Raw genomic sequence first — 72,089 nt, forward strand, 5'->3', positions numbered from 1 at the left:
TCTCAGTGGGACCCAGGGAATGGTTGGGAGAAAGCTTGGTTTATTCCCTAAGGGTCCTAATTCTGATGTCGAATGTCTATATGGTGCGTTTGCATCGGTTCCACTTCCTTAACATGCTTTAGGAGGTTGATTCATATCATAGTGGCCTCTCATCACATGTTTACCCCAATCGATCAGTTTCTTGGGTAGATGTTGGAGGAGGGTGGTTACATCACAGACATGAGACTAAGTAGGACTGGAAAGGCAATGATAAGAATAAAGGAAAGTGGGACAAGGATCGAATAAGACCTCAAGGTACAAGTAACAAAGAGAATGCAACACTACATAAGAAATTCAATGCACCTGATAGAGGATAGAGACTTTGTTTTGAGGAGAAGAAAAATTGCGATGGTTGGAAGCCCTTACAGTGTTGGACTTATGGAGGAGAGCATCGCATATTTTCCACAACATCATGGTGGTAGACCTCATATATAGTGCTCGGGAGGCACAGATAGTGGGAGATTTTGGACAGAGTATACGAATTTATGTAGCATTGTAGAACAGGTAGGCAGATCACCGGGCATTTATTATCGAGATGGACGGTAAGCTTTGTGATCAAGTTGTTATTATTTTGATTGACCCTGGATCTAATTATAAATATGTTAATCCTGCCCTGGTGGATAATTGTGGTTTTAATAAATATGTGCATGCAAAATCTTGATTAGTGCAGTTGGATACAGGTACAAAGAACAGAGTTCATCACTGGGTAAGAACTTGTGAATTTGAGTTGAATGGTATACCTAAATCAACACATTTGAATGGATTTTTGTTGGGATCATACAGTATGTTGTTGTGTATGGACTGGTGGTATCTTCATAGGACAAAGGTGGATTGGTATGACTAGGCTATTGAGTGTCTGGATGACAATTGGGAACAAAGAGTCTTACAGGGTAAGAAGAAGGAAACATCAATTAGAATGGTGACACTTATGAAGGCAAGCACAGTCGCAGGAAAGGGCGTGTGTTATTTGCAGTGCATATTTCTTGTGACAAAGGTAAGCGGGTTGAGGATGTGGATGTCTTGAGCAGGTACACGGTTTTAGATCTGTTTCGGGATGTATTTCCCACAGATATTTCAGAGTTTTCACCTCACAAGGAAGTGGACTTTTCTATTGAGTTGTTACCAGGGAAACACCAGCATCAAAGGCACCTTACAAGATGATCACACCGGAGTTGGTAGAGTTGAAGTTGCAATTGAAGGAAATGCTTGACAAGGGATACATTAGGCCAAGTGTATCGCATTGGCATGCACTAATGTTGTTTGTGAAAAAGAAGGATGGAAGTTTCAGGATATGCATTGATTATAGATAGTTGAACAACATAACGATCAAGAATAGGTATATGTTGCCGAGGATTGGTGACTTGTTTGATCTGTTGAAGGGAACAACAGTGTTCTTGAATATCGACTTGAGATCATTATACCATCAGGTACACATTAAGGAAGAGGACATTTACAAGACTTCTTTCTGGACCAAGTATGGGCATTATGAGTTTATTGTAGTTCCATTTGGTTTAACTAATGCTCCAGCTACTTTTATATGCTTGATGAATAGTGTATTGTGTCCTTATATGGACAACTTTTTTATTGTATTCATTGATGATATATTGGTATATTCTAAGAATGAGGAAGAACGTGTTGAACACCTAGCAGAATTATTGATATTTCTAAGAGAGCATCTGTTATATGCCAAGCTTAGAAAATGCAGTTTCTTTCAGAAAGAGGTACACTACTTGGGACAGGTGGTTCCCAAGGAAGGCATAGTAGTGGATATGGAAAAAGATCAAGACTATCATGGAGTGGGAAGCTCCTAGGAATGTGGATGAGGTAAGATCATTCATGGGGCTAGAAGGTTATTACAATAGGTTCATCAGGAAATTCTCACATATTTCTTATGCTATTATATCGCTGCAAAGGAAAGGTAAGAAATTTGAATGGACAGAGGAATGTGCAGCCATTTTGAGCAGTAGAAGTAGTTGTTGACAAATGCTCTAGTTTTAAAGATTGTGAATCCAGACAAAGAGTTTGTGGTATGTATAGATGCTTGCAAGAGAGGGCTTGGTGGAGTCCTTATACAGGAAGGACAAGTAGTATGCTATGATTCACAAAAGTTGAATGAGCATGAGCAGAATTATATGAACACGCGACCTTGAGTTGGAAGTGATCATCCATGAATTGAAAATGTTGATACACTACTTTCTTGGCAAGAGGTTTGTATTTATGAGTGATCACAGTGGATTGAGATACTTGTTTGACCAATTTAATTTGAATGCCAGGAAAACTAGATGGTTGTCCACAATTAGTGAGTTCGACTTTGAGATTAGATACATTAAAGGTAAATAAAACAAGGTTGCAAATGCTCTTAGTGGGCAAATACAAGTAAATCACATAGAAAAGATGAGTTCTTATGGGATGGATCTACAGGATCGGATCTTACAAGCAGGACAGCAGCATGACAGGTATATGGAGCTTATGCATTGGTTACATAAGGGTACAAGTGATCAATATGTGGGCTATTGTGTCACAACAGATGGCTTGGTCAATTTTAGGGACAAGATATATTTGTTAGATGAAAGTGAGCTCAAGAAGCTTATGTTGATGGAATTTCATGCTAATCCATATTCAGGTCACCCAAGATATCAGAAGATGTTGACAACAGTGAAGAAATTTTATTATTGGTCAAATCTGAAGAGGGAAGTGGCAGAGTTTGTGGCTATATGCTTTGATTTTCAATAGATAAAAGTAAAGTGTAAGCATCTAGGTGGTCTACTACAGTCAATTTTGATTCCAGAGTGGAAATGGGAGGTCATTTACATGGACTTCATTACAGGTTTGTCGAGGACATTTAGACAACATGATTCTATCATGGTCGTGGTTGATAAGTTAACAAAGGTAATGCACTTCATTCCAATAAAGTCTACATATTCAACTAATGATGTAGCACAGGTCTTCATCAGAGATGTAGTGAGATTTCATGGTATACCGAAGAAGATCGTGTCAAACAAGGATGCCAAGTTCACCTCTTGATTTTGGAAAGATTTATTTGCAGGTTTGGATACAGAGTTGGCCTTCATCACAACTTATCATTCACAGATAGATGGATAGACAGGGAGGGTCAATAGGATATTGGAGGATATGTTGAGGGTGTATGTAATTCATCAGTAGCAGAAGTGGGAAGAGTATATTTCACTGGTTGAGTTCGCTTACAACAATGGGTACAAGGAATATTTGAGGATGAGTCCATTTAAGGCCTTGTGCGTGCATAGTTGTAATACCCCCAACAATTGGAGCGATCCAGTGAGTAGGGTGTTGATTGGACCGACATGTTGGAAGAGATGGAACATGAAATGCTGGTAATCAAGAAGAATCTAAAGGAACCACATGATAGATATAAGAGTTATGTAGATCAGAACAAGATGTTTAGAGAGTTTCATGTTGGGGAACAGGTGTACTTGTGCATCAAGCCCAAGAATAGCTCATTGAGGATTGGATCATGTGCCAAGTTGAAACCTCTATTTTGTGGACCTTTCAATATTCTTGAGAGGATTTGACCAGTAGCTTATCAACTTTCACTCCCTCCGACAGTAAAATTCCATGATGTTTTCCATGTGTCACTGCTTAAGAAGTATGTTAAATATGTTGATCAAGTGATTGACTGGTATGTATTGTATGTGGAACCAAAAGGAGAATTCCAGTTGGAACCTCAATACATTTTGCAGAGAAAGATGATCATGCTCCGAAATCGAGAAATTGAGCAGGTTAAAGTGTAGTGGAAGTACTTTCGGCCCGATGAAGCTACATGGGAGATGGATGATCAAATGCAGGCTATGTATCCTTCTCTATTCATTGTTTGAGTGAATGTTTTTGGCATATGTTATGGAGTGATGTTTTGGTATGTGTATATATGTATATAGATGTAAATACTACCATGATTTGTGTTATAAATCTCTAATAAAATGTATGGGTGTCATGATGTTATGGTTGTTATGTTGTTATGTTTCTCATGTTGGTTTTCTTCTCAGCGGGTTATTCTTTGTAGATATTGCAATGAGCTAAGTTATAAATCTCCATGGGAAGTATGTTTAGTTTTTCTGCAATCTTGTTGGTTGTAGGTATCATTGAACACCGAGGACAGTGTTCCCCCAAGGGGGAGGGTTTTGTAACATCCTGGTCCAAACTCCATGTAATAAAGTCAATAAAGGAAAAATAATAACCAAGGTCATGGGACACATATTCCAAGTTGAATGTTGGGGAAAAACATAGTGATGGGGATCACTTGTGATTAATTAATGGTTATGGAAATTGAGAAAGGAAATGGCAAAGGCTTTGAAAAGGAAAAGTGGCATTAATTGGCACTTTATTTATGAAAAATAATGGAAAATAGGAGAAAAGGAAGTTGAAAGGTAATAGGTTGCATGTGAGGAGGAAAATAATGGAAAATTAAAGAACTTGGAGGCCTCATTAATAAAAAGGCTTATGGGGATTAGTTGAGAGACTTTTTTTTCTTCAGTTTTAGCTTGGAGCTCTCTGTTCTACTCTCTCTCATATTGTTGGACACTTAGAGTTTTCTTGGAGAAATCTTGGAGGATTTTGGCACACTTGGGAATTTGGAGCAAGAAGGCAAAGTAAGAGTAGGAAAGCACAAGGGGGCATCAGGATCAACAACTACAATGGGTTTTTCTTGCAGGTACCGAGTTGCATGTATGATTTCCTTACTAGTTTTTACATGCATGTCATATGCATGTGGTTTATGGTTATGATCTATCATTGGCATGGAGGATTTCCTAGATTGACAGTGGTTTTTCCTTGCCTTTCAATTTCCTATATAGCCATGGTGTTGTGGGTGTTTTCTTTATTTTCTGGTTGGTTCTCAAGCTCCTTTGGTTGTGGGTTGACTTATTTGTTCTTGGAAGCCTTGGTTGGAAAATCGCTCTTGAAGCTCTATAAAAGATTGGGTTGAGTTACTAGTCCTGGAAGCCTTAGTTGGAAAAATGCTCTGGAAGCCCTTGGTTGGTTGAGTTACTAGTCCTGGAAGCCCGGCAGCAGTTGTGGGTTGAATTACTAATCCTGGAAGCCTTGGTTGGAACAAACACTCTGGAGCCTTATATAGCTTAGGTAGAGACCAATGTGGTGATGGTTAGTGATGTTCGATTGTGAGGTGGATTCACTAGTTGAGGGTTGAGGTGATCTGACCTCTGGAAGCCTGTTATAGCTCCAAATCTCACTCTTATGGTTTGTGATGCTGCACTCATGGCCTAGGGCAACCCCTCCTTCCAGACCTGGTCCTAAAATTTAAAAAACAGTGTTTTATCCCTTATACGCGACATTGCCCTGAGTTAAACATGTGTACACGTGGGTCTGTGTATACCCAACCCGCGTGTATGTATTAAAACACTTAAAAAAAAAAAAAATTCCTTATTTTCGGGCGAAGATCGCGGGTTTTACCTGCTGATCACCTGTTAGTGCCCGTGGCCCAACTGTTCCCAACCAACTCCTAACTAAAAAACTACTTTGGAGATGGTATAAAAAGACATCAAAGGGAAGGCCTAAGGGAGAGAGAAAAGGAGAGCAAGATTATTATGCTGAGATTTTCCCCTTAGACCAGGTCTGAAGTCCTTGGTGCTTTCTGCACTTTCCCCAGTGGAGTCGCCAATTCTGGTTGAGGGGAAAGTACCCCTAGGGTCCTTTGGGTTAAAACTCTACCAGACTGAAAATTGCTTATTCAAAGAAACACACACACAGCCATTATCTTTACTGTAAGCAAATTCTAATGTTGAGGGTACGTACCTAAGGTCCTACGTCCATTTGGCAGTACCTTGGGGTTTGCATTCATTAGTGGCAGATCCTTCGCTATCGACAGTGGGAAACCATCATTGTCTCCTGATCGATAGATTCTTACAGGTGTTCGACTTCAGCTCATCTATTCACACTTGTTAGATTGTACTGGGTACCTTGACGCTCATTATCATTATCGGTGAGTAGTCTCGTGTTTGTTAACGGTATACATCAATGACCGGTAATCAAACGATTTCTCACATGGTCGACTTCAGATCATTTATTCCCATGGTGTAGAAATGTACCACGGCGGTCGGTGAAGACCTCAGGTTGTATCAGCATTCATTGGTTCACTTGACAGTTGCTTCTGTTGTTGCTAGTTGATACCACTCCACCTTATATGTTGCAGTCAGTCATGGCGACATTCTATATGCTGGCACCTGAGTTTGCAGTGTAGTACCATCCTATTCCATCATGTTCAGTTGGTACCTTTTGGGATCAGTCTTTGATATCAGTGATCCGTTGCATCTTTCAGCATCATTGACAGTCTTATATGTGATATTCAGACATGTACTTGCTCATTATGATCAGATGATCCATTATGTATCTTCCAGTCATTTATACTTGTATACTTAGTGGATCCGCTTGTACTTGATATGCGAACATGCTTTACTTTTTCTGAGCATGGGTATGCCCGCCTCAGACAGTGTTTCTTTCTGATCTCCTTTTGGTGGCTTGGCAGGCTGAATTCTGGTGAAGTCCTCCTCGGTTTCTCGACAGACTTCCTTTCCATGTACTTACATAATATATTTCGGCCATCATGTTCCCCTTCTGACCTCATATATTAGGGGGCATCTGTTATAGCTCCAAATCTCACTCTTATGGTTTGTGATGCTGCACTCATGGCCTAGGGCAACCCCTCCTTCCAGACCTGGTCCTAAAATTTAAAAAACAGTGTTTTATCCCTTATACGCGACATTGCCCTGAGTTAAACGCGTGTACACGCGGGTCTGTGTATACCCAACCCGCGTGTATGTATTAAAACACTTAAAAAAAATAAATAATTCCTTATTTTCGGGCGGAGATCGCGGGTTTTACCTGCTGATCACCTCTTAGTGCCGTGGCCCAACTGTTCCCAACCAACTCCTAACTAAAAAACTACTTTGGAGATGGTATAAAAAGACATCAAAGGGAAGGCCTAAGGGAGAGAGAAAAGGAGAGCAAGATTATTATGCTGAGATTTTCCCCTTAGACCAGGTCTGAAGTCCTTGGTGCTTTCTGCACTTCCCCCATTTTGCATAGGAAACCCTTGTTTCCATGTGTATTGGTGATCATTCATCTTTTATATCACCATTGAGTAAGACTTGGAAGGATCTATTGTTGGAGGCTTGAGGCTAGAACGAATCCGGGAGGAAGCTTTGCTTGGAGCCTGCTGAAGGTGTTTCAGGTGAAATCTTTCCGTTATATGTACTTTACTTGCCTTTATATAAAGAAACACGTCTTGGTTCCCGAAACAATCTTTCTTTGTGCTTATGAGATTCTTGTTTTGAATTCTTATGCAAGTAGTTACTTAAAGATTTTTATAACTAACTTTATAGCATGAAGATGGTTTATGTATAAGTATTTGTCCATGTACTGCTATGTTCTTTGATTTGTTTGTTTTACAGGTCAAAGGAGAAGAAGGGAACTCCAAGAAGGGTTTGGACCCTAAAGGTATTCTCGAACGTAGGACCTTAGGTACGTACCCTCAACATTAGAATTTGCTTACAGTAAAGATAATGGTTGTGTGTGTGTTTCTTTGAATAAGCAATTTTCAGTCTGGTAGAGTCTTAACCCAAAGGACCCTAGGGGTACTTTCCCCTCAACCAAAGCCCTAATTCGATTTTCGTTGATTTGTTTCATGAGATCCCAAATTCATGCTTGGAATATGGCACAAGGGTGATTGGCTGAAAGAAATATGTGGTCTAGTGAATCTGTGGTCAGGTGGTACGTCGAAGTCCCATTTATGGTTGGTCTATGCACTCATTAATAAGAGATCATTTTCCTTGGTATTTCATGTGTAAATGTAATAGTTCATATGTGGTCTCTATGGTTGTTATATCCTTGTTATTTTTGTTGGTTATATGTTAGTTATGCATATGTTTTATGACATAGTTGAAATATGGCTCTCGTCATGTTTAAATTAGTAAATGAATGTACAATGAATATATGACCTAATATATTATAATGCATCTATTTTGATAAGGCATTAATGCTTCTTAGCGATTCTCAGATAAGTATGGGACCCATATGCTCAGATATGTTGATAAGACCTATAGAAGGCATATTTGTGACATGTTTGGCGAAATTCCTATCATTGCTAGTAGGGGTTATATCAAGTATTTGTTCAAGTATTTTCATTAGTATCATTGTTTTCATTTCATTTTTCATTTCTGGAAGTTTCATGAAGCTTTGGGCAGTGGCCTAAGACCTAGCCCTGAAAAGTGGCACATAATGTAGGGTCGTTGGCTAAGAACTAGTTGAAAATGTCTCCAATTGATGCCATTCCCTTGCTATGGGAGTGACTGGAGGGTCCAATTCACATGCATTCCAATGTCATGGGAGCAGCTGAGGCTCTAAGTCGGTCAAATGTCAAGTTGTCTCAGGTGTTGATCACCTTAGAGAGTTGGTTAGCTCCTAAGGGTTTTGTAGCATGTGTATAACATCAGATTGGTTTTGTTGTGTCGATTCCACTTCCTTAAATGTACATGGGGAGTTGAATCACATCATAGTAGCCTCTCGTCACATGTTTACCCCAGCGAACCGGTTAACTTGGGTAAATGTGGGAGGAGGGTGTGTTATAGATAAGTAGGTTATCTCACCTTTGTTTTGTCAATTCCAACTTATTACTTGCATTGTTGTATACATCCATCCATATTAAAGTAGATACCTTGATTTGTATACCTTAGCTTTTGAGAAAACCTGAGAGGGTTTATCATTTCTCTATCCAAGCATAAATCCCTATAGCATAGATTGCTAACGTATAGTTGTTAATATGATCTTGAAGGGAATATTTGTTATCAAGGTTAAATTTAGCTAGCCAACACTCATGATGCTTAGGCAAACATTTTGATCACCTGGAACACTTACAACTCTGATAGTTTCCCATGGTCTTTTGGGTTGCCCTTCTCTATCCATTACAAGAAAAGTGATAGTAAAAATTACTGTCGGAGAATTTATAATGACAATGATAGTAGAAATGAAATTATAATAGTTGTAATACGGAGAAAAATTTTTACAACCTAGGTCGATGAGGAAGTGGAAGATGAAGTGGATTGAGGAACAAAAAAATTATTTTGGAATACATTCCTTAGATTGTGAAAGTGGAGAAATAATGATAGGTGTATGTGGGGGAGAGTTGGGATTATCATTTTTGCTAATTATAGAATGATATTCAATAACAGTTCTCTTATGGATATGAGTTATCAATGGAAAATCAAATGGTTCAATGCAAATTTCTCACTTTTTTCTCTAGTGAGAACACAAAAATTTTGTAAAGAGGAAGAAGCACTTCCTCCAGATTCTTCTTAACCTTGATATGATTCTCCTTGGTTTTTAAGCCCTTCTATTGTTTGTCACATTCTCTATATTTCAGGTGAAAGGGATTTTGATAACTTTTATTATCTCCACAAGGAAGTTCAAGAGAAGATGGATCACTATTAGATGTATGAACTGAGATCCTTGGATGAGTAGGAGGAATTAATATCTCAAAGAGAATTGAGCTCGAAGGTTCAGGAAGTGAAACTTTAGAACTTAAAGATGGGGATATTTTAGGATATCTTGAAGTTGTAGGTGACAATGAGGGTCAAGTTAATCTCTTAGAAAGAATGGGATTCTTCATATGTGATCTATTAGCGATTCGTAGTTAGGCAGCCCTCCTTCTAGCACCAAAAATGTTGATGGATGGAATTGGCCATGTCAAACATTAAGGAAATCACCTAGTCATGGCCCCAATTAGACCCTTTTCCATTTGGTGTGGTGATTTCAACTGGTTAAATGGGTTTGATTACCACTATGAGGTTTAATTCCAACAAATGGAGACTCACTATGGGTGTAGAATTAAATGTATGAAAGGAAAGTATTATAAATATTTGAATGATTTAATCTAATCAAAATGAGAAAGACCGATAATGTTAAATAAAAAAGAAGAAAGGCTAATAACATTAAATCAAAATAAGAAAGGCTAATAACATTAAATCAAAATAAGAACGAGTCATAACATTAAATTGATATTTGAAAATGAAAAAGGTAGCAATAAACAAGAGATATAACCGGTTTCTTTGCTATGATAACTCGGTTGTAAATGGAAAGACAATTCATTTAAATAGTTAAATGAATTCAGTTCATTCACAATATTCACATACCATATCAAATCTTTATGTCTCAACATTAATGAAATCAACAAATCAATAGTGATCAATTTCTATCATTCAATATTAAAACAAAAGAACTGTAGGTTTTAACCCTTTACAGAAATTACCTACAAACAAATTCTTAAAAACAGAAAATAAACAATGGCGAGAGCATAAAACATAAAACAAATATACACAAATAATTTCCCTTGGATCCCAAAACCAGGACTACCAGATTGATTTTTCATTATATTCCTTTCAATGTTACAATATATATATATATATATATATATATATATATATATATATATAGATATATATATATATATATATATATATATATATATATATATATATATATATATGTGTGTGTGTGTGTGTGTCGAAGTATCCATAAACCCCAATCCATTGACCCTGGATTAGAACATAATTGTAGTTCCCTTGATTGGATCTACAAGATACGATGGGAAGAAAACCACCATGCCAAAAACGATGTGAAAAACCCATGCACAAAACCATAGGTAGGTCCGCCCACCTAATATAAGGTTCAAAAAAAATCCTGGGGCATTATCCTGGACCTCATATTCGCCCCCCGCAAACCCCCCAAAATGGGGGCTTACCGCCCCCCCTATAACCCCCCGACTTTGCGTGTGGGTCTAGTCGCAAAAAGAATATAACACATACCCAACATTCTCCCACTTGTTGTTTTCTTTCCACATAGGGGCTCACAGGATAGCTTAGTCATTGGTCTAACCCTACAATGCCCCTTGTTTCTCTACACCAAGAAAAATTCTCAGTGCTCACACACTTCTTCAATGCATATGTAGTATTCTTCAAAGTGTCCACCTTTACTAGCAACACATTTTTGTCCTCAACCATATCCCTCACAAAGTGATATTGATCATCAATGTGCTTTGTCTTTGAATGATAAGCAAGGTTCTTTGCCAAGAAAAATGCACTTTAGCTATCACAGTCTATCCTTATAGCTCATTTTACTAAACCTATACTTGAACACAATCTCTGCAACCAAACTTCTTCCTTGCTTGCATGAGTGGTTTCAATGTATATTGCCTCTATAATTGAAAGTGCCACTACAAACTCTCTTACTCATCCAACTGACTGCACCTCCAAATAGGTTAGACACATACCCACTTGTAGATCTTCTCTAATCCAATCTCCAACCCTGTATGCATCAACAAAGCCACGGATGTCCAAAAATCTATCCAATCATGTTCTTCCTTCGTAGTACATACCATAATCACTAGCCCCACACAAATACCTAAAAACCCACTTCAGTGTTTTCCAATGTTCCTTCCCTGGTTTTGACATAAACCTACTCAATACTCGCACTGCATGTGAAATGTCTGGTCTAGTACAAGCCATTGCATACATTAGGCTACCGACTACACTTGAATATGGAACATGGGACATGTCCTATTCCTCTTCTTGTGTCTTGGGACATTGTTCAGTAGATAACTTTACACCTACAGGAATAGGAACCTTCACCAGTTTACTATCCTGCACATTAAACCTCTACAATATTGTCTCAAAATAATTCCTCTGGTTTAACTAGAGCTTCCTCTTTGCTCGATCTCATTTAATTTCCATGACCAAAATAAGTTTTCAGCACCGAGATCCTTCATGTTGAATTTGGAGGACAATTAGGTCTTCAAATCCTAGATAATTTCTTTGTCATTTCCAATCAACAACATATCATCCACTTACAAGACCAGATAGATAACACGGTCACCAATTAATATAAAATACACATAGTGATCCACTTTCCTTCAGGTGAAGCAAAGTCCTCGTATAAATGTATCAAATTTATGATACCACGTCCTTGGTGACTGTTTTAAGCCATACATAGATTTTTTTAACTTGCATACTAGTTATTTCTTACCCTTCACTGCAAAGATTTCAAATTGCTTCATGTAGATATCTTCTTCCAGATATCCGTGAAGAAATGATGTCTTCAGATCCATCTATTTTACCTCAAAATTGAAAGCAACAACAACAGATAAAACTAATCTAATAGAAGCTACCTTGGAAACAAGAGAAAAAATATCACCAAAATCAATTCCCGGCACCTGGGAACAACCTCTTTCTACCAGCCAAGCTTTATATTTCTCCACCTTGCCTTCTACATTCGTATTTTTCTTAAACACCCATTTTCTTCTAGTGGGTTTCCTTCTAGCCGACAACTCCCCCAGATCCCAAGCCTCATGTTTGTGTGAAAATGCCATTTCATCAACCATGGCCTCTTTCCATAGTTTTCCATCTCTGAATCTACTGCTTCCCTAACAGTTCTGAGATCATCATCAATAATAGATAAAGGAAATTTTGAACAAAAAGCAGATGGACTATACCTTTCTGGTTGCCTTCTTTCACGAACTAATCTTCTCATAGCTAGACTTTGTGGCTCTTCATCTTTAGATTCCTCTTCTGCTGTAGAGTATGATTCTTCCTCCTTTAGCTCAAACTCTACCTTCTCATATTCCTTTGGTAGGACTTCATGTTTAATAACATCTTCACCTCTCTAAACACCACATCTTGGTTGTACACAACCCTCCTTGTTTCTTGGTTCCAAAGCTTATAACCTTTAAAACCATACTTATACCCAATAAATATGCACCTTTCATATTTACTATCCAAATTGGTTTTTTCTCCATTGGAACATGTACATATGCATCATATCCAAATACCCTTAGATGTGAAAGAGAGGGTTTCTTACCAGTCCATACCTCTTGTGGGGACTTATCCTCCAATGCTAATGAAGGTGGTCTATTAACTAGGTAACATGCAGTCTCCACCACCTCTGCCCAGAATCTTGTCTGAACCCGGCACCACTAAGCATGCTTCTTTCCTTTTCCATCAATGTCTTGTTCACTCTTTCTACAACTCTATTTTGTTGAGTTGTGTATGGAGTAGTCTTTTGTCGTGCTATACCACAATTATTACAGAACTCTTCAAATTCTTCTTGCAGAACTCTCCACCATTATCTTTCCTCAGCACCTTTATCTTCTTCTCTATTTGGTTTTCCACCAGAGCATTAAATTCTTTAAACCTGTAAAAGACTTTAGATTTCTTCCTGAGGAAATATGTCCATGTATTCCTTAAGAGGTCATCTATAAATGATACATAGTACACAGACTTACCCATGGATGGAACTGACACAGGTCCAAACACATCACTGTGCACAAGCTCTAATATCCCTTTCACACTCTCTGGATTTCAAATTTTGTGAACATTGTTTATATGGGAAGAAAAATTGGGTGACTTTCCCCTCTGGTACTAAAACCTTGTAATCTATGGAGAAAAGATTATGCTATGGCATCAAAGGATTGGACATATTCTGCTCCACTTTTAGGAACCACAAAACTGTTGCACCCATCTATAACAGTGCTACCCAGAAGCTTGTATAGAGTTCCAATTTGAAACATCCTACAGGTATCTTTATCTATCACTGTTTTTACACCTGCATCATCCATATTGCTTAAATAAATCAAATTTATGGCCAATGCAGGAATATGTAGAACGCCCAGAAGTGTTCTAATCCTTCCACCTTGCAACTTCAACTTGACTTTTTTGTGGTCAATGATTCTAGCCTTCTTCTCATCCCCTAAAAAGACATCACCACCATCATATTTCTTATATTCGCAAAATCAATCCCTGTGGGGAGTGAAGTATAAGGATTCACCTGAGTTAATCAACCATGCCTCATGATCTACATGTGTACTTGAAGAAGAAGCCAAGTACACATCCCCACCTTCATCTGAGGTTGTTTTCACCTCTGTAGAAGGAGCATCATCAGATCCATTTCCTTTCTTAGTAGATCTAGATATACAATCCTTTTTGAAGTGCCCTTCCTTTCCACATTTCCAACACACCGTTACAGGTTTTCTTGGAGATTTAGATCTCCCTCTAGATTTAGATCTCCCACTCGAGAACTTATTTTTATTTTTGTTTTGGGACTGTCCTCGTACAGAAAAGGCATATCCAATCTGTCCCTCCATATTTTTCTGTCTCATCTTCTCCGACAGCAAGGATGAGACTATTTCATCAAAATTCAAGGTAGTTGTATTGCTACCTATTGCAACAACTAGACTATCCCACGAATATGGTAAATAACACAACAAGCAGATGCACTTGTCTTCATCTAAACTTTTAATATCAACAAATAACACATGACTTACCACGGTATTAAAGGCACTCAGATGCTCTGTCACCAAGTCTCCATCCTTCATCCTTGGGTTATACAACTTTTTTCGTAGGAACAGTTTTTTTCACCAGAGACATAGATTGGTATAAAGTCCCTAACTTGTCCCACAAAGCCTTCGTCGTAGCTTCCCCTAATACATTCAACAATATTGAATTTCAGATACACAACCATATTGTGCTCTTTACTTTCCGATCCAACTTCACTTAGTCTTCATCTGACATTGTCATTGTTTAGGTACTTGGATCTACCGTGATCCACTGATCTTTATCCACCAGCAGATCCTCCATCTTGATTTTCCACAACTCAAAACTCTGACCACTAAATTTCTTGATCTATATCTTTCCACCGCTCGCCATTTTCTTTCACTGCAAGAATCGATCCAACAGATCTCCCACTGAATAGGGTTTACCACGGGCCCAAGCAAAACCCCTCAACAGCAAAGGCATCCCCTTGAAGCCAAAATGGCTTTGATACCAAATGTAGGTTTTAACCCTATACAGAAATTACCTGCAAACGAATTCTCAAAAACAGAAAATAAACCATGGAGAGAGCATAAAACATAAAACAGATATACACAAATATTTTCCCCTGGATCGTAAAACTGGGACTACGAGATTGATTTTTCATTATATTTCGTTTAATGTTACAATACATATATATACATGTTGAAGCATCCATAAACCCCATTTCATTAACTCTGGATTAGAAGATAATCGTAGTTCCCTTAACCGGATCTACAAGATACCATGGGTAGAAAACCATCATGCCCAAGACCATGTGCAAAACCCAAGCACAAAACCATAGTGTTGCACAAGAAATCCTTTCTACAGATAGAAACAATCCCTCTTGTCCTATGGGAGGATCTAGCAACAAACTAGACAAATACGTGTAAACTTTCCTAATTTATATCATAAAATATGAAGGAAGGTAGATGACCTACCGCACTCTGATGCTAACACTTGTTGATGGTATTCTTGATCTTCTTGCTTCCAAGTTCAATCCTCTCTATGCCATTGTGGATGAATACCTACAAGGAATATCAAACCAAGACAACAAAAGCATACATAACATACTTCATTCTAACATAAAATATGTGACAGATCAAGGAGTATCACACTAAATGAGTAATGATTTACACACTTATGGAAAGAAAACACACAATGTATTATTAATAGGAAGTAAGGGAAGCATACAACCACTTAAGCCCTGATGTTGGAAGCCTCCTTTGGATGTGTTTCCAATTCCTAGCCAATACCTTCAATAACTCATTTCTCCTTTGCAAAATGGGCAACATCTAGGCATAGTTTCAACATAGGAAGGCAACCAAGCAATATCCAACCAGCAACCAACCAAAAGTAGATGGTAAGGGTTTGATTTATAAGGAAGGAAAGGGAGTTGAGGATCCATAAAAGGAGGGATAGATTCCACATTTCAAGGGGAAGATCCATGAAAGTAATATCAAGAATCAGGAATGGGAGGTCTCACTCTAATCCTCATTCAACTACAACCAGCTTGTTGTTCTCGAGACTTTTAGTAGGAGAATATTCTCCTCCATTTTAGGAAAACTGCTTGAAGAGGGCCAGCATGGATTTTCCTATCAAAAGGTGTGCTGCCAGCACTAGTCACTAGTTAGACAAAAGGTCACTAGCGCGGGTTTGTCTGCTAAAAATAGCGTTGGACTTGCAAAACAAGGTTTTAGAGAAGTTCTTCAAAATTTCTTCAAGGAAAATCTTCTTCTTCCTTCAGGGATGCTTCTGAACATGTTTCATGGTGAATACATTGTTTTTTACAGCTTTCAGAACTTTGCAACACTTGCAACATTGATGACACAAAGTGTGACACTTAGGATATGAGACTGGGAGTGCGACAAAATACTATATAACAAATTCCCTCTAAAGCATGAAGTCAGAATGAGAAGTGATGGTTGAAATGCTTTCCAAATCAAGGCAAGGGCTTTGGAGAACCAATGTCAAGAGACCTGAAAATAAAAAATAATAAAATATATCTAACATCTCTTATGTAAGTATGCTCAAAGTGTAAGCATCTAACAATACATAGACCCATGGCATGGATGCAGTCATCCGACTAGAAAGGATCATGTGCATAGAAGTGATCCAAATAGAAGGGATCATGTGTATGAATACACAGCATTGGCGCAGCCATCCGAATAGAAGGGATCATGTGTATGAATCCATGGCATGGGCGCAGCCATCCAAATAGAAGGGATTATGTGTACAATCATGAATACTTAATAACTCCATGTATCCTAGATTTATCAGATGAAACCCAGGGTCTTCATATTTGTCTCAACCCAACCAAACTACAAATGCCACCATCTAAATAGATGTGTCAAAGTCGAACGTGGTAGAAAACCACTTGATTACTGATCAATGATGTGAACCGTTAACAGGCACGAGAGAAACCAAAAATAATGACAATGGATCTCAAGGTACAACATCACAATCCACAAGTTCGAACAAGGAAGCTAAGGTCAAACACTCGTAGAACCATTCGATCGAAGGCCAGTGATGTGAACCTATCGTCGAATGCGAAGAACCTTCCATTGAGGCATGCAAGCTCCAAGGTATTGAAAGGTATTTTCTTGATAATATTCCAGGATACTGAGCTGGAGTCGACAGGAAGTGATCTGTCGAAGGAGGGCCATAATTTTTCCCCAATCATCGACATGAAGGAGAGGATTTAGCAAAGTTGATAAGAGTGATTTAGGATTGTTGCAGAAAATTCAAATAGGGTATAAGCGGTTTGAAGTGAAGATGAGACTTCTCTTGAACATATCGGCGACACGACTTCGAACTTTGGCAGCATTTGGCTCAACATAGGATTAGAGTTCACAATGAAAATAGGATATAATCAGATGAGAGGCAAATGGATTCCAAAACCCAGAATGGAAAGTGATGAAGTGAGGATAACCTAAATCTGACATGAGCAATAGATAAGTGTCATGTTCAAGAGCGACATGTTTCCTTTCTATAAAATACTAGATATATGTTTACTTCCATTTTCCCCCACTATTTCTAGTGAGCACCTCTTTATTTTTAATCCCAAGCTTGAAGGGGATACCATATGCTTGTCATATAAGTTCATCCTTCGAATGAATCCATACTATTATTTTTAACGAGCCCTAGGAAGGAGTAGCTCGATCTCGTCATGGTCTTCATTTTTCATTTTTATGAGTCCAGAAGAAGGGTAACTTGACATATTTTTCATGTTTAGAGAGTTTGAAAAAGAGGCAAAAAGAAAAAATGAGAGGTCCCTTTTCGTAGATAGTCTCTCGAATCCGAAAAGTTAGAAAACAATATTCAAGAGAACCTCTTAGTCATGTTTGACTAAGGTATTCCTTTTTCGTAGCTAGTTTATCTCAATCCGAAAAAGGGTTAAACCTATACTAAGTAGACATATTTTCATTTACTTTTACGAGTTCGAAACGACAAGTTCTCGACAATATTTTCATATTTTTGGAGTCTGCAAAGAGGTGAAAGAGGACTCCACCTGGAGGAACGAGTGGTATAAAAGGATAGCAATTGGTTTCGGTCATGATGGAACTGCTTAAAACATGTAAAGGTTAAGAGGCTATCTAATAAGACCACTCATTGCATCGGTTTCTTAGGAAAGGGTAAAATAACCAAGTGAAAGTGTATGATCAACCAAAGAGATGGTGAAAATGGAATGAAAAAACCAAAGCTCATATGGAAAAATAAGCTGACAAAAATGGCAATCACGAGAGGTAAAGTGGGAATGGTTTAATTTTTACACAAGATTGAAGTATGGGAAACTATGCTTGAGTATACTTTAAGATGGTTTCATTTTTTCACAATCTTGAAACATGGGAAAAAATTGTGCTTGGATTTGGTTTCATTTTTACACAAGCTTGAAATGGAAACAAACTATGCTTGGGTTTGATTTCATTTTTACACAAGCTTGAAACAAAGATAAACTATGTTTGAGTTTGGTTTGCATGCCCCCAACATAATGACTCAATTCGAGGTACATGCTCCCCAAGCTTCATATCATTCACTTAAGGAGACTACTAGTTACGAACAGGTGGATGGAATGAAGGTTCACCTACGAGATCAACGGAAAGACTCAACTTGGAATTTATGGATCTAATCAAATATTCAAATTGGAAGGGGATTTTTTTCATTTTTTAACAAGCTTGAAACAGGAAAAGAACCATGCTCATGACACCTTGTTTCATTTTTTAACAAGCTTGACACAAGTAAAGGAATTCTGCTCATCACACCTTGTTTCATTTTTTAATGAGCTTGACACAAGAAAATAACCATGCTCATACGGACCTATTTCATTTTTTAACGAGGCTGACATAGTAAAATACATATCCTCATGGTACCTTCATTACGGCCTATAAGAGGTAATATCTTCCAAGAGGTACTCATCAGATGGGAGAACAACGCTTTGGAAGGGATACATGTCAAGTGATCTAATGGAAAGATCAGGTTCCAATGCCCCCGGTACATGACGCACTGTATCACTGACTAGATCATTAGTATATGTGGGCATGGAATAGGTGGCCACATAATTAACTTGTGGTGGGTGTGATACCACTTGCATACAAGGACCATTTAAGGAAGATGGTTGAGGGGGAGTCAAATTAGGACCAATGAACGAAAGTTGATCAAAGGCCACAATTCTTCCTTCATGCGAAAAACATATGACATGAAAGAGAGAAGAGACAAGAGCTCTCATGACATAAACATAGTCACGACCAAGGATTAAATTAAAATCCAAAGGGCCTTAGACAACCATCAAGTCGAGATAGATGATTTTTCCTCCCAAAGTAATAGGAAACTTTGGAAGGATCCCTAAGGGCTGATTGGTTCCTTTGTTATAAGTAACAGATTTTGGGTAATGGGCACAAGGTGTGGAGAACAAATGTGCCTTCATCTATGATTAACCAAGTATAGGTATATTATAAGCATGTATCGTGATCTGAAAGGGCACATAGGAAGGAAGATAATATCCTGCCAGTCGACCCCAATCAAAGAAAGTGACTAAACTACTTGGAGAGGGTGCCATCGGAATGGGAGGAATTCCCTCATACATTACGAGAATAGGAGGATCCCCCACCCCCGTACCATGGGAATAGGCAGATCGCCCCCCTGTACCATGGAAATAGGAAGAATTCCCTGCTATACCATGGGAATAGGAAGATCGCCCCCCTGTACCATGGGAATAGGAGGATTTCCCCCTAATTCTTTGAAATATGAAGAAACCAGAAGAACTTGAGTAGTATAATAATCAATCTCTACATGATAGATATGATCAACTGAAAGCAAAATTGGGTCAACCATTTTTTTTACCAATGGTTGGTTGGAAATAGACTTATGGGATTCACTTTCAGAGAGAGTGGGATTGACTGGAGATGAATTCTGATCAATCACTTGATCAACTAGTGGAGGATCAGGGGAAAGCTTTTGAATAACTAGTCAGAAGACGAGGCTGAGAATATGTAAGGTTTTCCAACACTTTTTAGTCTTCATCCATATAAAGACAAAGGTGAATAGGATGATTCGATTCACATAACCTACAAGGAAATTTGACTTTACCCTTTTTCCCATGGACCTTACTATCACTAGTTGAGGGTTTGTCACCAGCATGATCTCTAGAGGCTGATGATGAAGGTTGATGTGAGCCTGTAGACCACAGTTCTAATATCTTGATAATACTAGGACAATCTCTAAGAAGGTGGTGTCCCTTACAAATCATGCAAGGGAATTAAACTTTGTGGGTCTCATTGGAAGGTTTCTCCACATTAGTTTCATATGTAGCAATGGTTGCTTGGTTGCCCCCTTGCTTATTTTTCTTCTTCTTAATTTTCTTTTTATTCTTCTTCTTATCCACCTGGTTACTAGCTTGCGATCTTTCACCAGACGAAGAGGAAGAAGATCGAACATGCGAAGAAGGAAAAGATTCAACTTTAGGATCAATAGGAGGTTGATATTGTTGATCCAGGTCCGGGTGTGAAGAAGGAACCTTCCAAGACCTTTTACTTTCGTGATGTGTTAAAATTGCTTTTTAAAAGAACATTAATGAATACATCTGCATGCGGAAAAGAAGAGGAACATAACAATCATCAGCACATGAAAACATAAGCATTGATAACGGAGTTCATCCAAGAGGGACTACGTCTCTAGGCCCCAGTGTCAAGATGGTGTAGGCCGCTGCATTAAGTGCTGTCAATAATGGTGATGTACATAAGAGATGATGTCGTGATCATAAAAGGAAAAATGCCCTCATGCAGGAGTGGCACTAAGAGTTGTTCCACAACTAGAACTCTCAATCAAAAGACTCCTGTCAGTATGATACAAAAACATGCATGATGAACATCTCGCTGACATGGCACAGAAGGGATGTCAAAACAAAACATGCATGATGACAACAAGAGTATCCCAACAACATACAACAAGGGATCTCAAAACATAACATGAAGAGTTATGATAGCAAGTACATCACATAGAAGATTCTGCATCAAATCAAGCAAGGAATCATGACAACATGTAATAAACAAGATCCTGCATCAACATCAATCAAGGATCTATGCAGTATAATGCATAAAGAAGAAGTACATGAACACATCATATACCTCACAACCAAGGGCCATTTGAAGAAGTGGATGTCACATTACTGAAGTTGCTCAGACCATTGCTCTCAAGGCATTGATCGTATGAAGATGGTTGCTCGCACATGAATGTGGACACCTGCACTGGCGCTTAGAAAAGTGTCTAGAAGAAGAAATGAGAGAATAAGAAATCCGAAGACACCATTAGATTTTTTGTGTCGATTAGTGCTGAATCGACTATCCAAAATCCAAATTCTGAGAAGTTGAGAATTATGGGCTCAAGGAATCTTTTAGATTCCCTTGGGATTCCTCAAAGATTCTGCTCCATGGATGGACTGCAAATCTGCAACTTAGATGGTGAATCTGATCTCGCCATTGCAATCCCTATGGAAAACCATGAAAAAAAAGTATAAACTTGACTATATTCTGAAATGTCAAAATTTTACCTCCTTGGGAAAATTTCATGGCTCATGGTTCCACTCCCTGTTTTTACTGAAATCATGGTTCCACATGCATTGTGGAAATGACTGAAAATGCAAACCTTTGATGAATAAATGAACAACACCATTGTGTTCGTGGCGACGAGAGGTGTAAAAACCATATAAAATTTTTCAAATTCTGACAAAGTGAAAATTTTGCCCTCCTGCAAAATTCATGGTTCCTGCATTAAAATATTAATTAATCTACCTTCTGCCTCGAAATCCATGCCTGCAGTCTCTTTCCTCCTCCTCAAACTATGTGCAAAGGTAAAAATGATTGTTTAAATAGGAAAACCTTGGGCGGATTCACCAAGGTAAGCAGTTGGCGCATTGGTTAAATATATACGTTGGTTGAGGAGAGGTTGGGGGATCAAATCCTGCCCCTCCATATATATATATATATATATATATATATATATATATATACCCAAATCCTCCCCTCAATATATATATATATATATATATATATATATATAATATATATACCCAAATCCTCCCCCTCAATATATATATATATATATATATATATATATATATATTATAAAACCAATGTGATATAAAAGCCGCACTAACATTAGGCACCCTAATCTGCTGTCGACGCCTTAAATATCGGCGATCGGCGGTTATATCGGCACGATCTGTGTTGATATCGGCGATATATAATTGGTCGAGGCGATAAGGTGTGGGTCAGGTCCACCGCCAATGGCCCGCACCCGCCCCTTAATACAACGGTTTTTGTTATATATATGCTGCATGGTTGTTAATGGGTCTGATGGGAGTTATGGCCGCTAACCCGACAACATATATTATGGATGTGATTGCGATAAGGCCAAAGGGGGTTATGGTCGTCGGCCTTAATATATATGCGATGGTTTAAAAGGGGCGATTGCGATTTGTTCAAAGAATTCGATGGGGGTTGTGGCCATCGATCCCTAACATATATGCAATTTGTTGTTATATAGTTATTAATAACTATATATTAAAACAAATTTTGTTATGTGGTTATTTAATAACCAATGTAAAAATGATTTTTGTCCCTTATGTAGTTTAGGAGACCAACTGAAAGAACGCTAAGTGTCAATGGCTGATGGCTGCCATGTGGCTCCCACCTGCTTACTAGGATGCCATGTGGCGTACTATGGGCCCCACTTTTCCCCGATCATGTCAAACTTTGAAGAGCTCTATCTTTGGCATACGAGCTCGGTTTGACGAACCGTTCGCACCACCGTGATCACGACGACGAGATACTTAACATGAACATGTTTTGAGCCTAATCCAAACACTTTGATTTTGATCCCTCTTTGTCCTGTGTGTCTATCTCGAGCCACATGGATCAATTGTCCATGTGGAGGAGAACCAGGTTGAGAAGCAGCTTTGACATCGAAACATTAGGGATCAAAAATAATCAAACTGGAAAACCAGTGGTAAATCTGGGAAGGGACAACTTTTCCATATAAGGAGCACCAATATTTCCAAAAGAAGGAAAAGGACCAGGATTCCTATCCAAAGGGTTTCCTTGGTTGGTGAAGTTGGGAACTATTCCCATTAGTCTCAACCTAAGATATAATAAGGAGTATTTCCATAGCAAGGATGTTTTTCCGTGGTCAATTAATTGATTTTAGAACTTAACAAAATAAATCAAAAAGGGGTAACTAGGCATAAAGGGTTACCAAGCAACTGTGAACTGCAATATACACCTTGGTAAACCAAGGACTTAACGTACAATAGCCAATATCCCCAAATGTTGTGTTCAGTTTATCACGATATACTACGTGGCAGACTCGGTTACCTATGGATAGATAACAACCTATGGGGGACTCCCAAAATATACACTACGGTAGTTGGGAGTGCAGTCTGTAGTAGTGTTGTCTAAAGTATAAACATTCGATGCAAGCATTCCCATATACTTACCATGCATGGATCACCTCTGATATACCCAAAAGTACTAGAGAAAGGTCCTATACAGTTCCACAGATGGAACAAGATTTCACCCCTGGGATACAATGCTGGCAAATAACGACAACTCCTACGTTTAATGACAGCGAAACATGTCTCTAGCCTAAACCTCTAAATGTTTTCGTTAATGTTCCAAATTCTCTTTATGTTAATTGAGGTAAATTTAAATGTTGATCTTGGATTAAGTTTCAGTTTTAAGGGTCAAATATCGATGTCACCTAAACACACCTATGATGCAACTAATATGAGAAAAAAAGATTATTTTCATTTCGATGAAATCTACCTAGTGTAAGGAAAAAATGCAAACATTGATGCAACAATCAAGTATGCAACAAACAAAGCTTCCTAACTAGAATTTTCGCTTTCACTATTCCAATGCACCTACCAAAAGTAAAATGATTTTTTTTTTACTTTTCTTCTCAATGGATGAAAATGCACTTTCCAGCTTTCAACATTAAGCAATGAAATCTATGCTTAATGATAATCCCAAAAATGACTTTTCAATGAAATGTAATCTAATGCAATTCAAAAAGTAAACTTTGAGATGAATGCTAAGCAAATGAAAATGTGATTTCTTTTACGGTTTTCAAAAGAAATAATAATGCTTTAATCAATATCAAATCAGTATTCCTTCCACACATACAAGAATCAAACAGTAAATTCAATTGACCCAATAACTAAAGACAACCAAAATTCACTTTCACTACTTCAAACAATGGGATGGGCTTTTTCAAACCAATAATAAATAAAAAAAAATGATGGAAAGTTATATGCACACAGAGTAGACACACTAGACCTTTCTGGTAGAAACCCTGAAAATTCTCATTTTTTTGACCAACGCTACTTTAATGGTAAAAATCCGCGTTGACAGGGGTTTTTAGCGTTACTTTAATGGTAAAAACTCGTGCTGACATGATGACAAGGTCTTCAGCGTGACTGTAATGTGTAAAACCTACATTGATAGCATGATTTCTTCTGGCTAAAATGCATTGGGCAAGAAAGACTTAGGAAAATGAAAAGAAACTCAAACAAAGATCCAAATTTGACACTCTAAGGAACATACTACTCAGAATGTGGACCCATAATGGACCTAAGTTATAGATCACTAGGAGGTTTTCCAAATGAATCAAAAATACCAAACATAAAAAGGAGGTTTGAAGGGTTATAATCTCCCCATCATATTTGCCATTTTGTTGCGCAGGCAGAAACGATCCCTCTAGTCCTATGGGAGGATCTAGAAAAAAACTAGACAAATTCTTGTAAACTTTCCTATTTTATATCATAAAATACAAAGGAATGTAGATGACCTACCTCACTCTGATGCTAACACCTTTTGATATCATTCTCGATCTTCTCGCTTCCAATTTCAATCCTCTCTACGTGGTTGTGGATGAATACCTGCAAGGAAGATCAAATAGAGACAACAAAAGGATACATAGCATAATTCATTCTAACATAAACTATGTGACAGATCAAGGAGTATCACACTAAATGAGTAATGATTTACACATTTATGGAAAGCAAACACATAATGTATTATTAATAGAAAGTAAGGGAAGCATACAACCACTTAAGCCTTGATGTTGGAAGCCTCCTTTGGATGAGTTTCCAAGTCCTATCCAATACCTTCAAGCACTCCTTTCTCCTTAGAAAAATGGGCAACATTTAGGCATAGTTTCAGCATAGGAAGGCAACCAAGCAATAGCCAACTAGCAGCTAACCAAAAGTAGATGGTAGGGTTTGATTTATAGGGAAGGAGAGGGAGTTGAGGATCCATAAAAGGAGGGAGAGGTTCCACATTTCAAGGGGAAGATCCATGAAAGTAGGATCAAGAACCAGGAATGGGAGGTCTCACTCTAATCCTCATTCAACTGCAACTAGCTCATCATTCTCGAGACTTCTAGTAGGAGAAGCTTCTCCTCCATTTTAGGAAAAACTACCTAAAGAGGGCTAGCGTGGATGTTCACTAGTTAGACAAAAGGTTACTAACACGGGTTTGCCTACTAAAAGTAGCGGTGGACTTGCAAAACAAGGTTTTGGACAAGTTCTTCAAAATTTCTTCAAGGCAAGTCTTCTTCTTCCTTCAGGGATGCTTCTAAACATGTTTCATGGTGAATACATTGTTTTTTACAGCTTTCGTCACTTTGCGACACTTGCGACATTGATGACACAAAGTGCAACACTTAGGATATGAGACTAGGAGCGCAACAAAATGTTGTATAATAGGAAATATCCATGAAAGTACATTTTGTTCAGCAAGAATCCTTTCTACGGTTAGAAATGATCCCTCTAGTCCTATTGGAGGATATAGCAACAAACTAGACAAATACATGTAAAGTTTCCTAGTTTATATCAGAAAATACAAAGGAAGGTAGATGACCTACCTCACTCTGATGCTAACACTTGTTGATGTCATTCTTGATCTTCTCACTTCCAATTTCAATCCTCTTTACACCATTGTGGATGAATACCTGCAAGTAAGATCAAATAGAGACAACAAAATTATACATAGTAAAATTCATTCCAATATAAACCATGTAATAGATCAAGGAGTATTACACTAAATGAGCAATCATTGACACATTTATGGAAATTAAACACTTAATGTATTATTAATAGATGATAAAGGGAGCATTACAACCACATAAGCCTTGATTTTGGGAGCCTCCTTTAGGTGAGTTTCCAAGTTCTATCCTTAACCTTCAAGCACTCCATTCTCCTTAGCAAAATGGGCAGCATTTGGGCATAGTTCAGCACAAGGAAGGGCCCCAATCAAGAGCTAACCAAAAGTAGACGATAGGGGTTTGATTTATAGGGAAGGAGGGGGGAGTTGAGGATCCATAAGAGGGAGAGGTTCCACATTTCAAAGGGAATATCCATGAAATTAGGATCAAGAATCAGGAATGAGAGGTCTCACTCAAATCCTCATTCAACTGCAACAAGATCATCATTCTTGAGACTTCTAGTAGGAGAAGTTTCTCCTCTATTTTAGGAAAAACTGCCTAAAGAGGGCCAGCACGGATTTTCCTATCAAAAGGTGCATTGTTAGTTCTAGTCACTAGTTAGACAATAGGTTACCAGCATGGTTTATCTGCTAAAAGTAGCACTGGACTTGTAAAACAAGGTTTTGGAAAAGTTCTCCAAAATTTCTTCAAGGCAAGTCTTCTTCTTCCTTCATGGACGCTTATGATCATGTTTCATGGTGAATACATTGTTTTTGACAACCTTCACCACTTTGCGACACTTGCGACATTGACGAGACAAAGTGAAACACTTAGGATATGAGACTGGGAGTGCGACAAAATATTGTATAACACATAGGTAGGTATTCCCACCTAATATAGTGATCCAGGTCCTGGTGCGAAGAGGGACCCTTCCAAGACTTTTACTTTCGTGATGTGTTAAAATTGCTTTTTAAAATAACATTAACGAATACATCTGCATGCAAAAAAGAAGAGGAACATAACAATCATTAGCACATGAAAACATAAGCGTTGATAACGGAGTTCGTCCAGGAGGGACTACGTCTCTGGGCCCCGGTGTCAAGATGGTGTAGGCCATTGAATTAAGTGCTGTCAATAATGGTGATGTACACAAGAGATGATGTCGCAATCATACAAGGAAAAATGCCCTCACGCAAGAGTGGCTCTAAGAGATATTCCACTACAGGAATTCTCAATCAAAAGACTCCTATCAGTATGACACAAAAACATGCATGATGAACATCCCGCCGACATGGCACAAAAGGGATGTCAAAATGAAACATGCATGATGACAACAAGAGTATCCCATGAGGAAAGAACTTCGGCGTAAATCACGTGAGGAAAGACCTTTGTCGACGCGTTTCGAACCAACCAGTGTGGTTCATCGTCAGGACAAGTTGAAGAAACAGATCCAGCTATGCAAGTTAAATAGACTAAGCAGAGCCCCCAACGGCTATCTTGACCAAAGGCTAATTTTGACTTTGGGACCAGAGTCAAAAAGTCATTTTTATAATAAAGTTATATTCGGTGACCATTCCTTTTAAAATATATAAAAACATTTATATAAATAAAATAATTTAATATGTGCTAATGTTAATAGTTAGTTAAAAGGTTTAATAATTAAAAATTAAAAGTTATAAGAGATATTATAATAATAGTTAGTTAGAATTAGAATGAGAAAATAAGTTAAAAATAAATAAATGAATAAAAATAGGAAAAAATAAAATAAATGAACGGTAAAAGTTAGTTGAAAAGCCAAAATTAATAACAAATAAATAAAAGAGGAAAAACAAATAAATAAATAAAATAAAAATAAAAATATATAAAACTATAATAAAGAACATAATAAATAAAGGTAAATGTTAGTTTAAAAATTAATTAAAAATAAAAGTAAAAATAAAGTGAATGAATAATAAGATTAAAATAAATAATAATAAAATAAAATAAATAAATAAAGATAAAAATAATAAAAACAAGACAATAAAAAATCAATAAATAATATAAAACTAAAACTAGGAAAAATAATTAATAACGTGGCTAGTAAAGGTAAAAGTTAGTTGAAAAAATCAAAAAATAATAAATAATAATAATAAAAATAATAAATAAAAAATAAAAATAAAAATAAAAAATAAAACATATATAATAGAGAAAAAGCTAATTAAGGTAAAAGTTAGTTGAAAAAATGAAAGTAAAAAAAATAAAATAAAAATTAATATAATAAATATATATATATATATATATATAATAGAAAGAACGACAAAAAAAAAAAGGACAGGAAAAAGACCAATAAAAACCACAGAGCAAAACGGATAAACGCAAGGAGGAAGGAAGGCTCCAGGGGGAATACAGAAAGCTAGCAAAAAGATAATAGGGGGGGGAGGAGAAAGACTAAGATGACAGGGCAGGGATCCAACAGCTACTGATTTTCCAACCGTCATCTCTATTGAGATTGTTAGGCCTTCTTTCAATCTCAATAGCTTCCCTGAATTTACGATGATGGAAATGAGCAACTTTGGCAACAACCTTGGCCTCCTCTATACAAACCTGATGCTTGGTCTTTTCCACATGTTCTGCTAACGCTGAAGACTTGGTTCTCCCATGTCTTAGGTCAGTTGCATGTTCGCTGATCCTCTGATGGATGGAGCGCCCTGGTTCAAAACGCGTCGACAAAGGTCTTTCCTCATGTGATTTACGCCGAAGTTCTTCTTACAACTATTATGGATCACAGAAGCCTCAATTCAATAATATATTCTGAAATGTCAAAATTTTACCTCCTTGGGAAAATTTCAAGGCTCATGGTTTTGCTCCCTGTTTTTTCTGAAATCATGGTTCCACGTGCATTCTAGAAATGACTAGAAAAATCAAACCTCTGATGAAGAAATGAACAACACCATTGTGTTCGTGGCGATGAGAGGTGTAAAAACCATATAAAAATTGTCAAATTCTGACAAAGTGAAAATTTTACCCCCCTACAAAATTCATGGTTCTTGCATTAAAATATTAATTAATTCACTGCCTCGAAATCCGTGCCTACATTCTGCCTCAAATCCATGCCTGCAGTCTCTCTCTGTCTCAAACTACGTGCAAAGGTAAAAATGACTGTTTAAATAGGAAAACCTTGGGCGGATTCACCAAGGTAAGCAGTGGCGCATTGGTTAAATATATACGCTGGTTAAGGAGAGGTCAGGGGATTAAATCTCGCCCCTCCATATATATATTTTATAAAACCAATGTGATATAAACCCCCCACTAACATTAGGCACCCTTATCTACTGTCGGCGCCTTAAATATCAGCACTTTCCCAATATCAGCAATTGGCCTTTAAAATCAGCGATCAATATGGGCGTTGGCATATATATCGGCACCCAATATAGGGTTTCGCCGATATCTATATAAGCGATCGCATTCATCGGCGATCAGCTTGCATATTAATCGGCGCGATATTTGGGTTTTCGTCGATATCGTTATCGGCGATATATCTAAAATCGTCGATCGACGGTTATATTAACGTATGTATCGGCGCAATCTGTGCCGATATCGATGATATATAATCGGTCGGGGTGATAGGGTGTGGGCTGGGTCCACCACAGAATGGCCCGCGCCCGCCCATTAATACAACAGTTTTTGTTATATATATGCGATGGATGGTTGTTAAAGGGTCCGGCGGGAGTTATGGCCGCCGACCCGACAACATATATTATGGTTGCGATTGCGATAAGGCCGGCGGGGGTTATGGCCTTCGGCCTTAATATATATGCGATGGTTTTAAAGGGGCGATTGTGATTTGTTCAAAGGGTTCAGTGGGGGTTTTGGCCGCCAATCCATAACATATATGTGATTTGTTTTTATATAGTTATTAATAACTATATATTAAAATAAATTTTGTTATGTGGTTAATTAATAACCAATGTAAAAATGATTTTTGTCCCTTATGTAGGTTTAGGTGATCAACTGAAAGAACACCAAGTGTCAATGGCTGATGGTTGCCATGTGGGTCCCACCTGCTTACTGGGATGCCATGTGGCATACTATGGGCCCCACTTTTCCCCTGTCATGTCAAACTTTGAAGAGCTCTATCTTTCGCGCTCAGTTTAACGAACCGTTCGCACCACCACGATCATGATGACGAGATACTTAACATTAAATTGTTTCGAGCCTAATACAAACACTTTGATTTTGAACCCTCTTTGTCCTCTGTGTGTCTCTGGAGCCACCTGGATCATATAGGGTCCAAAAAAAAAATCTCAAGGCACTGCCCCTGACCCCGTAGAGGGGGGATACCGCCCCCCTCAAAACCCCCAATAGGGGGGGTTTTCGTCCTCCTTGTGGCCCCCCTGTTGTGTCTAGTGCAACGAAGGGGGCACTAGCCGTCCCCCCTCTAACCCCCCGGTTTCACGTGTGGGGTTGGTCATGGAAAGAATATAACACATACCCAACAAGAACATACGTCTTGATTTCAATAAAAGTATAAGCAAGCAAATAAGAGAATTAGTACCATAACTGCTCAACCTCATTGAAACATGAAATGAAAGTGGTCTAGCAATTAAATTAAGAAAATAACTATACAATACTACAAAATTTACTTTCTTTTTGCAAAATCCGAACCCCAAACATAGGGTCATAAAGCAGTTTATATAACATTACAAAAAATTGAAGGTTAAAGCTTTCCTCCATTATTTTCTCAATTGTAAAAATAAATTAGAAAAAGTAAAAGCATGTTCATATGCTTTCATAAAAATAAATCCTCATATGATTGAAGAAACTTCCAAAAGAGCATTATTGGTTAATTTCCAATGAGCGTAAACTTCTATAAGAGACGTGATTTATAGCAAAGGATCGAGCTTAATATTGGCTTGGAAATTATAAATATGTGCTTCTACAGTTGGTAGTTCATCAACAATATTGTTACTCATCAAATTTGTTATCTAGAAGAAGCTTTGTGGTTTAACCATATATTTCCAAATGGCATCGAGGTCAACTTTTTTTAAGTTGTTCAAATTTTCTTTGACTTTCTAATCTTCCCTTTTGCACCCTTTTCCTTAGTGCCTCTACTTATGATGATTTCTCTTATGATACCTCTAGCTCTAATTATGTTTCTTTAACAACCTGCATGATGGATTGCATCAATGGAGAGCGAGTTTGTTGTGCCATCACGATCAAGTCCTTAGAACTATGTAATTTAGATTTCCAAGCTTTGAGAATTATTTTCTTTTGAATTACATTGATTCTGGGTATGTTGTGGAAGTATTTTTTTTATCATTCTATTAGTGTCGGAAATATTGAGAGGGGGATGAATCAGTTTTTCACTTCAATTAGTTAATTTTCAATATTTAGAGTAATAATTAATAATAAACATAAGTCAACAACACCATTAAACAATGCATAATATCAAAGACAGTAGACACAAGATTTTTAGGCGGAAACCCTTCCGAGAGAAAAACCATAGAACACTTCTTAATATAGGTCTTCAAATTTACATCAACAGGAAGCTCCAACTTCCAATATTTTCAGCATTAGTTGAAGGAGGCTCCAACCTGAAGGATGCTCCAATGCCCTAATTTACTAGCTCCAACTAGAAGGACACTCCATCACCCTAATTGTATTAGCTCCAACTGAAAGGATTCTTCAACACCCTACATAGGCTCCAACATGCCCTACCACCACCCCGTCACCCTGAAGTGTTCTCAGGCTCCGACCTGAAGGAGACTCTACTCTCCACCTTGTACCAACCTACCACCCTAATAAGGAGGCCACCACCATGAGGGCTTCACTAGGAGAGTAATACCATACCACATGCATTCATATTAGGGGATATATATTGAGGGAAAAATGACATAATATATTTAGCATATAACAGGGGGTAAACAATTTTTATATTGGCAAGTATAAAAAATGGAGCTCAAATTTAATGAAAAAATATAAATGGGTATAAAAAATGTTAACGAAAAATGGATACCTACAATATCTAGTGAAATATGGATTTTTTAAAACGGGAAGGTGTATTGGGTTCGTATTGGTAGGGGGTTAAATAATATGATTTTTGGAGGTATTTTCCAATATGTACTCAAATTAAGGGTATTGTTTAGTATGCCATGAATGCACATGATATGTTAGGGGTTCATTGAGTAAAGCCCCTATGGCCACCACTTACCCTTCAATTCATCACAGTGGACCATGTTTCATAATTTTCATACTGGATCCACATGTGCTCAATAACAAAATAAGTAATGTCAAGACACTTTGCTAACTTTTTTTATATACAATACTAGCACAAGGTCATCAGCAGTAATAAATATCAAAACCTAGAATCATAAAGTTTGTCAAGTCCACTGTCATAATCAAATCTTCTTCTGTTCAACATCAATACCAGACCCTGGCTATCAATACCAATGTTGCACTTCAACTAGCATAAAAATTCTGCAACTAAAACCCTAGCTCAAAAACCTCAACACTTTCATTGTTCAACCTTGGCACCGAATATCGTTAATGTGCATCAAACATATAGGCTCGTCATAAATGTGCATTAGCAAAGGCTTTTCTCAATACTCAATCTATCTCTTAGTATTGATCAACAATTCTAGATCCAATAAACAAGGTCAACTTTACTTGATGCATTAACTGTTCACTGGGGTAGACTCAAGCACAAACCCTAAGTCATCAAACACATCTCATCATATTGATCAACCCTACAACAGTAAGGTGACAATACATAACAGCTAGTAGTAACATGGCAATGAATCTATACCATCACTCTAATTTTTGTATGCCCTCAACAAGGTGTCACTCAAGATAGCATAAACTTCTGCATAAATTCATCAATCTACCTTGCCTTTGAATTAATAAATCTAGTACATAGTTATCCATACGTAAACTGGAATTTCATAATGCAATGTGATATACATTTCATTACAAGTTTAATGCACACAGAATTACCAATAGTATAGTTTTAGGAATTGTCTTCAATAAGGAATAGTGTACCTCAAAGATATGCTTCCAGAAGATTCCTTCAATCATAAAGTTTTCCTTTTATAGAATGCTCTGGGATGTTGACCCGACAAACTGGTTTCTGACGGTCTCAGATTATGGCTTAGATAGATCTACACGTTTTGTCTTAGTATGCTTCAAGAAAACTTCCTCAGTCTATCCACAGATAGCCTCAAGGGACATACCCTGATCCAAGTCCTATATGGGCCTCAGAAAATCACAAACCACCACCCTGATTTGTGTGAATATGCCTTAGAATGACCAACAAAAATTATCGTCATAAATTTTGATGAAAGTGCCCTAGACTAGCTCGTATTAAGTGCAAATATGCCTTAATATTATGTGAATCAAACCTCTAAAAAATATACCTCATATATGTCTACAATAGGTCAAAAACAGGCTTATCTCTACCCTAAACTCATAGATCTGAAACAAACCTTAGAGGGCTGAAATCATCATATCCAAGTATCTAGAGGGACGTAAACATTACTTCCTTAGGACCGAGATAGTCATAGATTATGCAAAGAACAGAGTCATGGAAATGCCATAATAAATCCTAGATAGTGAGCCTTAGCAATGAAATTGAAAACGTCATAAATCATGCATTGTATTGTGTTTAAGGCCGAATTTGTATGTTGATATTACTTCAAGATCAAACCCTTGTTTATTCAATGTAACTGGACTGCATCAGGGCTTCAAATAACATATGATAAATTTCTCTAGAAAAGTCTACAAGGGAGCTGTAGATCAACCTCAGACTTAGCAAAAAAATTCTTCATAAGCTCACAAATAGACCTTGGACCTTTCTCAAGAAAACTTGACTAGTTAGGTTTGTGAGATAGTCTTCCTAGTACGAAAAAAATATCTTTGCAAATAGCCTTTTATCTAATCTCATATTGTGTGTGAATTTGCCAGGAATTCCCTACCATGGGGCGGAAAGCAACCTCAGTAACTAGTGTAAAACTTTAGGCAAGGGATTATACTCCTACGAAAGGGCTTCAAGAAAATCTAGATGTATTCTTCAAGTGACGTGCCATAGATCTATTCCAAGGTGGGCTGAAAATTTGTTCTAAATATTGATCAAAGAGGGTTTAATATATGTGTGCTTCATACATTTTTAAGTAGGGCCAAACCTATGTGCTTCAGGAATTGCACATCCAATGAATGAATGGCCTCAAAATAGACCTAAAATCCCAGCGAAATCCATAACCAAATAAAAAAGAAATTTTCCCAAACCCTTCTTATGAACTTCGGCCTACTTTAGATCTCCAAGACTACACAAGATCGCAGATGGTCACAGGTAAAAATCATATTTGATCAGTGTTCTAATCCATTCCCTTGAGGAGAAGTCCAGTCACTTTATATAGTGAGGAAGAGGGCTTTTGTTTAGGCCAACTTGTGAAACTAGGAGGGAAATGTGAAATTCAAATTTGAATAATTGGAGCCAAAATAATTTTCCTTTTTGGAGGTCGAATAGAGATTTAATATATTCTTCCAAATGTTTTCCCAAATATTTAATATATTCTTCCAATTTTTTTCCCAATTATTTAATATATTCTTCCAAGTAATTAAATTAAAAATGTCATAATCCAATCACAATATGCCCTCATTATCTTGGTATGGGCACTTTTACCATTATTTCAAGGCATCAACTTTAAACAAGCATATCTCCCCAGCGGAGATGAAACATGAGGTATGCCACGGATCGTTAGAATAGACATGATGAGGAGAATAAAATGAATATGGTCACAGAAGCAAATTCACTAATCTTCATCCTCAAAATATTTGATAAGTGTGGGGAAGACAGGGCTTCCCAGGGCTTCTTGTCATTTGGAGCTTCCAATCGATGTAAACTCGATGAATATTAAGAGCATTCAAATATTGACTTTGGAATCAATGACAACATTCAATAGCTAGGGCAATGGTTTAGATAGTTTCATCTTTAATTCTTGAAGTTTTGTCTCTTCATCAATCATATCGTTAAAAAGGGATCATTCCAGTTGTTCTTGCACCTTTACTAAACTCAACCTATCATAGAATATTTCTTGTCATGAATAAGTTGTTGATTGATGTCAATTACCTATTGCTTGAATTGCACCAAGTCCACTATATTTATTTCTGCTTCTTCAATATTGAATTGTAATTCACCCATCTATGTTTCTTTTTATTGATTTATGACTTGAAATTCATTCCGTTTTTTTCTTTTTTTCCTCCTCTCAGAGCTTTAACTGAGTTTGTATTTGATTTCCCTATTGGTACAATTGTTGCTCCAACTATTGAATTTTCCTATCCTTTTGTTTAACAAACAATTTTGATTCAGCAATGTAGTCAATATTAGAATTTGCATATTCCCCAAGATGAAATGGCAATTCTTGAATCGTATGATCTATCCCAAAAAATTTGTAAGGAAACTTCAGTCACTTCCTTTGCATCTTCAGTTTTTATATTTTTTCAAGTTTTCCTTACAACAACCTTCTACTAATGAATGTAAAATACTTCAATTGGGGGAATGTATTCCATATAAACAGGTGGCATGGAACTTGCTAATATCTATGCCTGCTCACTAACACCAAGCATTGAGATAATAGGAGTTTTTACTAAGAAATATGTAGCGGTTAGGCAAGTCTCACTGCAATTAGCAACACTAAGAGGAGGAATATTAAATTTTTGTTTTTATGCCTACTTTTATGTGTTTTTCTCAGGAGTGGAGGTTGGAGGGATAACATCAAGTGTTTTCTGAGATGCAACTGTTTTTATTTTTTCAAATTAGTTCCATTTCTCATGCATTTTTATTGGAACTTGTGTTCTTCTAATAAGTTCATCTTTGAGAAGCTTACTAATAACTTCTAAGAGAATCTGATCAACTTGTACATGTTCTTTTACAAAAGCAGTTTGTGGAACTTTAGATGTGGAATATCTTGTTGAAATCACTTCACTTTTTAGTTGTTATAGAATTAAAGGAAACCAAATGCTTGTTTCTTCTCTAAATGCTAGAAAATGTTAATACCTTTGAGGGGGAAGCTTTAAGTGATTTCCTGCAAACTTCTTGATAATACGTGGCTCTACAAAAAAAAATCATAAAAAATGGACATTTCACACACATATTTATTCATAGCCACAGGGATGAAATGCTCACCAACAATTCCCAAAGGGTCATGATGTTTCGGGTGGTTTTGGGCTAGTTGGAGTGTGTGAAAGTTGATTAACTCTTTTTTGGCATGTTAACATTCTAGAGGGTGTAAATGCCAACCTAAATTGGGAAACTAGGCCATATTTTCTTAGAGTTATTTTGTAATTCGTTTATAATACTTCTTTCAATTGTCTAATAGGATATTTCCTTATAGACCAACCTATCAGGGACCAAAAAGGGGTAAAGCGTGTGGGGGTGCCTGACAACCATATATTCTTATGTAAGAGAATATTTCTTCAGAGTACCAAACACCAATTATTTTAATGCATTCTTTTTCCTCTCTTGAAATCTTAGGAGGTCTAGTATTGAATATTACTTCGTAAATAGGAATAATAACAAAATGAAAAAGTTGATAAAAGTGATTGAATTAATTCTCTTCCCAAAGCTTGTTATGATATATATGAACAAGGAGTGCTTCAGTAGATGACCATTTCCATCCCATAGCTTGAAAAATGTAGAAAAATAAAGGGCATCCATAACAAAAGATGACATAAAGAAAGGGAGGATTATGAGTAGTAGTTATAGAAAGGTGAAAAGAGTTGATATTATTCGCTAGGTTATCAAACAAGATATTCACCCAATTGAGAGAGTAACCTTTTGAAGCCCTCCAAATAATAGGAACCCAATCCAAGTGAAAATGTGATACATCTTTCTTAGCATAAATCTTATTGAGCATAAAACACTACAATTATAGAAGTGGTAGGATATTCCTTAAAGGATTCTTATTTAAACTTATGCTCATTAGTCCTCCATGCTTTGATTAAATCAGGAATTTTCCTACTAAATTCAATACATTCTTCTTGTACAACTTTTTTATGAATTGAGTATTATAAGTAAGGTCGGGCTTAAGCAGCATATACATAACTTGGAGATCTTCAAGGCAAAACAAGCTGACAATTGTGCAACGAGAAGTACAAATTAGTCATCTAGAAATTTTTGCATGCTCCACTACCTAGTGTATCATATATGTGTATGGGAGTATCCTAGGGTGTGCAATGATTTTTTGCAGAGTGTACTTTGCAAGATTTTGGAGGTAGTTGTTTGAGTTACATTATGTTCCTTCTTCATTTGTAAGAATCTCCACCACAAGATCATGTAATTCTTCTTGTTCGAGCCTGCACATGCTACTCCATGTATATATTCTAGTTTCCTCACTGATTTTTGTGTCTGAGAACAAGAATCTATTAGGATTCTTCTCATCTACCTCTTCCGGAGATGGTTAAGGAGGTTTTTGCACTGGAGGCTTCTTTCTCAATTGCTTTCCCATTGTTGATGTTCTTGCAGAACTTGCTAAATGAATAGACTGCAACACAAAGAAATCAAAATTATGACATAGTTTAGCAATTCGAAACCTATTTAGAGTTACAATTTAAGAAAATTATGGTGAATTAGATTGAAATGAGAGAAATTTAACTATTGCAAAATAATGACTACGTGTAAGACAATATTTCCATCAAACTAAAATCATATTAACCTAAGTTGAAATAACCTTCATTTATTTATGGAGGTTCCCTTATTAATTTGAACTTAAGCACTAATATTCTGACTAATTACATATTAGCCTATAAATAACCTTAATTCACATTGTGGGATGGAGAATTGTTTGTCATTTAATCAAATAGTTTTGGCATTAAAACATTGGGATTGTTTTGAGTTGTCAAATGTTTACGTGATGAATCAGCATGACATCTAGCACCATTTAATAGGGGCACATGGAAATACAATCCATTTAGAATCGTTATCCATGTCATCAAAAGCAATATTCCCCAACCTAAAATTAAGTTTTACCATTTAAAAGGGTTGTGGTCCATGAATTAACGAATGCCACTAGACGGGGAGTTTTAAGGCATTTGATGGAGAATTTTTTGTCTCGTCGTGAGGCTTTATGGAAGAGTGAATACTTGACATGAAATTTTGGCAAGAAAATATTATGTGATATGATGGGAAATTTTCCTCCACATCGTGGGATGATTATAAAGTGAATTTTTACGGATCACACTCAAGAACGGGAGCTCGGATAGGAAATTGTATGTGAACTGTTGGGAAAAATTATGTCACATCGTGGCACTTTTCCAAATGTATTTAAGTAAAAAGAAAGTGCAATATTGAAGCGAGTCAGGAAATTTACATCATAGGAGATGTGAAAGGGACTATTAATTAACGATGTTTCAAGGACTTAGAAATTTTTTGGATTTTCAATGTTTCATAAGGGGTTTTTCCATCTAATATGTACAATGTGGAAAGACAATGCAACTTTAAAAAGACGAATGTGATAAGAAATACAAGAATAAAATGGAAGAGTAAGCTATACAAAATATAAGGGTCCCTATTTTATTATTGAATAAATACAAATGGGAGCTTGTTTTACCATAATAACCCATACTAGGAAACTAGACATTGGATGGTTTATTGATAAATCATTTCATATTATGGTTTATGTTCTAGTATGATGTAGCATTTCTGGGTGGATGGCAGGTGGAAGATATGAGGACATGGATGCAAGGGTGAGTGACACATGGCAAGAAAAAATGAAGTTTTTTTCTAGCCAATAGGGATTTTGGAAAGTGATATGTGGCAATGTTAGAAGGTGACACATGGTAGATGTACCACATGGTGAAAAATGATTGGTCCATGATGGTTTGATGTGGCAGATCTAGAGGTCTTGGGAATCACACCAAAATTAAGATTGGCAAGATTTTCCAAATTTATTATTTTTAGTTGAAAGGATAAAAGTTTGTGGTTGTGGGCATGGTCAAAAAGAGCCAGGGACTCAGCTCTTGGGGCCTTGTGCATACCATACCAGGTTGTGTAATATCGAACTCCTTCCAATATGATGGAGAATCCTAATATTTGGTATGGAGGGTCATGGTTACAACCTATCATAGTTATGTGTAGGAGATATGTTTTGTAAGGTCTCCTACCAGGGTACTGGTGTACATAAATGGATAACATGCAAGAGAACCATGGTGTGTGATCTTCTGGTATGATGAGGAAAATGTTGCCAGTGGACTGGAAATTGTATTGGTCGTTAATTAATAGTGATGATATTGGGTACCAATATACTACTAAATATGTTATGTTCAGGGATAAGGTTAGATATTAGGGTTATGGGAATTTGGATATCTAATCCTTTTGCAATTGGTCCACAAGGAAGTCAGTATGTTGGGAATTAAGCATACAGCCCATGATTTTTCCCATGGCTTCTTATATGCATCCATATTGACCCAAAAAGGACTCAATACCATTATCATTTATCTCACATTATATTTGGATCACACTTCTATGTTGTGTCAACCTGATCAAGAAAAAGACTATAAATACATCAATCTAGCAGTTATAAATGGTGGATTTGATGTGATAGTGTGATGATCTAATATAGAAAGGAAGTGTTAAGAAGACTAAAGAAGATTGAAGTATGTGCGTTGAACATGAAGAAATCTAAAGATGAGGTCTGAAGAAGATGTGTAATATGTGCAGGGGAATCATTAGGAACAAAGTTCCAAAGTATGTAGTGAAGTATTTGGTTGAGTAAAAGGTTGTTATCTTAGGTGAATAGAATAAAGCTAAGTGTTGAAGTGAAGATTATTACTGCGTCAGTGAGTGATAGGATTAGTGTTGAATACTTGTAGTAGATCATTCCTATAGTAAACAAATTAAATTGGAAAACCTAAAAGTAGATGTTAGAGAGCAGTGTGGAGAGTTATCACGGAGTTGTGAAGATCAAAGTTAGTGTCGTGTGTAGAGTTGTAAAGTAGAGAGTAGAGAGTAGTGTACAAATTGAGAAGAATAAAGCTAAAAATAATGTAGATTCATTATTGATCAAGGGATTGTTGTTTCCCAAAGGTTAGTGCATGTAAAATCAAGGGATATGTGTCTCCTTTAGTTTGGTGCTTGTAAATCAAGGAATGGGTGTCTCCTTTAGGTAAGTTCCTATACATTAGCAGATGAGTGTCATATTTTGGTTGGTGCTATTAAATTGATGTAACAGTAGGTTGGTGCCTAAAAAAATATTCAGGCAAATAAGATTTGTGGTTTTCTCCCTTTAAGGGTTTCCATGTATATCTGGAGTTCCCATGTGTTGCTTATGTGATTAATATTTATATGGTTTGAATTGTTTATAAATTGATAAATTGGCCATTATATTCATTCACACCCCCAACCCTCTCAGTATAATCATAATTCCAACAATTGGTATCAAAGCATGTTATTTCAAAAATAGTATAACCACTAGAACGTAGATCACAAGGGATCATGGCTAGTCACGAGGTTCTTCCTCAACAAAAGCTCACCTATTTGATGGAACAAATTATGCCTTCTAGATGGTAGGGATGAGTACATATAGTATGTCTTTAGGTACTAACATTTGGTTATCCATTGAGAATGGTTATTAGATTACAGTAACTCCTCCAATTGATTCAAACGGTAAAAAGAAATACTCAATCAATGCAAAAGATAAGAATGTTGGAAATAATACTGAGAGGGGGGGTGAATCAGTATTATCAGATCAATAAAACCTTTTCAATTTCATACTCAGAAACATATATGCTACTTCAGTTAAGTGAACCCGCGTGTACACGCTGCTGTGTCTAAAGCAACTAGCGTATATCCAGAAATCTTATGATTCAGTTAGCTTATCTTCAGTAAATGCATCAGAACATTATTAACCATTTTAACAGTAAACAGGTGCAGTATAACAGAACAGATCATCACACAAAAGCCACACACATGAACACCAAGATATAAGGTGGAAACCCAATGTGGGTGAAAACCACCTGCTGCAAGTCGTCTCTATCTTTCTTTAATCAGAAACTTCAGTTTACAATCTTTTCTACTGGTGCAGCCTTATACCAGTACGCAGGCTACAACCTGCAGAAGGCTACAACCTTCTCTCGTTTTTCCAGACTCTCCTAGAAGGGAGCTCCAACCCCCTTTGCTCTTGTACTAGCTAAGATACTAGTACGTAGGTGCTGGCCTACAATCTTCTTTCCTTCAGGTACCACTTTTCATCAATTTTCAGACTGGATACTCTTGAAGCACAACATTACAATCTGAAGACCACGATTCATTCACAAATCATTGAAGCACAAAACAACCAATACTAGCATCATCAATCTTTGAATCACTGAACCACTGAAACCTTGTCAACACCCAGTCACCACAACACAGAGCAGACTACCGAACTCTGCAATAACAGTCAGACCCAACTGCAACCCCAAAAATTAAGCTTCAAAAGATATTCGCTACTTCAATGAAACAAAACCGCGTATACACGCGCTTTTACCGAAGCCAACATGCGTACAGATCTAAAAATATTTTCTTAAAACTTCGCAGCTGTACCAGACATCAGTCATACCCAGAACATAACATTGCGTCAGTGTGCAGATCTAAAAATACGCATAATCAACCATATAAAGATAGTTCATTTCAAACAATTTGATCTCGATCTGTCCTTAGATCTAGTCTTCCATCAACCGGTGTGATCTCTCCTTAGCTCAGATCAAGCAATGTATCATCAACCCAAAACCTGCATACTAGATCTCTTTCTTCATTAGATATTCAAGACTTTTCGATACAATTGCCTAATGATCTTCTTCTCCTTATATAGCCTTAGGCCCTTCACAATACCACGGTCCAAAACCATAGTAACACAATACCATCAACTTCAAAACTCGGGATCAACACGACTGTCGAGATACCTTGGTCCAAAAACATAGGCTCAAGTACTGAGGACTAACTACCACGGACCAAAAGAAAGCTTCTCGACATGTACGCACTTTTCTGTTCATGAAACTGCGTGTATACGCGACTTCGTATATAGCGAGCCTGCGTATCCGCGACTTAGTATATAGCGTACCGGCGTGTATACGCAACTTGGGCTTAATGAACCTGCGTATAAGAAATTTCTCTTCATTCTTGTAGTCTAGACTGAGATCTGTCTTCAAAGAGAGTTGCCATCAAGGACAACACCTGTACCGTAGCGCCACACCTATGCCAAAATGCCAACAATCTCCCCCTTTGGACTTGATGGCAACCCCAAGATCCTTAGAATCATTCTCCCCCTTTGTCATCAAGGGCAAAGGGCTGTGCTCCCCCTGAGTACATGCTAATATCTCTGCTCTGCTATGCTGAACATGCTCCCCCTGACTGTAGGCAAGATCTGCAAAAGATGTTCTTCAAAAAGAACCAAGACTTATACATCATAAAGGACCTTCCTATCACCAAAAGACTCAATATATACATCCATACTCCCAACCAAGAGGGGATACATCAGAAATTTACATATAACAACCAATTACATTACATCATTCATCCCAGGCATAGTGGGGAAACCAACATAGGCCGTTACATGACCTTGACACCATAGAAGAGATATCACAAAAGAGATACATGACATAGAGACGAAAAATCTAGACCAAGACTTATGAAAGTCACCAGCAGCATCTGATAATCATCTTTTAGATCAGCAACCAAGATTTCCTTCTCCTGAAACCAACAACAGTTGTGAACTAGAACCAAAAGCATCTAAATGCCAACAATGCTTTAAGCTGCTCCCCCTGAAACTGTGCCTGAAGGACTCTGGCATACCCATCTCAGACCTTCTCCAACCAGAATCTGCCCTTGCTGTTCAGAACTCCATATACGCGACTTCACCTGCATAAATCAGTGTATGTACGCGGATATCCCTTACACAACTCGCGTATACCAACTTTTCTTTAGAACAGACAAGCTTCAACAGCAGGATGAAGCATCAACTACTCCCAGCTTTTGTCTGAGATATTCAAAAGTCTCCCTGGGCAGTGGTTTTGTGAGAATATCAGCAACTTGTTCTTTAGAAGAAACATACTCCAACTTGACCTTTTGTTCAAGCACTTGTTCCCGGAGGAAGTGATACTTGATTGGTATGTGCTTGGTCTTTGAATGCATGACTGGATTCTTTGAAATGCTGATTGCACTTGTATTATCACATAAGATAGAGACTGGTGGAGTGCAAGTGATTTGAAAATCCTGCAAGGTCTGCATCATCCAAAGAAGTTGTGTGCAACAAGATGATGCAGCCACATATTCTGCTTCAGCTGTAGATAAAGCAATCGAACTCTGTTTCTTGCTGAACCAAGATACTAATCTGGAACCCATGAAGAAAGCACCACCACTTGTGCTTTTCCTGTCATCCACACTTCCGGCCCAATCTGCATCTGTGTAAGCATGAAGAGTGAGATCTGTATCTCTAGGATACCATAAGCCATATTTTTGAGTCCCTTGAAGATACTTGAAGATTCTTTTGACTGCCTGAAGATGAGTTTCCTTTGGGTTGGCTTGAAATCTTCCAACAATTCCTACTGCATGCATAATATCTGGTCGAGTACCTGTCAAATAAAGCAAACTCCCAATCATGGATCTATAAGTTGGTTGGTGAACTGCTGCTGATTCATCATTTGTACTGAGGCTGCATCCTCTAACCATGGGGGTACAAACTGGCTTTGAATCTTCCATGCCATACTTCTTCAAGATCTGCTTGAGGTACTTGGTTTGAGACAAGAAAATACCTCCTTCATTTTGTTGGATTTGCAATCCAAGAAAGTATGTCAATTCTCCAAGTAATGACATTCCGAATTCTTTCTGCATAACCAAGGCAAAGTTTTGACTCATAGCCTCTTCATTGCTGCCAAAGAGAATATCATCTACATACACAACAAGTATTAGCAATTTGTTATTTTCAACTTTTATATAGAGATTGCTATCTGCTGATCCTTTTGAAAAACCTTGTTGGTGAAGATATTTGTCCAACCGATAGTACCAAGCCCTTGGAGCTTGTTTGAGACCATAGAGAGCCTTTTTCAATCTGCATACAAGGTTTGGATCATTCCCAAGAATGAAACCATCTGGCTGCTCAATATATACTTCTTCTTCTAAGTCTCCATTCAGAAAGGTTGATTTCACGTCCATTTGAAATACTTTGAATTTTTGAAAGCTTGAGAGAGCAAGGAACATTCGGATGGCCTCAAGTCTTGCAACAGGAGCAAAGGTCTCTTCAAAATCTATTCCTTCTTGCTGCGCATATCCTTTACAAACAAGTCTGGCCTTGTTTCTAATTACTTCTCCATTTTCATTCAATTTATTTTTGAAGACCCATTTTGTCCCTATGACATTCTTATCTTTTGGTCTAGGAACCAATTCCCAAGTGTTGTTCTTTTCGATCTACTCAAGTTCTTCATCCATTGCTTTGATCCAACATTCATCTTTGCATGCCTCTTTCACATTTTGTGGTTCAGTGGAAGAGAGTAATGCCAAGTAGCTTGAAGCTTCTGCAATTGTTCTTCTTGTTTGTATTCCTGCTTCTTTCTGCCCCACAATCTGAGATTCTAGATGATTCTTCTGAACATATCTGGATGGAGTCTTCTCTTCTATTCTTGTCTGCTCCTCTGGTTCTTCTTGAGGTTCTTCTTCTTCATCATTCTGTCTTTGAGGGTAGCCTTCATCTTCTTCGATGTCTTCATGATGAACTTGCCTAGGAATGTATCCCTTCTCATCAACCACAACATCAATGTTGTCAACAATTCTTCCAGGTCTTTTATTGTAGCACTTGTATGCTTTGCTATGTGGAGAATAACCAAGAAGAATGCCTTCATCTGCTCTAGGTTCAAGTTTGCCAAGTTGCTCATCAGTATTCTTAATATAACATTTGCTCCCAAAGATTTTGAAGTGCTTCACCGAAGGAGTCTCACCACACCAGAGCTCATGAGGGGTTTGAGTGTTGTTTACTCGGACATTTGTTTTGTTGAGAATAATAACCGCAGCATGTGCAGCTTCACCCCAGAAAGTTGCGGGAGTACTTGATTCATCAAGCATAGCATGAGACATTTGTTGGACTGTTCTGTTCATTCTTTCCACAACTCCATTTTGCTGAGGAGTTCTAGCTGTAGAGAATTCTCTTCTTATCCCATGTTCTTCACAGAAATCGAAAAATTCATTCGAGGTAAACTCCCCACCTCTGTCAGATCTGAGGCACTTAATTTTGTGTCTTGATTCATTTTCAACCAAGGCCTTGAAGGATTTGAATTTTTCGAATGCTTCATCTTTGTGCTTCATAAGTCCTAACCAGACAAACCTAGAGAAATCGCCAATGAATAATATCAAATATTCTTCTCCTTGAGGTGTTCTTTTTCTGAATGGACCACATGTATCTGTATGTACTAGCTCAAGAGGCATGCTAGCTAATCCTTCCTTCTCAGGAAAATTAGTTCTGGTTTGCTTTCCAAACTGACATGATTTGCATATGGTGTTGTCTGGAATTTTGATATCTGGAAGATCACGAACTGCCTGATATCTGCATGCTTTCCTTATTTGTGAAAAGCTTAGATGCCCCAGCCTCCGATGCCATAGCCAGTGTTCATAATCCTTGCTCAAATAGCATTGTTGTTGTCTTTCTTCAAATATGTATAGATTATTTGGAGTCCTTCTTCCTTTGATCACTGTTTCACCTGTATCAAGATCACGAACACAACATCCATTTGATCTAAATATTACCTCTGTTCCTTGATCGCACATCTGACTGACACTTAGAAGATTATGCTTCAATCCATCAACATACAAAATATTTCCAGCTTTGACCTTCTCTTTCAACGGAGCAACGCCTTTTCCTTTTATGGCTGCAGAGATATCGTTTCCAAAAGAAACTTTCTTTCCCTTTCTAATGTGGTATATGATTCAAGTTTTTCTTTGTCCCCTGTCATATGCTTCGAACATCCGCTGTCAATGTACCATAGACTTTCTTGACCTTCTGCATAAAAGGCTATCCCACATCTTTCTGGTTGCGGTTCCTTTATTCTCCATGTTCTGACATTTGAGGTTTGTTCCTTCTGATTTGTCTTTCTGAACCTGCTCCTGCATTCAGAATCTTCATGACCAAAGTTATTACAAATAGAGCATTCAACTTCATTTTCAAGAACCGAAAAGTTGTTATATAAGTCCTTTTCATGGTTCCAGTCATACTTCTTTGCTTTTGAGCTTCTCTAGTCATGATTGTCTTGTAGGCAACACATTGAGTTGCTTTGTGACTGAAGTTATGGCAAGAAAAACATTGGCCATTAAAGAAACTTCTGCGATAATCAGATCTATCATCCAACCGATTGTAGCTTCTATTGACATCCATTCTTGGGGCAAATTGGGAAGATTTTACCTGTGGCTGATTGTAGCTTCTGTTTGTCCTTAAGGCAGCTTGTCCCCGAATTTCTTGATTGTCTTTATTTGTTCTTGAGGTAAACTGTCCCTGATTCACCTGATGACTTTTATTTGGCCTTTGCTCGCTCCTCCTTGCTGCATCAAGATAACTTTTAGAGGTAGAAGCTTGAGATGTTTCTCCATTATATCCTAGACCTGTCTTGATCAGAGGAGAACGTTGCACATTGATAATCTCATCCAAGGTTTCAGATCCTTTAACAAATTTAAGATTAATCGCTTTTGTTTTCTCAATCTCCTTTCTAAGACAAACAATCTCACATTCCAATTTTTCAAGATGTTTTTCCTTTTCAGCCAGTTGACATTGTAGAGAATCAATAATAGCACTTTTCTCTTCTAAGCAAACTTTGAGATTATTCATTTCTTCACAAAAGCCTTCTATATCTATAGCATCCATGTAGTCATCATCTTCAAAAGCCATTAAAAGTTTATATCTATTACCTTGTTCATCTTCGTCACTATTTGAAAGACCATCACTATCTTCATGAGTGTAATAGCTTTTCTTCTTTTCATTCTGTTTCTTGTTCCATTTGACAGGTTCCTTTCCCTTATCTTTGTGAGGACATTTGGCAGCATAATGACCTACTCTTCCACAAGCAAAGCATTTAAAAGGTAACTTACCTCTGAACCTTCCAGAACCCCTTTGAAGATTTCTGACAAAATTTGATTCTTCTTCTTCATCTTCTGGCACGTGACTTGCTTCATAATAATCTTCTTTGCCTGAAGCCTTGAAAGCAGCTTCTCTTCTGTCTGATGGACCTCCCTTTCTCATTTCATAAGCAGTTAGAATTTCGTGAAGCTGAGACATAGTAAGAGTTCGTAGATTTTCCTTTTCTTCTATTGCAAACACTTTAGATTCAAATTTGGGGGACAATGATCTTAGAACCTTTTCAACCACAATAGCCTCTTTTATTTCTTCACCCAAGTTTTTCATGCAATTAACAATCTCATCCACCCTAAGGAAATAGTTAGCCACACTTTCATCATTATACATTCTGAGAGTCTCATACTTAATCCTGAGAGTTTGAAGTTTAGCACGCTTTACCTATTCGTCTCCTTCATAGCTCGTGACAATTTTGTCCCATATTTCTTTTGTGGATTTATAGTGCATTACCTTCATGAATTCCGATTGGGATATACATCCCAATAGAGTACTGACTGCTTTCGCATTTGTTTCATATTTCTTTTTCTCAGCCGAACCTGTAGGAGTAGCTAAAGGAAAAGTGTAGCCTGTCTCTACGATGTCCCAAACTTCTGTACCAAGAGATTGAAGATAGGCAGTAACTCTTACCTTCCAATAATTGAAGTTTGTCCCATCAAAAACCGGTGGCCTGATTGATGCTTCTTTCTCGTAGTTGCTCATGATGAACGATCTACCTTCAAGCGATCAAGCTTCTCTGAAGAACCTGGCTCTGATACCAATTGTTGGAAATAATACTGAGAGGGGGGGTGAATCAGTATTATCAGATCAATAAAACCTTTTCAATTTCATACTCAGAAACATATACGCTACTTCAGTTAAGTGAACCCGCGTGTACACGTTGTTGTGTCTAAAGCAACTAGCGTATATCCAGAAATCTTATGATTCAGTTAGCTTATCTTCAGTAAATGCATCAGAACATTATTAACCATTTTAACAGTAAACAGGTGCAGTATAACAGATCATCACACAAAAGCCACACACATGAACACCAAGATATAAGGTGGAAACCCAATGTGGGTGAAAACCACCTGCTGCAAGTCGTCTCTATCTTTCTTTAATCAGAAACTTCAGTTTACAATCTTTTGTATTGGTGCAGCCTTATACCAGTATGCAGGCTACAACCTGCAGAAGGCTACAACCTTCTCTCGTTTTTCCAGACTCTCCTGGAAGGGAGCTCCAACCCCCTTTGCTCTTGTACTAGCTAAGATACTAGTACGTAGGTGCTGGCCTACAATCTTCTTTCCTTCAGGTACCACTTTTCATCAATTTTCAGACTGGATACTCCTGAAGCACAACATTACAATCTGAAGACCATGATTCATTCACAAATCATTGAAGCACAAAACAACCAATACTAGCATCATCAATCTTTGAATCACTGAACCACTGAAACCTTGTCAACACCTAGTCACCACAACACAGAGCAGACTACCGAACTCTGCAATAACAGTCAGACCCAACTGCAACCCCAAAAATTAAGCTTCAAAAGATATACGCTACTTCAATGAAACAAAACCGCGTATACTCGCGCTTTTACCAAAGCCAACATGCGTACAGATCTAAAAATATTTTCTTAAAACTTCGCAGCTGTACCAGACATCAGTCATACCCAGAACATAACATTGCGTCAGTGTGCAGATCTAAAAATACGCATAATCAACCATATAAAGATAGTTCATTTCAAACAATTTGATCCCGATCTATCCTTAGATCTAGTCTTCCATCAACCGGTGTGATCTCTCCTTAGCTCAGATCAAGCAATGTATCATCAACCCAGAACATGCATACTAGATCTCTTTCTTCATTAGATATTCAAGACTTTTCGATACAATTACCTGATGATCTTCTTCTCCTTATATAGCCTTAGGCCCTTCACAATACCACGGTCCAAAACCATAGTAACACAATACCATCGACTTCAAAACTCGGGATCAACACGACTATCGAGATACCTTGGTCCAAAAACATAGGCTCAAGTACCGAGGACTAACTACCACGGACCAAAAGAAAGCTTCTCGACATGTACGCACTTTTCTGTTCATGAAACTGCATGTATACGAGACTTCGTATATAGCGAGCCTGCGTATCCGCGACTTAGTATATAGCGTACCGGCGTGTATACGCAACTTGGGCTTAATGAACCTGCGTATAAGAAATTTCTCTTCATTCTTGTAGTCTGGACTGAGATCTGTCTTCAAAGAGAGTTGCCATCAAGGACAACACCTGTACCGTAGCGCCACACCTGTGCCAAAATGCCAACAAAGAATCCCATCTTGTGTGGTCTAATAGATACCGAGTTTGTCAAAATAATGTATTGTAAATTGTAAAAAGAGATTTGGGACAAGCTTCAGAGTAACTATGAAGTGGATGAGAAGGTAACAAGAGAAAAGCTTCAAACTCATAAAGGATTGAAACTTTGAAGATGGATGAAGATGAAAATGTTGTAGCCTTATTTCTTCATGTTGATTAAATTGTTAATACATAAAAGTTCTTGGTGAAATAATTGAGGAAATAGTGATTTTGCACAAAATATTGATATCTCTTCCCTCAGGATTTAATCCAAAAGTATTAGCATTGAAGAAATGACATGTTAGTTTATTTAGCATCAAATGTGTTCTAGCAACGAAATTTGGTGGAGATACTAAACTAAATGAGATCTCCAAAACCAAAAAATAGTTTCTGGAAATTCCACCTAGAGATTACTTAATTAGATTATTAACTAATTTTTTAATGTTTCCTAAGTCTAAACTTAGGAAAACTATTTAATTGATTAGAATTAATTAAGTCAAGGTGATAATTCTCTAGAAACTCACACGGATTGATCCAGAAATGATCTGAGTGATCGATTAAGATTTAATCTTGGACATTGGAGTCCCAACAGGAAGATATAAGAAGGGATCGATGTGGTGATGGAGAAAACACCAAAGTCACTTAGAGAATTCAATTTTCCATAATAGCAGCAGTTAGTTTCCGGAGAGTTCGAGCATCAGTGAGGAAGCAAAGACAATGAAGCTAGAGGAAGCTTTCCAGATCCAGTGAGTGAATTTTCAAAGAGGCAGAAGAGCCACAAGGAGGCTGACGCAAGGACTATGCACTAGCCTCTAAAGGCAGTTCAATTTTCATATTTGGGAAGTTGTTTCAATGTTCTGGTGGCAGAAGAATTTTGTAGAGTATGGGAGAAGTGTTTCCAGCGTCAGTGACAAACAAAAGAAGCAGCTCAGATTGAGATCCAGTTTTCACATATTAGAGCCTGCGCAGAGTCCACGCAGAGGGTGATACAGGGAAATTCGTAGAGGGTTTCAAAGGTTAGCCTTGAGAGCTTGATTTTCCTGTGGGGTGAGGAAAATTCCTCACTAGATTTTTGCCAGTATTTTTCTTCGTAGGATTGACAGATTCAGCATCCAAATTATTGTACTCAGATTTCATTGTTGCATAATAATAAAACCCTCAGCTGCTACATCGGTTTTCCCGCATTGGGTTTTTCCGGGGACATCTGTCCAAAAATAACAGTGTCAAAATTTTATGTGTGTGTGTTAGAATTTTTTTTTAGATTCCAACACTATTTTTCTTCCGCGTTTTATTTGTGAAGTTTGCAACAGTGAATTTTTCATTGTTTGAGTGGGAAATAAATTGTTAAATTAAATTAACAAGTAGAAGAATAATTTATAGTTGCTGCAATAGGATTTCAGTTTTGAAATTTTCGCATGACAGACCTTCAAAATCTAAGTATGGTTTCTCTACATGGAATCCTCACTACATATGAAATAAGAATAGAGAAGGAGAAGTTAGTTTAAAGGAATAATAATTCAAATCATTAAAGGAGGAAACTGGTCAAAAGGCCCATGAAGTTTCTAGCCATGAAGCAGATGAAGAACAAGAAGCTCAATTTTTAAGAAAGATGAACAGGGTGACTGGAAAACTCAAAGGTAAGCTTCCTTTCAAATGCTTTGAGTGTGGTATAATAGGACGTTATTCATTAAAATGTCCCTATGTGACTTTAAATGATGGTGATTATAAAAGGAGATATAATGATAAATCCAAATCTCACGATCATAAAAGGAAACGGTATATCAAAAGGATAAGTCTATATTCCAAATAGAATAGTGATTCATCTTATGAAGGTGATGAATATGTGTTTGATGATTGAAAAGGATAATTCATGTTCATTTCTTTAAATAATGAAGATATTGATCAAAGAGAAAACATAGATTTTGAAGAAGAAGTTGAAGGGGAGGTAGATCTTGAATAAGAACTTGTAAGTGCCTTAAAATAAATAAATAAATCTATGAAAGAAGGTGAAACAAATAGAAGAACGGTTTCATAAATATGAGAATGAAGATTGTGATGAAATATCGATCACTCTCTTAATAATTTAACTAGAAGAAGCTGAAAGATAAAAGGTATCCTCACTAGTCAACTAAAAGAAAGGGAAAATCATTGTTAGAAGTTAGAAGCTAAAGTTGTTTCCTTAAGAAAGGAACTAGAGAAAGCAACTATTTAGTTGAACCAAAGTTTAAAATTTATAGAAGGGACTGAAACATTAGATAAAATTCTTAGCTACTAGAGGTATCCTTTAATCAAGACAAGTCTTGGTCATAAAGAGAATCATGAGAACTCCAAGGAGGAATCAAGCATAAAGACAACAAAAAAGGAATAGAAAGAGGAACTTAAAATCTTTGTCGATGCACTCAAGAATTCTATCAGAAATTAAAGAATCACCAAGAATGAAGTGATAACTCAGTAAAAGCATGACCCTACTAGCAACTTTAGAAACAACGTAAAGGAGCAGCAGAGACCTAAATCTTCCTTCAATCAAGATGGGCTCAAAATATATATTTCCTTGGGAAGGTTCATTTATTCGAGGTACCAAAACCTCTTATTGGTTTATTGTTATACATGTAATAACTTTGGTCATAAAGAAATAAATTTTAGAGTTGATTATATGAGCAACAAATATAAAGTAACATATGAGAATTCTCATAATTTTCATGTAAAGAGAAATCCTAGAAATATAAACAAAAATGTAGTTAGAAATTATAACATGTTTTATCCTCTATTAGATCAAATTTAATGTTATAATTGTTGTGATTATAGGAACAAAGAAACAGATTGTAGAAATAGCTCCAACAATCAGCTAAAACAAGAAGAAGAAGCCATGTTCAAGCACAAGGAACAACACGCAAAGGTATAGAAAAAGAAGAAAGAGACTCAAGAAGAATGTGGTATTACATTATATTCTCAAAACCAAGAAAGAAAATGGTATGTTTATAGTGGATTCTCAAGGCACGTGACAAGAGATCAAAGTAAATTTCTTAACCTAATGGAAGAAGATAGAGGAATAATAAAGCTTGGAAATAATGCATCAGCAAGGATAGTTGGAAAAGGCACAGTCAGTATTGAAAAAGGAAAAATAAAATCTCAGAATTTCCTAAATTTTGAAGGTCTAAAAAATAATATCCTAAATGTTAGTCAGATGTGTGATCAAGGATACGATATCACCTTTCATTCTAAAGAATGTGATATAATAAAATCTCAAACAAGAAAACTAGTAGCAAAGGAAAACAGGAATTCAGGAAATGTGTATATTATTGATGGAGTAAAAGGAGAAAAGTGTTGTGTAGGTGAAGTGGATGAGACTTTATTATGACATAGAAGGATGGGTCATACTAGTTTTGAAAATCCAATAAAAATAAGCAAATCATGGGTTGTAAGAGGTCTTCCAAAATTGTCAAAACTAGGTAATATTATTTGTAATCCATGTCAACATGGGAAGTGGACCACGTACTCCACCTCCAAGCCAATACAACTCATTCATACAAATCTCTATGGACCAACCAAGACACAGAATTTAGAAGGTGAGAGATATTGTATGTTGTGCATTGATGATTACACAAGAGTGACGTGGGACACATTTCTTAGAGAAAAATCTAAGGCATTTAAGAGATTTGAAATTTTTAAGGCTCTTATAGAAAACGAGATTGGTTTGAAAATAAAATGTTTGGGATTAAATAGAAGAGATGAGTTTACCTCTAATGAATTCAATAAATTTTGTGACAATCCTATGATTAGAAGACAACTATTTTTTGTCAAGACACCACAACAAAATGAAGTTGTTAAAACAAAGAATAGAACATTGCAAGAAATGGCAAGAACAATGCTCAATGAAACTAAATTTTGGGAGAAGAAGTATACACATATGGATATGTTTTGAATAGGGCACAAATTAGAGTAAACAATACAAAGATACACTATAACTTATGGAAGGGAAAACCAAATACAGTCAAATACTTAAAGGTATATGGAAGGAAATGCCACAAAAAGATAAATGGAGACAATTTTGGGAAAACTTGATTCCATAATAGATGAATGATTTTTTCTTGGGTATGCATATAGAAGCAAGGGCTACATATGTTACAAAAAAATATATACAAGGTAGTTAAAGCATTGATGTAAGAGTAGATGAAGCATTGCCTCAACCTCAACTACAAGAAAATGGCAACTCAAAAGAGGAAGAAGAAAAATATTATGAAGAAGAAGAGGGAGAATAACTACATCAAAAAAGTCCATCCAGGTATGTTCAAAAACACCATCCAGATAGTCAAATACTTGGAAATAAAGAATCAAGAGTTCAAACTAGAACAGAATCTACAGGAACATCAACCCACGCAAAACTTTTCATGTTATCCATCATGCAACCCAAAAAAATTTCATAAGTTATTCAAGATGAACATTGGGTCAAGGATATGAATGAAGAACTAAACCAAATTGAAAATAATAATACATGGGAAATTGTGCCAAGACCCAAGAGCAAGAATGTGATTAGAGCTAAGTGGGTCTTCAAGAATAATTTGAATGAAGATGGAATGGTCATTAGGAACAAAGTTGGACTAGTATATAAAGGGTATGCACAAATAGAAGGAATTGAATTTGAAGAAAACTTTGCACCAATGGCTAGAATTTAAGCCATAAGAATGTTTTTGGCTCTTACATTATTCAAAAAATTTAAATTTTATCAAATGGATGTCAAATCAGCATTCATAAATGGATATTTATAATATGAAGTATATGTTGAGCTACTAGAAGGATTTTAACTATCAAAAGATAAATTCCATGTGTGCAAATTAATGAAAGCCTTTTATGCGTTAAAATAAGCACCGAGGGCCTAGTACTCGAGGCTAGATAAATATCTACAGTAGAAAGGTTTTAAGAAAAGGAATAGTATTCATCAATTTTTATATCAAGGCTAAGAATTATAATTTATTGATCTGTGTTTTTTATGTTGATGATATAATATTTGGATGTGGTGTTGAATTATATAATATTTTATAGTTGATATGTGGAAGGAATTTGAAATGTTTATGGTAGGTGAATTATCATTTTCCCTTGGACTGCAAATTCATCAATTAGAAAATGAATTTCATTTCATAAAGTAAGAATATTAAAGAAATATTAAAAAATTTGGCATGGAGAACTATGCACCTATGAGCACGCCCATGATGATGTGATGTAAACTCAACTAGGATGACGAATCTTCATAGGCATATAAGAAAATGTATAGGTCTAGGATTACTAGCTTACTTTATTTAACAAACTCAAGATGAGACATTATGCAAGCAATAGGAGTATTAGGCATATTTTGAGTCAAATCCAAAGGAGACTCACGTGAATGTAATAAAAGAGGATTTTTAGGTAACCACAAGGAACCATATATTTTTGCTTATGGTATCCAAGAGGCTCAAATTTCAGTCTCAAAGACTACACATATGTGGATCAGGCCAGCAGTATTAATGACAAAACAGGTACCAGTGGGGGAGCCTCATTCTGTTGAGAAATGGCAACAAGAAAATCCAGTTTAATTTGTCCCTGAATTAAATAGTTAATTAAGTTTAATTAACTAAATTAGCTTAGGAATTTTGAGTTGGAAGTCTTTCTGTAGTCATGTATATGTTCTTCCTAAATTTTAGGGGTCCAGTATGAGTTTTAGTTGAGTTCGAAATCAAATCACTCAGTTTACTGAGTTAAGTTCAGTTAAATTAGTTCCAAACTGTTTGAGGGACTAATAAAGAGTTAATAGTTAGTTGGTGCACTAGTGCATCCACAAGTGTCACTCTAGTTAACTGAAGATTCCCTCATTAGAAACTCATGCATGTCGATTCTGAGAAAGACCCAGTTGAGATTAGAGTGCAGGGACAGTGTACTATTAGTTGTATTATTTACTGGAGTGTAAATATCATGCATGCATCAGAGATTGATCTTATGACAATTTTGGAAGCATGAATTCCCTTTAAATACGAGTTATTCATCCTAGGAATTACGAAAGAGATTAGGGGCTTGGAGTGCTGCAGAATTAGCTAAGTTTTATCCAAGAGCTAGCTTGTGAGATGAGAGAGTTGGGCATACTTGTGCGGAATTGTTCTAGTGACAACAAGGTTTGTGTCTTCACTCATATATTTGATATATGCAATACAGATAGTGGGGTTTTGAGTAGTGGATTTCCCCATATAAATCTTGTGTTATGTGCCATTCATTTGTCTTCTTCTTGTTCATATTGTTTTCATTGATCTATTAGCTTCCGTTGGTTGAAAGTAGAAGTAGATTATTGTCATGTGCTTTAGTAAATTGCATGAGCTTGTGAATCTATATGATTTTCTACATGGTATCGGAGCTGGGAACAGTATAATAGAGGAGATTTCAAATTTTTGGATTTTGGTTTACAGGTGAAATTTTAATTCGCAATACATCCTAAATCGACAGATGGCATTCTACAGTTTGCAACTCGAGTATGCCTTGGAGTCAACTCGAAGTTTATAGCCTAGAGGGGCCGAATGGAGGTTGTGCTGGAGGATAATGGCTTGAAGGAATTTGTTGATCAATAAATTCCTAAGCCAGCATCATCGGATGCACAGAACTTAGCCGAACGGAAGAAGTGTGTGGAGAAGCCAAGGCATATAATCCTTGAGGGAGTTTGAGACCACATTATCATGAGTCTCCATGGGAAAACATTGACGGACTTGTATTAGAATAGCAGTGACCAAAGGAAATTGGCAATGAAGGACAAACTTTGAAAAATCAAAATGGAGAAAGGCGAGACGATTCAAAAGTACTTGACCAAGTTCACTTAGTGTTGTGATGAACTTGGAAGCGTTGGAATCATGGTTGTTGAGGATGATATGTTGAGTCTTGCTCTTCTAGGACTCCCAAAGAGTTGGCATAGTTATTAGAACTTTTTCATTGGTCGGGAGAAGTCCCAGATTGGGAACGACTGTGGTAGATTTGATGCAGGAGGAGATCAGGAGGAACATCAGGGATGGCTCTTCATCAAAGACTGATGATGAAGAGAATTGTGCCTAAGCGATTAAGGTGAAGAAGGGGAAATGGAAAGCTTCCCATTCCAAATCGGATTTTATCATGGAGGTAAGAAGAAAGACATGACAAAAGTTACTTTCATTGTCATGAGTTGGGCCATTTTGCTACAAAATGTCCACTCAAGAATTCCAAGAAGAAGCCCTCAAGAGGAGCGGCAGGTGAGGCTTTGGCCTCCCATTTCGAATTGGACTTTTCCCTCATTGAATGCATGGTGTCATCAATGATGGGAAGTTTATGGTACTTAGACAGTGGAGCTTCATTCCACGTGACTCGCGACAAAGATTTATTCAGTGACCTGGAGGAGAAAGATCTCTAGATACGTATCGAGATGGGTGACAACAGGAAGTATAATGTTACTAGATTGGGCACGATTACTTTCCAGAGGGAGCATGGGGCTCCACTCACCTTGAAGAATTTTATGTATGTGCCTGGGCTGGAGAATAACTTGGTATTTGTTGCCATGCTTGAGGATACATGCTATGATGTGATCTTCTTGAAAGGAAAGGCGTTCCTTCCACAAGTAAAGAAGATAGGGATTCAGGTGAAGAATCTCTATAAGTTGGAGGTAGAGGAGTGTGTTTCTTTGAGCACAAAAGAGAAAAGGGTGCAGATCCAAGACATTGGTGAGTTGTGGCAAAGGCAATTAGGCCACTTGTGTCATGAGGCTTTGAAGATATTGCAGCAGATCTCTACAGGTCTTCCCAAAGTTACACTTGAGCAAGTTGATACATGAAAGGGGTGTACTTTGGGAAAATACACCAAGTCTTCCTTTCACAACAAAGACAGTTGAGCAGAGGATATTTTAGAGTGAGTCCATTCAGATGTGTGTGGACCATTCTTGACAACATCCACGGCCAAACACAAGTATTATATCATATTTGTTGATGACTATTCTCGTAAATGCTATATATTTTTCATGCAGAAAAAGGATCAAACCTTCACAAAGTTTTGTGAGTTTAAAGCATTGGTGGAGAAAGATTCGGGCAAGAAGGTTAAATATCTACGGAGTGATAACGGTGGTGAGTATGTCTCAAATGATTTTAAGAACTTTTGTGCAACGGAATGGATTAAACGGGAGTTGATGGCACCCCATAACCCTCAGCAGAATGGGGTGGCCGAGAGGAAGAATAGAAGCATAGTAGGGGAAGCAAGAGAAATGTTGCATGATCAGGGCCTACCACTACACTTGTGGGTTTAGGCATGCGACATAGTGGTTTATGTTCAGAATCATAGCCCACATCGAATAGTTGAGATGAAGACACCATAGGAGGCTTATTTCGCTAAGAGGCCAGTTGTTGGTCACTTCACGATTTTTGGGTCATCAGTATCTTTCCATGTGACCAATTATGCATGAAAGAAGCTTGAGCCTACAGCAAAGTTGGGGATATTTGTGGGGTACAATTATACACCTCACATCTATCGAGTGTACTTTCTGACCAGAATGATGACAGTGGTTCACAAGGATGTCATATTCGATGAGGAGAAGGCCATGTGTGTTTCCCTTGAGAGGGAGCTTGAGCTACATGTGGATGAGGAGCTTTTATCTCCTAAGGTGGAGGAGCCTTATATTGATGTGGAGAAGCCACATGCAGAGGATTTGAGAGTGGAGACATTCACTCAAGCAAAGTCTTCCAGAGAGGGAAGAATGTGCATGAGAGATGCTGATAGATTGTTGGATGATGCATGAGAGAATTTGGAAGCACCCACTTCTCAGCACAGGCAGAGGAGGTCACCTGAGAGGTACACTAGATACATGGATCTTATGGGCGAATGTGTTGTGACAGAGCCATCTTCCTTTAAGGAAGTAGTGCAGCAGTCGGTTTGGATTGATGCCATGGTGTACGAGTATGATTCCATAGTTGGTAACAGTTTTTGGCATGTGGTCCCGAGAATGGAGGACAAGTCATTGGTGGGCTCTCGTTGGATTTACAAGGTAAATAAAGTTGCATATGGTAGTGTGGAGAAGCGTAAGGCTAGATTTGTGGCCCGTGGTTTTTCACACGTAGAGGGGATTAACTATGATGAGACCTTTTCTCCTGTTGCAAGGTACTCATCAATCAAATCTATTTTGGCACTATCAGCACAAATGGGTTGGAAGATAAATCATATGGATGTAAATACACCCTTCCTTAATGGTATGATTGAGGAAGAGGTGTACATAGAGCAGCCTGAAGGTTTTGATACCTTCGACTGTGAGGCGCATGTGTGTCGGCTCAAGAGAGCGTTGTATGGGCTAAAGCAAGCACCTTGTGCTTGGTACACCATGATAGATAGCTACTTCATCAAGTTGGGCTTCATGAAGGATGAAGTGGATGCGAACCTGTACCACATAGTGGTGGAAGGTAAATTGTTGATCATTGTACCTTATGTTGATGATCTATTACTGATAGGTGATGATCAGTTGATCAATTCTTGCAAGGAGGACCTTGCAAGAGAGTTTGAGATGAAGGACATGGGGCTCATGCATTACTTTTTTGGCATGGAGGTATGAAAGGAAAATGGGGAGTTGTTTGTGTCTCAATGAAAGTATGCCAACGAGATACTCAGGAGATTCTGCATGGAGAACAGAAAACCCATGGAGACTCCTCTAGCAGGTAAATAGAGGAAGGAGGATGCTACTTCAAGGGACGTGTTGGAAGCTATTGTTTACAGGCAGCATATGGGTTCACTCATTTACTTGGTGAACACACAACCGGATATGTGCTAATAGTTAATCATCTTATTCAAGCGATGGTTAGGCCGACCAAGCTGTATTGGAAGGCGACAAAGCATGTGTTGAGATACCTCAGGGGAACTCCTCAGTATGGATTATGGTACAAATGGACAAAGGGAGTGAAGCTTCAAGGCTTAACCAATGTATCTTGGGAAGGGAATCCATCTGACAGGAAGAGAACATCAGAAGGGATCTTCAGTATTGGGTCAACGACATTTTCATGGTATAGAAGGAAACATAGATCAGTTGCACTCAGTTCAGAAGAGGCAGAGTACATGGTTGTGAGTCAGACAGCATGTGAGGCCATCTAGATGAGGAAGATCTTGGTTGGGATTTTTTATTAGCAGATGGATCCAACTGTGATTTACTGTGATAATCAAAGTTGTATCAAAATCTCTGAAAATCTAGTTTTTCATGACGGTCCAAGCATATTGATATCCGATATCATCATCTCAAAGATTATGTATTAAGGTGGGTTATGTTGTTAGAGTACATTCCCACAAAGGAGTAAGATGTTGACATTTTGACAAAGGCATTGTCAAGATGTAAATTCGAGTTTCATAGAGACAGGATCAGGGTAGCTGATAACCCCTTTATTGTTGAGAGGGAGTGTTGAGAAATGGAAATAAGAAATTCCAATTTAATTTGTCCTTCAATTAAACTGAGAATTAAAATTGAATTCTATTCTCATAGAAACTTGTAAATAGTTAATTAAGTTTAATTAACTTAATTAGCTTAGGAATTTTGAGTTGGAAGTCTTCCTGTAGTCATGTATATGTTCTCCCTAAATTTTATGGGTCCAGTATGAGTTTAAATTGAGTTAGAAATTAGATCACTCAGTTTACTGAGTTAAGTTCAGTTAAATTAGTTCCAAACTATTTGAGGAACTAATAGAGAGTTAACAGTCAGTTGGTGCACTAGTGCATCCACAAGTATCACTCTAGTTAAGTGAATATTCCCTCATCAGACACTCATGCATGTTGATTCTCAGAAAGACCCAATTGAGACTAGAGTGCAAGGACAATGTACTATCATTTGAATTATTTACTTGAGTGTAAATATCATGCATGAGTCAAATATTGATCCTATGTTTGGATTACACAATTTTGGAAGCATGAATTCCCTTTAAATACGATTTATTCATTCTAGGAATTACAAAAGATATTAGGGGCTTGGAGAGCTGCATAATTGGCTCAGTGTTGGCCAAAAGCTATCTTGTGAGCTGAGAGAGTTGAGCATACTTGTGTGATGTGTTCTAGTGAGAACAATATTTGTATCTTCACTCATATTTCTGATATATGCAATATAGATAGCAGGATTTTGAGCAGTGGCTTCCCCAGATAAATCTTGTGTTATGTGCCACTGATTTATCTTCTTCTTGTTCATATTGTTTTCATCGATATATTGGCTTCCGATGGTTGAAAGTAGAATTAGATTCTTGTCCTGTGCTTTAGTAAATTGCATGAGCCTATGAATCTACAAGATTTTCTACACTTTCTAGGTAGTCGTTTAGTCTCCTAGCTTAGCAAGAAATAAACTTCCATTTCCCTATCCACAACTGAAGAAAAATACATTGCAGCAACATCATGTTGCACTTAGGTTTTATGGGTGAAGAAAAATATTAAGGATATTTATGAAAACTATTATCAATCTATATCAATTACATGTGTTAATATTAGTGCTATTAATATATCTAGAAATCCTATTATGCACTCAAAGACCAAGCACATCCCATTAAATATCACTTTCTCAAAAAGCAGGTTGCTAATCAGATTGTTAAATTGTATAGTCTAAAAAATGAGCAAGTTGCAAACATATTCACAAAACCTCTTGCGAGAGAATATTTTGAATATCTTAGACAAATTTTTGGAGTGATATATCCTCCACAAGGAGAAACAACCAACTAGTTATACTTACTCATCTCTTTATGTTTTTATCAGAACGAGTAGTCTCTCAGTGAGACCAAAATGAAAGAACAAAGTATTTATTGTCAAAGGGAATCATGGTGTAATCAAAGGAATTGTGTTGCAAAAGAAAGCATCAGAGGAGATCCACATAAGAGGGGATATTGCATAGGAACAACCTTGACAAGGGGATCATATGTATCCATAAGAAGAGATTGCAGATAGGGGGAGTCCTCAACCCAACATAGATGTATCTAATCAGTACAAAAAGTTGCATATAGAATAAGTGTTCCAGATAAGGAGAAGCACAAGTTTAGGTGGAACATCCCTTTGTCTTTCATGTCAAATGGGGATAATTAAGAAGACGTGGTGAAAACCAAACATAATGAGAAAATCCAAATGATAGGGGGAGTTCTCAGCAATATAACATCAATGACTCGACTATGTCTAGTGTTTCAACTAAAGCCAAAGGCGGAGATTGTTGGAAATGTGTTTTCATCAATCTCAAAGGAAGTGCATGTGTTTTCAATAATGCACAAGGAAGCTCAAGTGGATGCCTACCCAAGATCACATAGTACAGGACCAATTATAAAACCAAGGCATAAACCCTATTTTTTTTATGGATCGCATAGGCGCTCTCGACATGCTTGCCAATTCATAAGAAACACCCTATTTTAGAATTGTTAATACATATTGGTACCGGAAATGATGATACCGAGTATTGAGTGACTATTTAAGTGTTCAAAAGGAGAGGGCGGTCATGTTATATATATAAATAAGAGAGAAACTTTAACACTACAATCGAACTATTTTTTCACAAACACTACTTTATTAACCCTATTCACTAATCCATTATTAAATTGTGATTATTTTAATTAAGACATCATTAACAGATACTTGATTAGTTTATTGATGTTAAGAATACCAAGCACTATATGCTTTGTTGAATGAGCATCCTGGTATAATGTGAGCATAGATCTATTGTGATGCAATAATGGTGGGTCCCATACCGGCATATTGGGAATCAAATACCTTATTGATAAAGCGTTTCAAAAAATGATGTTATGGTATGACATAGAATTTCCATGTGGATGATAGGTGGTAGATTTGATGACGTGGTTGTAAAGGTTAGTGACATGTGGTAGGAAAAAATGAAGTTTTTTTCCAGCCAACAGGGCTTTGGCAAGTGACATATGGCATTGTTAGAATATGACACATGGCAAATGACATGGAATATGGACCATGTGGTGGACAAATATTGGTCAATGGTGTTTCGATTTTGCAGACCCATAGGTCTTAATAATCGCACCAAGACTGGGCTAGGAAAGGTTTTCCATGTTATTGTTTTTGGTCGAAAGGCTTTCTCGCATTATTATTTTTGTCAAAAGGATGAAAGGTTTTGGTTGTATGCTATTGAAAATTGTGCAACAAGAAATGCTTGTTGAGAATGCAACAAGATGATGGAGCTTAGTGAAAAGAGTCGCCTTCACTAAGTGGGCCTGCAGGCAAATTATGGCGCAAGTTCTATTTTTGATCACAGTGTGGATGATCACAGTGTGGATGATCACAGTGTGGGTGATCACAGTGTGGGTGATCACAGTATGGGTGACCACAGTGTGGGTGACTACAGTGTGAGTGATCATAGTGTGAATGATCAAAGTCTATTTTTAGACTGCTATCAAAAATAGAAAAGTCAAATATTATTGTCTCATAATAATATTTGGACTATAAACTTGATCTTATTCTCTTGGAGCACTTCAGGATGAGCTACGGATGTGGTACATGCAGATCCCAGAGGGAAATACGTGGTTACCTATGGGATGACTAATATTTGCATGCAGGACTTCAGTTAGAACTCAAGTGAGTTGAGTTTAGTGGACTGGAGGTGCAATTGATGGAGTTGTGTTCAGTTTAGCCTTGTTAAACTAGTTGTATTTAGTCTAACTGATCAATAGACTAGAGATGAGTTGGGTGAATTAGTTATTAATTAATTCACAATTTATTAACTCATAATGCAACTATAGAATACATCAGTTAACTCAGTTGCATGTCAGTGCATGTTCAGTTCAGCAGGGACAGGTGTTAGAGGATCAAATTGCTATCAGTTGTGACTATAGTTGTGCATGATGATTTGCACAATCAGAGGGATTGAGTATGCCAATGAATTGGCCAATATCAAGAATTGTAGCCTGTGCTCACATCCAACAGAAGTGTGAGTGATTATTTGCAGGTCAAATACGAGTTTGGTAAGCCATTCTCATCAGTTCTTGAGCAGGTATTGAGCTGGAGAGGCAGGCAAGCAGTGGAATAGATTTGGAGATCAGATCTGAGCTGTATTGTGTGTAACAGGTGGAGCTGGTACTGGATTGCTTGTGATAAGCATTGTACTTTGTAATGTTACATGATTCAATCAATATAATATATAGATAGTGTGGGGCTTTTAGCGAGATGCTTTCCTCGGGATACATACTGTGTTAATGAGTTTGATTGATGCTTCTATGTGCGCATGTGAATGTTTCTGCTTCTGTAAATTGATGATCAACGTAGAGGAGGTTATGTATTATGCATGTTCTACTTATAAGCGTATAATCAGGATAATCTCTGTGAATATGTGTCATATTATTCAAAATTTCTACATGGTATCAAAGCTAGATAATTGTAGAAAAAGTTTCTACATGGTATCGGAGCTGCTTGATTTGTAGAAGAGTTTTTTACAGGATATCAAGCGAGGATTGATCATCGGATCTATTATTCAGAAAGTGCTTACATTTTATTTCTTCAGGCAGAGTCTGTAATCGGGCCAGGTAGCCTCTGGATTCATCCTTCTTTTGGAAGGTGAGATATCCGGTGAATGCCCATACAGTCGATCTCTGTACAAGAAATACTTTGTTCTCACGAATTCTAGATCGGAAGCGGTTGAGTTTTGTGCTGGTGGAATTCGAATTTAATTCCAAAGCAAGAGATAAAACTCAGAAACATTAAGTGTGAGAATGGAGACAGTATGCCCCAGTATCTCACGAAGTTCACCCAATGTCGGGATGAACTGGGAAGTGTGGGGGTGACTGTCAGATGAGGATGGTGAGTCTAGCACTCCTTGACCTTCCTAAGAGTTGGCATAGCTACTAGGACTCGGTGAATGGAAGGGAGAAACTGCCAAATTGGGAACGACCATGGTCGGATTTGATGCAGGAGGAGATTAGACGGAGCACCAGAGACAGTTCTTCATCTGTGCATGATGAGGAGAACTGTGCCTTAGCGAGTAAGGCGAAGAAGGGGAAGGAGAAGGTTTCTCTTTCTGAATCTTGTTCTTCCAGTGATGGGAAGAAGGTTGACAAGTCAAAGGTGAGATGCTTTCGTTGTCATGAGATTGGTTCACGGGTCAGGAACCTGTATGCTCTTGAGGTTCAAGATGCATGCGAAGCCTTAAGCAGCGAGGCAACTGACGGAGACTTGGTGGTTGAGAGGGAGCGTATATTACCTCTCAACATGCAGAGCCAGAAGAAGTCTCAGACGATTGTGGAGGAGCCACGATTGGTGCAGCAGCTTCAGGAGGTTGTGGAGCAGCCACAACAAGGGAAGCTGAGTGGAGATCGAGTAGAGACATCTACTCATGCAGAGACCTCCAGTAGGGGGAAACTTCGAGCCAGGTGGGCTGAGGGATTGCATGTAGCCATACCTCCAGGTAGGAGGTGGGGTGATGTGGATTGATTGTCCCAAGGAGGAGGGGCAGGATCCTTGAGGTACCCAACCTCTTGAATGAGGCCTTGCTACGGGAGCCCCAGATGTGTAGTAGCAGGAACTGACTGATTGGGTAGAGACAGATGCGGATGGAGCGGCAGAGAGAGCGACAGTGCAAGGAATCCCAGGACAGCGCATAGCTAGCAGGCTGCAGCAATGCGAGAGGCACAAGTGTTTTGCATAGTGCTAGGTGGCACATAGAGGTGTGCAATGGTGTGAGATGCATGGAGATGTTGCAGTAGCGCAGATGTCAGAGAGGGAGCACTTGTCAGCAGCAGGTAGAGCTTCAGCATCAGAGGGTGTTTCTATCCCAACAGGGAGGTCAATTGGGAGGTGCAGTGCGGATGCAATGCTGGGAGATAGAACCAGCAGCAGCACGGATGCAGTCAGAGATCAAAGTGACAGAGGCTAGAGCAGTCAGATACTGAAGAGCACAGAGATGCAGAGTTTCAGTCGACAGAGGCAATAGTAGTCAAAGACTTTGATGACAGAGCAAGTGGACCAACCAGATGTGTTGCATGGAGATAATTCCAGAGTTTCAGGATCGGGTTTGAGAGGAAGCATTTCTTGTTGAGAGGGAGTGTTGAAAAGTGTGCAACAAGAAATGCTTGTTGAGAATGCAACAAGATGATGGAGCTTAGTGAAAAGAGTCACCTTCACTAAGTGGGCCCGCAGGAAAATTATGGCGCAAGTTCTATTTTTGATCACAGTGTGGATGATCACAGTGTGGATGATCACAGTGTGGGTGATCACAGTATGAGTGATCACAGTGTGAGTGACCACAGTGTGAGTGATCACAGTGTGAGTGATCAAAGTCTATTTTTAGACTGGTTGTCAAAAATAGAAAAGTCAAATATTATTGTCTCATAATAATATTTGGACTATAAACTTGATCTTATTCTCTTGGAGCACTTCAGGATGAGCTACGGATGTGGTACATGCAGATCCCAGAGAGAAATACGTGGTTACCTATGGGATGACTAATATTTGCATGTAGGACTTCAGTTAGAACTCAAGTGAGTTGAGTTTAGTGGACTGGAGGTGCAGTTGATGGAGTTGTGTTCAGTTTAGCCTTGTTAAACTAGTTGTATTTAGTCTAACTGATCAATAGACTAGAGATGAGTTGGGTGAATTAGTTATTAATTAATTCACAAGTTATTAACTCATAATGCAACTATAGAATACATCAGTTAACTCAGTTGCATGTCAGTGCATGTTCAGTTCAGCAGGGACAGGTGTTAGAGGATCAGATTGCTATCAGTTGTGACTATAGCTGTGCATGATGATTTGCACAATCAGAGGGATTGAGTATGCCAATGAATTGGCCAACATCAAGAATTGTAGCCTGTGCTCACGTCCAACAGAGTGTGAGTGATTATTTGCAGGTCAAATACGAGTTTGGTAAGCCATTCTCATCAATTCTTGAGCAGGTATTGAGCTGGAGAGGCAGGCAAGCAGTGGAATAGATTTGGAGATCAAATCTGAGCTGTATTGTGTGTAACAGGTGGAGCTGGTACTGGATTGCTTGTGATAAGCATTGTACTTTGTAATGTTACATGATTCAATCAATATAATATATAGATAGTGTGGGGTTTTTAGCGAGATGCTTTCCCCGGGATACATACTGTGTTAATGAGTTTGATTGATGCTTCTATGTGCGCCTGTGAATGTTTCTGCTTCTGTAAATTGATGATCAACGTAGAGGAGGTTATGTATTATGCATGTTCCGCTTATAAGTGTATAATCAGGATAATCTCTGTGAATATGTGTCATATTATTCAAAATTTCTACATATGCATGGTCACAAAGATCCAAGGGATCATCTCTTGGGGCCTTCTACATACCATGTCAAGTTGTGTAATGTTAGAGTCCCTCCAATATGGAGAAGAAGCTCAGTATTTGGTATGGAGGGTCGTGGTTACATTTTACCACGATTCCACATAGGAGACATGTTTTGCAAGGTCCCCAACTTGGGTACCGAAATGGATAACATATTATATAACCTTGGTGTGCGATGTTCAAGTATGATGGGAAAAATGTTGTCAATGGATAGGAAAGTGTATCGATTATTAATTGATAGTGATGATAATGGGTACTGGTATAACAAAAAATATGTTATGTTCAGGTATAATGTTAGTTACAAATATTTTGGCAAACTGGATATCCAATCCTTTTGCAATTGATCTAGTTGGAAATTAGTATGTTGTGAATTAAGCATAATGCCCATAGTTTTGCCCACAGTTTCTTGTACACCTTTGTATTGACCCCAAAAGGGCTCAATACCATTATCATCTACATCGGTTTATGTCTGGATCACACTTCTATGTTGCATCGGCCTGATCAAGAAATTGACTATAAATACATCAATATAGAAGTCATAAAGGGTGGATTTGATGTGATAGTTTGATGATATGAGATAGAGAGGAAGTGTGAATAAGGCTAGATTCTATGGGCCAAACACAAACAAACCTAAATATGAATTATGAAGAAGACAAGTAATATGTGCACAAAACATGTGCAGAATAGAGTGCCAAAGTACGTAATGAATTCTATGGTTGAGTAAAAGGTTGCTATCTTAGGTGAACAAAATGAGGTTGAGATTTGAAGTGTATATTATTGTTGCAGTGAGTGAGAGGAGTAGTGTTGAATCCCTATAGCATATCGGTTCTATAGATAACAATGTGCATTGGCAGAACTATAAGTATAGAGCATAGATCAATGTGGAGAGTTGTGAAGATTAGAGTTAGTGTTGTGTGTAGAGATATAAAGTGCAGAGAAGAGAGCAGTGCACATAGTTTATTATGCGAGGAAGTTGGAGAGTTGGAGCCATTAAATTAATCTTCGTAGGAAAACTGTTGTTGAATTCCATATCCACACAAATGTGAGCGTAAGTAGTCTTGAAAAAAAAAAAAAATCAAGACAATGTTAATAGAATTTTCCCAGCACATTCCCAATGGAGGAAAGTGATGTGTGATTCTAGAAATGAAAGGGAAGGTTCATAAGCCTTACCCAAACTGGGGTTGTAGATATTGATGTTGTTACCAGGTCAAAAGTGGGAGTTCAAGGATGCATGAAGAGGCCAGCACTCCCCCAAAATCATGCCCCAACTTCACATATGGCCTTCTGTTACACAGTAATTTGTCACCATTGGTCACCGTCCCTGTTACCCCTGTTTCCGTACGTTGGAGGACGCATTCCGGGACCTGTGAGCAGTGACATAACCTAAAAACACTTGCATTATGTTCCCCTGAGTAGGTACTTCATGTTCCCTGAAGACACTTTCTGCAAAATATCCCTGAAAAGTGCCCTTTTTCCATTAGCGCGAGTCCACAATGTCTTACCCGCGCCAATAAATGAGATCCTCAAAAGAGGGCGCGACCATTGGCGCTCTGTCGTAGAACAACACTCGCGCCAACCAAATTTGGGAAAGATTTTTGACAAACGCGCGCCGGATGTTTTTTTCCTTTCATTGTCATCAGTCTTTTTGGAATAAAGCTGGCTTTAAAGATGTCGAGACTCATCATCTATCCACAGCAGCTTTTTGGGGATAATGTCAATCCACAATGAGTGTCTGGATGCATTGTATCTTCTTCCCTTCTCCATCTATAAAAGCCCATCCTCATGCACTTGACAAGCTAGTTCTAGTTCCGAAGTGCTGGAGTTCTTGAGTTCTGAAGTATTGGTGCTAGTATTGATTATAGAGAGGTTATGCTGCCGGAAGTTTGAACTGTGTATCCACAAGTAAAGAGAGAGAGAAGGATCTATTGCAAGGCATATGTAGCTGCTTGCCCAGCCAGAGGAGAGATTCAACGTCAGAACATTGGTTGTAATTTTCTCTGATTGTTCATTAATAAACGACTATTATTATGGTTCCAATCTTACTGTTCATGATGATGATGTTTGATTTATGTCCTTTCTGATTGATATATAGTTGTATATCGTGGATTTTATGCTTGCATTCGCTTCGTTCTTTGCATGTGCAGGTGTCCATACGCGGAGATCGCTAGGATTGTGACCTGCCGGAGCTAGAGAACGGGGATATCAACTCATCTACGATAATAGCGTTGGATTCCAGGTTGGTTCTTCTTATCCACTTTCGATTTACAACTAGGAACTTGCATAATAGCGTGATTGATTGTTGCTAGACCCATTTTGGGCCAGTGGGATCGCCTCTGTCCACAGAGGGGATTTACCTCTCCAACACCTTCTTTTCCTCAATATTATCAAAAACCATAGTGAAGATGCCCCAACGCCCTTGGCACCACCTTTCAAGCATGCAATGATAGAGATAGTAGCATCCCCCTTAATTCCACAATCTATGAGACCTTTTTCCATCGTCAATTTCCTCCCTTCACAGAGGAGCTTCATCTCTCCCACAAGGATTCTCGTCCATTGTTGAATGTTGTATGTCAGCACTACCACATCATATGATTCTATGACCATAAAATAAAGGGAATTGCCAGACATGGACCTAACAAAATTTGGAAATTTTAATAGATCCAACTCACCCACACATTTCATTACTGGATCCAAGATTTGGTTAGGAATTAATGGTTCCTAATCAAAACATAGACTTCTATCGAACACTTTTTGTTCTTTACCATACCCCCAGTGAGTATCTCTTTCTGGAATTTCAACAAACTTTTTGTTGACTTACTTAGCACTATTGCTATTATTATATCCAAGTACCTTTTCAAGCTCAAGGATCCCATGAAGGGTAGCCACAGGTAAACCATAAAAATTTTCATCAATAACACCATTGTACGCGTTGAGATAAGCTTTCCCATGTAATCCACCTTCTCCAATCTGCAGACAAGTGACAACGGGGAGGCATAAATGATCCCTACATCTCGGCTAGAGGATCGAGTTGCATATCCCCACTCTGACAACCATTTATCCAACCAAAGGGTGATGAATTTGGAGGATCTTCCATCGCAAACCAATATCCCACTCGCGTTGTTCGTCATTCCCAACTAATAATTTATTTATTTTCAAGTTAGACAAACTTTGAGTGTTGAGTTTTAGTATTTTCCGTAGTCATGATATTTGGTCTTTAATGCCAATGTTGAAAATTGCTTAAATTTTAAATTTTGTCTATTATTATTATTATTATTGTGCCAAGAGGTGCTTGGAAGACATATTGTCTTCTCCTATACTGTTATGTTATGAAAACATTTTGACTCGGTCAAATCACACAAAAATATAAATAAAAATGAAATGAAATAAAAACATAAAATAAAATAAAATGATAATAATGATAATTATTAATTAAAGCATTTTGACTCTGTCAAATTACATTAAAATAATGTAAACAATAAAATAAAATAAATAATTTAACTATAATTAATTATAGTTAATAATTAAACTAGCCTAGATCCATCTTACCTCTAGATCTACCAAGCGCTAACATGGATCAAATTTGAGGCGCAAACTTTTTTTAGAGTGAAAAGAGATTTGATCTCTATCAGCGCTTGGTAGATCCAGAGTTAAGATGGATCTAGGCTGGTTTAATTATTAATTTATTTATTTTTTTCAAGTTGTCTGTGATCCACCAGGCTTGACCTGTGGCTTGAGGAGTCGCGACCTAGGGGCATCTAAGCTATTAAAGTCACCGAGGGATCTCACTCGGCCTTGACCACACCAGCCCTTAGCTGGCTGGATGTTTTTGCATGTCTCCTCCCTCTAGCACAAGGCACAACCACCCCTGTGAGGTTTGATCCTAGGTCACCTTGCTGATGAGGCCCATCATCAACCGGTTATGCTAGTGGGACTTGACTTTAATTATTAATTTAAATTATAATTATTTATTTTATTTAATTATCTAATTATTTTTTTACGTAATTTGACAAACTCAAAATGTTTTAAATAATAATAATAATAATTATTATTATTATTATTATTTCATTTAATTTTTTTATTTTTTCTTGCATAATTTGACAGAGTCAAAATGTTTACATAACATAACAGGACAAGATAAGACAACATCTCTTCCATAATGGGTTGGAGAGAGCCTCTCGACGCAATAATAATAACAATAATAAGAAGAAGAAGAAACAAACTTTAAATGTGGAGTTTTAGTGTTTTTGTAGTCGTGATATTTGGTCTTTAATGCCATGGTTGAAATATGTTTAAATTTTAACTCTAAAAAAGGGGGTGATGTTGCATCACTAATTTTGCATTTCAATGTGTTTTTTCACATATTTTATAGTAAAAGTAAATGAAAAGATGTCTACTCGGTGTTTAACCCTTTACTGGACAGAGATATACTATTTACAAAAAATGAATACCTTAGTCGAACATGGCTAAGAGGTTCTCTTGGTTATTGTTTTCCACCTTTTTAGACCTAAGGGACTACCTACGAAAAGGGACATTTGGAGTTTTCCTTTTTGCCTCTTTTTCAATCTCTCTAAACATGAAAAAGATGTTGAGTTTTACCTTCGTTGGACTCATAAAAACATCAAACAACAATGGACTCGTCTATCATGATGAGGTTGAACCACTTCTTCTTAAGGTTCGTTAAATATAATCGGAGGGATTCATCTTAAGGATGAACTTACAGATCAAAAATATGTTATCCTCCTCAAGCTTGTTAAAAAATAAAGAGGTATTGACCCATATGGTTGGGGAAAATGTGAAAACAAGGGATTCCATTTTGCTAATGGCAGTGAGTCGCTCTTGAACACGACACTCTTCCACTTCATCTCCATAGTTGTTGGGTTGGGTAATTTGCTTGTCTTTTGGTTATCATACCGTTTTCAAAGCCTCCATTTCAGTTTTGGGTCAATGCTGCCAACTCCATTTAGTGTCGCTAGTGTGCTCAAGAGAAGTCATTTAGTTGATCTCTGCAACAAAACTCTTAAGCATTATTTTCATGTCTTCCTTTCCTGATCCAGTTCCATGTTAGCATCATTCTGATCATTTTGTCTCAATCATCATACTTGTTTCGTGTCGTTGATGGGGGATAAATCAAGGCCCTCAACACATCAACACATCATCCAGGAAGTTGACTTAGAAACACTCCTTGGTACCTTGGTGCTTGCATACATCAATGGAAAGTTTCCTCACTCTCGATGACAAGTTTATAACATTGGCCTTCGACCGAAAGATTTTGTGTGGTGTTTGACATCAACTCATTCATTCACACCATATGGATTGTACTATAGTACCTTGAGAACCATTAACATCATCAGTGGTTTCTTTCGCGCCTGTTAACAACTTACATCATTGGTCGGTAGTCAAATGGTGTCTACCATGTTCGACTCTGACTCATTGATTCATATGGTTAGACTCGTACATTGGTTGGTCATGTGAACGAGAT

Source organism: Pinus tabuliformis, chromosome 7, assembly GCF_031772625.1.
Source record: "Pinus tabuliformis cultivar Carrire ecotype Pingquan chromosome 7, CPIR1, whole genome shotgun sequence".
Lineage (NCBI taxonomy): Eukaryota > Viridiplantae > Streptophyta > Pinopsida > Pinales > Pinaceae > Pinus > Pinus tabuliformis.